This window comes from Mytilus trossulus, chromosome 11 (assembly GCF_036588685.1).
Source record: "Mytilus trossulus isolate FHL-02 chromosome 11, PNRI_Mtr1.1.1.hap1, whole genome shotgun sequence".
NCBI lineage: Eukaryota > Metazoa > Mollusca > Bivalvia > Mytilida > Mytilidae > Mytilus > Mytilus trossulus.
This window is the reverse complement of record NC_086383.1, coordinates 32252073-32313909: the sequence shown is the minus strand read 5'-3', so window position 1 is coordinate 32313909 and position 61837 is coordinate 32252073. Positions and strand designations below refer to the sequence as shown.

Genomic DNA, 61837 nt, shown 5'->3' with positions numbered 1-61837 from the left:
AATTAACAGATCTTTATAGGTCACTGTAAAGCCTTCAACAATACGCAAAGCCCATACCGCTTTGTCGGCTTTGAAAGACCCCAAAATCACAAATATGAAACCTAACGACAAAACTACATGTATATTAATGTAAAAACAACTGAACGAAAAACAAATGTTTAACACAGCAACAAACGACAACTGAATTACAGGCTCCTAACTTGGTACAGACAAATATATACAAAATGTGGCGGGGTTAAACATGTTAGCGGAATCTCAATCATACCCTTAATTCGGACAGTGATGTAACAGCATAGCATATGAACGAACTATATGTCCATTCTCAATTTTATAAAATTGTGTTGAAAAAGGCTAAATACATATAACAAAACACATGGAGCTGACATGGTACTTGTACATTCCAACAACAAAAAGTACATATCTGAGAAGACTCGCAGTCAGTGATAGCTAGTTCAAAGCCAATAAAAACAAGAGTGCACACACTGAAATGTCTCGCCTTCTTTACTAATCATTGATATTATGTTGATAGTCCTAAGTATAAAGCTTTATTACAACTGTCACATAAACGTTACATTAACCAAGATAACTAAACAAAGACCAATGAACCATGAAAATGAGGTCAAGGTCAGATGAACCATGCTAGGCTGACATGTACAGCTAACAATGCTTCCATAAAACAAATATAGTTGACCTAATACTTATAGTTTAAGAAAAATAGACCAAAACACAAAAACTTAACACTGAGCAATGAACCGTGAAAATGAGGTCAAGGTCAAATAAAACCTGCGCGACTAATATATCATTCATAAAATATTTCCATACACTAAATATAGTTGACCTATGGTTTATAGTATCAGATAAAAAGACCAAAACTGAAAAACTTAACTTTGACCACTGTCCGTTAGACATGTTCACCTTACAATCATTCCATACAACAAATATAGTAGACCTATTGCATAAAGTATGAGAAAAACAGACCAAAACACAAAAACTTAACTATAACCACCGAACCATGAAAATGAGGACAAGGTCATATGACACCTGCCAGTTGGACATGTACACATTACAGTCCTTCCATACACCGAATATACTAGCCCTATTGCTTATAGTATCTGAGATATGGACTTGACCACCAAAACTTAACCTTGTTCACTGAGCCATGAAATGAGGTCGAGGTCAAGTGAAAACTGTCTGACGGGCATGAGGACCTTGCAAGGTACGCACATACCAAATATAGTTATCCTATTACTTATAATAAGAGAGAATTCAACATTACAAAAAATCTGAACTTTTTTTTCAAGTGGTCAGTGAACCATGAAAATGAGGTCAAGGACATTGGACATGTGACTGACGGAAACTTCATAATATGAGGCATCTATATACAAAGTATGAAGCATCCAGGTCTTCCACCTTCTAAAATATAAAGTTTTTAAGAAGTGAGCTAACACTGCCGCCGCCGGATCACTATCCCTATGTCGAGCTTTCTGCAACAAAAGTTGTAGGCTCGACAAAAATCGTGCATCAAGACTAAATTATCAATCAGATCCAACATACAATAAATGGATGTAGTGGAAAGACGTCATATAAACAGTTAGAGAAAACCATTACCTTGTTCAACGTCAAGATACATGCGTCGACAGATGGTAGATCCATTAAAGTGCATATGTATATAACAATAGTATCTAGTCTGCTTTTAATTTACGGTAGCAAAATCTATATTTATACCAATAACAAAATGTTGTGTCCTAAGTCAACGGATGCCCCATCTGCACTATCATTTCCATGTTAAGTGGACCGTGAAAATGGGGTATAATCTCTAATTTGGCATTAAAAAGATCATATCACAAGGAACATTGGTACCAAGTTTCAAGCTGATAGGACTTCAACTTCATGAAAAACTTCTCGACCAAAATCTTTAACCTACCTGGACCAAAAATCTTTAACCTGAAGCGGGTTTTTTTGGTGGTTTTTTCCATGGAATGTTTTTGGTATTTGTTTAAACATGTAGACCACTTGTCCTTTCAAATGTCACAAGGTCAAGGTCATAATACACTTTGAAGATCAATGTTAAATTTCATCATGACCTGATATTGACCTCAAATTGAAGGTCTTAAACTACTGATCATTTTTGCAGTTTATAGTAGGTTGCTATTTGTTACCATTTAAAAGATATACACACAATTTTATACTTTTAAGAATCATCCCGTCGTAACTTTTGAAAAGACAGTCGGACACTTTTGAGTTCAGTGTATAAAATGTAGATCTCATCGAGAGGAACATTTTATACGGTGTAAGTATGCAGCAAACTCTTATCGTTTTCTTAATATGCAAGCTTAAAATTGCAGCGTAATTTTTTTTTGCACTTGGTGACCTTTGGCCTTGGGTGCAAATTGAAGGTCACATGAACTTATGATTATTGGTGTAGGTCCCAAGTGTTTACGACTTTTGGTTCTTGAGATAAATTGTGTATATTTTTTCAAGGGAAATAAATCCTTATAAGGGTTAACAACAAAATGATTGTATATGTTTATTACCATTGCCATCTGGTCTTGTACATGTTGCCATTTTCAAATCGATTCTATCTTCAATACTTTTTGAGAAAAATGCAAAAGAAATAAATTGCTTCAAGGGGACATAACTCTCATAGGGAATAATGAAATCCTTAGCAGCCTCATATGGTAATACATCATGATGAGATCTACCTATTGTCCAAATAAGGTCATGATATCTTCAAAAACAACGAGGGGGGGGGGCCATGTCGGAAAAAAAACAATAAAAGGGGAATAACTTCTACAGGGGATGATGAAATCCTACACAGCCGCATCTGGTAATACTTCATGATGAGATCTACCGATGGTCCATATTTGGTCTTGTTACTCCAATAGAAACGAGGGGAAGCCATGTCAAAAAAATGCTGGAAGAAACTTCTAAAATAAAAAACTTTTTAAGAAGTTAGCTAAAATCGCCGTCAGATCACTATCCCTGTGTCGAGCTTTCTGCAACAAAAATCGCAGGATTGACAATAAACTACAGAAAGGTTTGATGGAAATAGAGATTAATGTTGAGTGAGTTTGGGTGAATGTATATGAAAGTGATCTGTACTTGAGGAACGATTGATGTGTATCTCAAAAATAAACATAGACTCCTGAAAGATTTGAAAGATTTGATGATAATACAAACTAATGTTGACTAAGTTTGTGTGTATGTAAATTGAAGTGATGTGTATTCATAGACTATGAAAAGTTTTATGATAATACAGATTAATGCAAACTAAAGTTACACATGTTAGAGAAGGGAATGTACATTTGTAACTACGTACATAGAAGGACAAGGATAAAAACTAAATGTTCCTCCAGACTAAAAAAAGTCTATTTAAATGCTTGACAGAATGGTTGACAACATGATAGAATGATTGATAAGGGTAACATCATATAACCCGACCTATAAACCATATAGACCCCAACAGCTACAAAGCAATATCCATATTCATTATTCATGTATGTGTGTCTGTTTGATATTTTGTAATTGGTTGTTATATTTAATTGTATTTCATGAGGGCCTCAGGGAAGATTAGCTTTATAGCTAACTGTGTAACCCTCTTTAAATAAAGAATTATTATTATTATTATTATTATCAAACTTAGGAATGAGGAAAATCAACTCCACATGCTCCAAACATCCCTTCCTTGCACAGGAAGTTTCTTCATATGTTTTATTTCTGTGTGGCAACTTTTGTAACTCAGAATTGTTAACATAAATTTATTTGACAAAATAAGTCATATATAAATGTCCAATTATATACATATAATAAAAGGATAAATCTACAGCAAAATAATAAATGAACCAGATAATCAAGTCTACACAAATATTTAGGTAAAAGAACAAATATATACATGCATTGTACATCAAATAGTTGATTATTGTAAAATTAAAATACTGACACATGAGGTATAAGCAATATAAAGGTAAACATAAAAATATATTTCAGAAAACAATGATTAATATGAAAAATATTTGTTAATTTTAACAATAAACTAGAGGCTCTAAAGAGCCTGTGTCGCTCACCTTGGTCTATGTGAATATTAAACAAAGGAAGCAGATTGAAAATTGACTACAAAGGTCAATAACTCCTACAGGGGTCAATTGACCATTTCGTTCATGTTGACTTATTTGTAGATCTTACTTTGCTGAACATTATTGCTGTTTACAGTTTACCTATATCTATAATAATATTCAATATAATAACCAAAAACAGCAAAATTTCCTTAAAATTACCAATTCAGGGGCCGCAACCCAAAAAACAGTTTGTCCAATTCATCTGAAAATTTCAGGGCAGATAGATCTTGACCTGATTAACAATTTTACTTCATGTCAGATTTTCTCTAAATTATTTGGTTTTTGAGTTATAAGCCAAAAACTGCATTTTACCCCTATGTTCTATTTTTAGCCGTGGCGGCCATCTTGGTTTGATGGCCAGGTCACGCCACACATTTTTTAAACAAGAAACCCCAAAGATGATTGTGGCCAAGTTTGGATCAATTTGGCACAGCAGTTTCAGAGAAGAAGATTTAAGTAAAAGATATATAAAATTTACGAAAAAATGGTTAAAAATTGACTTTAAAGGGCAATAACTCCTAAAGAGGTCAACTGACCATTTTGGTCATGTTGACTTATTTGTAAATCTGACCTTGCTGAACATTATTGCTGTTTACAGTTTACCTATATCTATAATAATATTCAATATAATAACAAAAAACAGCAAAATTTCCTTCAAATTACCAATTCAGGGGCCGCAACCCCAAAACAGGTTGTCCAATTCATCTGAAAATTTCAGGGCAGATAGATCTTCACCTGATTAACAATTTTACCCAATGTCAAATTTGCTCTAAATGCTTTGGTTTTTGAGTTATAAGCCAAAAACTGCATTTTACCCCTATGTTCTATTTATAGCCATGGCGGTCATCTTGGTTAGTTGGCGGGGTCACCGGACACAATTTTTAAACTAGATACCCCAATGATGATTGTGGCCAAGTTTCAAATAATTTGGCCCAGCAGTTTCAGAGGAGAAGATTTTTCTAAAAGATTACTAAGATTTACGAAAAATGGTTAAAAATTGACTATAAAGGGCAATAACTCCTAAAGTGGTCAACTGATCATTTTGGTCATGTTGACTTATTTGTAGATCTTACTTTGCTGAACATTATTGCCTTTTACAGTTTATCTCTATCTGAAATAATATTCAAGATAATAACCAAAAACAACAAAATTTCCTTAAAATTACCAATTCAGGGGCAGCAACCTAACAACAGAATGTCAGATTCATCTGAAAATGTCGGGGCAGATAGATCTTCACCTGATTAACAATATTACCCCATGTCAGATTTGCCCTAAATGCTTTGGTTTTTGAGTTATAAGCCAAAAACTGCATTTTACCCCTATGTTCTATTTATAGCCATGGCGGCCATCTTGGTTAGTTGGCGGGGTCACCGGACACAATTTTTAAACTAGATACCCCAATGATGATTGTGGCCAAGTTTGGTTAAATTTGGCCCTGTAGTTTCAGAGGAGAAGATTTTTGTAAAAGTTAACGACGGACGACGACGGACGACGACGACGGACGCAAAGTGATGAGAAAAGCTCACTTGGCCCTTCGGGCCAGGTGAGCTAAAAATCAGATAATGTTCAAATGAAAAAATATGTAGAACCTTTCCTTCAATTTTAAAATAATTTATGCATATAAACTGTTTCTTAAAATAGGAATTCTATAATTATTAAAAATTTCACAAATTTTGCCCAAGCAACTGTTAATCAACTTAATATAATAATTTTGGATCCTGATTTGAACCAACTTAATTGAAAACTGGGCCCATAATAAAAAATCTACGTACATGTTTAGATTCAGCATTTCAAACAAGCCCAAGAATTCAATTTTTGTTAAAATCAAACTTAGTTTAAATTTGGACCCTTTAAACTTTAATGTAGACCAATTTGAAAACGGGACCAAAAATTAAGAATCTACATACACAGTTAGATTTGGCATATCATACAACCCCAAATTTTCATTTTTTTGATGAAATCAAACAAAGTTAAATTTTGGACCCCGATTTAGACCAACTTGAAAACTGGGCCAATAATAAAAAATCTAAGTACATTTTTAGATTCAGCATATCAAAGAACCCCAAGGATTCAATTTTTGTTAAGTTCAATTTTTGATGAAATCAAACAAAGTTCAATTTTGGACCCTTTAGGCCCCTTATTCCTAAACTCCCAAAATCGAACCAAACCTTCCTTTTATGGTCATAAACCTTGTGTTTAAATTTCATAGATTTCTATTTATTTATACTAAAGTTATGGTGCGAAAACCAAGAATAATGCTTATTTGGGCCCCTTATTCCTAAACTGTTGGGACCTCAACTTCCAAAATCAATTCCAACCTTCCTTTTGTGGTCATAAACCTTGTGTTAAAATTTCATAGATTTCTATTCACTTTTACTAAAGTTAACGTGCGAAAACTAAAAGTATTCGGACAACGACGACGCAGATGACGAAGCCAACGTGATACTAATATACGACCAAATTTTCAATTTTTGCGGTCTTATAATAAAATGCTAATTATCACTGGTATAAGTTTCATAACATTTGGTAAAGGCAAACTTGAGTTTAAGAACTTTTTGTAATGGACAAATAAATATATAAATATTGATTACAATGTATATAACAAAGTTTGAACAAGTTCATATGTTTTGACAAAAATCATTTTAAATTCATAGTTTACATGGTTAATGTAACCTAAATCGATTTATTTACAATTCATTTTAACCTGTGTAGCTAACATTGGTCTATTAGCATATTCAACAATTGAAACTGTTCATCATTGCAGATGACATATATAATTCATGACAAAATTCAATGTTGATTGCCAACTGTGGCAGTGGCACAATTTTAAAACAAGATTCCAAAACTATGATTGTGACAAAGTTTCAGGAGATTCTGCTGCAGCCAAATGATAAGATAATGAAAAACTCAATTGACCCTGTAGGTCATGTGAGCTAAAGATATACAAAAATGTGTCTACAGGACAAGATTTCACACTAAGACTGTCCTTTTTCAGGTACAATGAAACAAACTTTGGCATAAAATTTAGAAGGATTGCACCATAAGGAACATGTGACGACAACTTTATTCTAAACTAACTTGACCAAAACCTTAAACCTGACCCAGGAAAGACAGACAAACAAATGGACCAACAGACTTGAAAACATAATGACCCTCTAAGATTGTAGGCAGGTCATGATCATATACACTTGATATTATTTCTTAACCACAAATGAAAACTACATGGACCACTGGTCTTTATAATGATACTGATCCAATAAAAAAATTAGAAATTCTTTCATGCATTGATAATTGCATTTGTAGATCTAGAAAAAATTCAGTTAAATATATATATATGATTTCACGATTATTTCATACAAAGCTATATATATGACATTAATAAACTAGAGGCTCTCCAGAGCCTGTGTCGCTCACCTCTTACTTGGGCTTTTGAAATCATATAAAAACAGATAAAATCATAACAGATACTTAAATAATGATTGAGGCCAAATTGGTTTAATATTACATTCCATTCTGTGGTTCTCTAAAAGAAGACATTTGTATGCACTTCTCCTAGCTATAGGGTGCTATATTAAACTAAGTCCCCTGCTAGTGGCCATCTTGGATGATAGATCGACTACAAAGTAACAACACTTGGCCAGCACATCATAAGAAACATTCATGCTATGTTTGGATTCATTCCATTCAGTGGTTCTCTATAAGAAGACATTTGTATGTATTTCCCATAGGGTCCTATGTTAAACTAAGTCCCTCACTGGTGGCTATCTTGGATGATGGATCGGCTACAAAGAAACAACACTTGGTGAGCATGTCATAAGACACTTTCATGCTATGTTTGGTTTCTTTTCATCTAGTGGTTCTCTAAAAGAAGACATTTGTATGTATTTCCTATAGGGTCCTATGTTAAACTAAGTCCCACACTGGTGGCCATCTTGGATGATGGATTGGCTACAAAGTAACAATACTTGGTCAACACCTCATAAGGAACATTCATGTGTGGTTCAATTCCATTCAGTGGTTCTCTAGAAGAATTTCAAAATGTAAAAAATTAACGACGACTACAACAGAAGTCGGAAGCCAGGTGATGAGAATAGCTCACTTGGCCTCACAGGCCAGGTGAGCTAATAAAATGTAAATTTTGACATAGTGTGTTCAAACTTAATGGAATTTTTTCAGGAACACTATCAACATCAAAATAAATATCTTAATCCACAGTATTTATATACAATGGCTATATGAAATATAAACAACTTAAGGGTGTAGAGATTGGGAACAGGAAATATCACCTATAACTGTTTTGGATGACACTTGTTTTTTTAATCAGGTTTTGAAATACTTTCACATAGCAATTAAGCACAATGGGCATGAAAAATTAAAGAATTTGATTGTTTTTATGCGGCAACATTATAAAGCATAACATGAAAGCTGAAATATGTTTAAAAATTATATATACTGTGAAAGTACTTTAATTCATGGGGTACCAATTTTCACGGTTTTCGTTGATGATTGTTTTCTACAAATTTAAGTGTCCATCGAAATAAAACAACCATTGTGCGAATCAAGACATGGAAAGATCCCCATGAAGGTTGGACTTCTGATATGATCTAGAAAATATATTGAATAACCTTGAATCTAAAAATACTTTAATAGCAGTCACAGAACTACAACTGCATGCAGGATTTTACCAATTTAATCTTTAATAACCTAAACTGTACAACTTTTGATCTTTTAATTCTCATAAAAATATTTTTTTTCCGATGAAAGTCAGATTTCCATTATTGATATGCTCGTATGATAAAGTGTTCATTTTAAATCCTCAAAGTTCTCGTACATATGGGAAATAATAATTTCATGCTGGGCTTTATTTTGATAAGAATTATTTGACAATTCAAGATACGTTTATAGCATTTGTTAATGATACTGATTTCTGGTTATGGCCTAATTACACTTTATCTTGTGTTAATTAGTGTTATCACTATGATTTACACAGCGTTTCTAAAGGCTTTAATTTTTCAATTTCTTTTTTTTAGAAAACTAAAACCCCGAATTTAAAAACCCAAGAACATGTTAATATTTCTCAAACCACGAAAATTGATACCCATGAAATTAAAGTACTTTCACAGTATTATACTTTAAGGCTTCAAAAATATGTGCCAATGAGGCTAGAAAAGATTATTGACATTACTTTATAAGCAGATCAAATCTTGGAAGGCTGGGAAAAAATTTAATTGAAAAAAAAAATGAATACAACAATGAAAGTCTATATATATAAACTGTATGTTATTTGTTTTTAAATTTTAAATATGTACAGCAATATGATTGGTGTCATTAAGCAAGAGGAATGTGTGGATTATACTACGGCCTACATCCTTAGTATTAAAAAAAAAAAAAGGAGAATGTGTCTATGGGTCACAGATGATGCCGTACTTGCATATCATTAAAAATGGGAATACCTAGGTAAAAGTAAACGCCACCCAAATTCCAGTATGATATGTATTTTAAAGTAAAAAGCATTGTGTAACTAATTTATAATATTTGGTTGAGGGAAACTAAAGTAAGAGAATGGAAAACAAATTTTGAGAGATACATACTGATGAACGTACGGACATGGGTTACACTGAATGCGTCTCCCACTGTGGCAGGGGCATTTATCATTTATCAAATAAACAAAACCTGACTATTTTTCCTTATCCCACTACATTTGTAACCCTAATATGCACACCACACAACCTTACAAAAAGTAAAAAACCAGATTCTAACCAGATCCAGTTTTTGTTCACTGGATAAAATGTCAATTAACCAGTTGCTTCACTTTTTTTTACCACAGATATAGTGTTGGCTTTATTCAAAACTACCTCTACCCTTTTTTATTGGAAAAATATGCTCAATTTTCATTCATTTGGAAAATTTAGAATAAACCATGAATTTGACTGAAACTTCAATTTACAGACCCCTTTCAAGAGTCAAACCCTGCTTTGAAATAACACCCCTTTTTGTCAGTGATGATACATAAATAGACCCTCAAATCTGCACATATACTCATTTTAGGCATGAAAAATGTATAAATGAGTGTCTTTCAGTTTATATTCGTGCACAATTACTACTGAAACTGCACCGTTTGGGAAAGAAGTTGTCTTTTTGGGAATAATTTTACGCCATTTTTTTTTTCAAATTGGGATTCTTCTCTGGGGGAAAAAGCCTTTATTCTGCACTAATTTAAGGCAAACAATATCACTGTACCAGAACCATGATATTTCTATCATAACCTTAAGATCTTAAACACAAAAGTATTCATTAAAATCTTGTATCTGTAAACACCCCAACCAGAATAAAAAATCAACTAACTCATTTCTAGACTCCATTTTCATTATATCAAACGATTTTGTGTAGTATATTGTTGACCTATGACTGTCTGTTATGTTGTTTGCCATCAATGCCTCATAATGGTTGAACTCTGTGTCCATGTACAGAAAAATTATCTAAAATAATAAAATATGAGGAAATTATAACATACATGTATATATATATGCAAAATTGCTTAAATATAACCCTAATTAACATGTATCCAGTCATTATATTATGTAATAATTAAACAAAAGGCTTCTAAATCAATATTGCCCACCTATAATTTTTGTGTAGTTGAATATTTTTGCTGTTTGATTCCTAATAATGTGTTTTTAATATGCCATTCAAAGTCCTGTCTACTATCTATCATAGTTTCTGCCAAAATCTTAAGATTTTGAATAAAATCAGTAATTCTATAAGGAACCTTAATTTATACAAGATATCATAAGGATGATTCAATCCAATGTTAGATGAAGCTGGTTAAGAAGTTTTAGAGGAGAAGATCTTTACAAAGATGATGACAGAACACCAGTGAATGCTGAGTAATGGAGCGATTAAGCTCTGATTGATTTTTTTTGTTGTAAAATTCATCTATCAAGCTCATTCTTTTTTGTTTTCTTGATGCCTTATTTAAAGTTCCTCTCTATGTATATGTTACACTCTCAAACATGTCCCCTCCCCTACCCCCCCCCCCAAAAAAAAAAATAATCAAAGAGCTGAATAGCTCTGAGGGGAAAGACGGCCCTTGTTTCTATTTAATTATTTTTTTTGGAAAAGGGGGGGGGGGGTATCTTTTGATAGTCTTCATATAAAGAATGAAAAAAAGAACAGATAGAACATGTAGAAAGGTTGACGATATTATCCTTCACTGGTTATTTAAATCATTCTCCGAGATGGTGCACTAATTACACATTGGTATTTGTTAAATTTAAACATAATAATGTTTGCTGTAGATGATTCAAACATCAACATGCAATACTTTAATTTGTAGGTGAACAACTTTCATTTGAAGTAAACAAAAGATCGTGGGGATACATGATATATCCCTGCTTCTGCGTAGTGTGGCATTCCAAGAATGACGTCACTATAAAATACAATGTAGGTTAGATATATTTAGAATATCTCGTCATACTGATTTTTCCGGATTGTAAAAGAAACATAAACGGTTTAAAGGAGAGCTCAAGATACGATAATTTCGTGAGAAACAGAAGGGAAATGTGTAAAAAGGTGTTTAAAGTCAAACTATTCATTTCTGGGTCTCCTTCTCTTCAATCTTAGTAAGATTTCTTGAGGGGTTTTCCACATTATAACCAGGTGCTCCGCAGGGCGCAGCTTTATACGACCGCAGAGGTCGAACCCTGAACAGTTGGAGCAAGTATGGACAAAACATTCAAGCGTGATACAGCTCTGAATTTGGATTGTGATCAAATTTTTGACATTACATGTTTTTTTTTTACACAAAACAAATGTCATGATTTTACAAATCAATTAAAGATTTCTTCTTCAAACTTTTTAAATCTAAAATAAATAGTTGACACACCATAGGTTTCTGACACAGAATGAATGTGATCTAATGAACTTAAAAGTTTTTTTTTTGCCTTTGAGCAATTCACTATGCTGTTGAATATTAATCCTCTCAAAAAAATGTTTGAAGAAATTTTTTTTTTTATTTATGAAATCTGAAATGAGAAAAATTTAAACCCCCCCCCCCCCCTTTTTTTTCACATCCCCGCTTCCCTTTTTCCAAAACTGATATTAATTCAAATTTCTAATGGAGTTTGCAACAATAACTACTCTTTTAAATACATCATAAAATATTAAAATGTAAAATAAAGTGTTTGTTATCACTGAATGGTAAAGATTGGTTGGTAGTAAAAGTGAATATACATTGTTTATTGGATAAAACAATAAAAAAAACTTCATCAGCAACATTTTATATTGGCAAATTTCCAATGAAGTTATTTACATAAAGTTATTGGCAAATAAAAATAGAAAATGACATCATAGTCATGTCTGGCAAATGTCCAACATACATTATCTAAAAACATTTTAGATAAGATAAGGAAAAAAGCTTCATCAGCAACATTTTATATTGGCAAATTTCCAATGAAGTTATTTACATAAAGTTATTGGCAAATAAAAATAGAAAATGACATCATAGTCATGTCTGGCAAATTTCCAACATATATTATCAACTATTATTCTATACAAAGAAAGATAACTCCAATTGAAAATTAATTGCTATTGCACAATATTGTGCAATTAGATATTTCTTGCTATTGTGCAATACTGTGCAATTGAAAATTTTTTGCTATTGCACAATACTTGATATGGAATCCTGATTTGGACCAACTTGAAAACTGGGCCCATAATCAAAAATCAAAGTACATATTTAGATAAAGCATATCAAATAAGCCCAAGAATTTAATTTTTTTTTACATCAAACTTAAGTTTAATTTTGGACCCTTTGGACCTTAATGTAGACCAATTTGAAAACTGGACCAAAAATTAAGAATCTACATACACAGTTAGATTTGGCATATCAAAGAACCCCAATTATTCAATTTTTAATGAAAACAAACAAAGTTTAATTTTGGACCCCAATTTGGACTAACTTGAAAACTAGGCCAATAATTAAAAATCTAAGTACATTTTTAGATTCAGCATATCAAAGAACCCCAAGGATTTAATTTTTGTTAAAATCAAACTAAGTTTAATTTTAGACCCTTTGGACCTTAATGTAGACCAATTTGAAAACGGGACCAAAAATTAAGAATCTACATACATAGTTAGATTCGGCATATCAAAGAACCCCAATTATTCAATTTTTGATGAAATCACACAAAGTTCAATTTTGGACCCTTTGGGCCCCTTATTCTGTTGGGACCAAAACTCCCAAAATCAATACCAACCTTCCTTATATGGTCATAAACCTTGTGTTTAAATTTCATAGATTTCTATTTACTTATACTAACGTTATGGTGCGAAAACCAAGAAAAATGCTTATTTGGGTCCCTTTTTGGCCCCTAATTCCTAAACTGTTGGGACCTAAACTCCCAAAATCAATACCAACCTTCCTTTTGTAGTCATTAACATTGTGTTTAAATTTCATTGATTTCTATTTACTTAAACTAAAGTTATTGTGCGAAAACCAAGAATAATGCTTATTTGGGCCCTTTTTTGGCCCCTAATTCCTAAACTGTTGAAACCAAAACTCCCAAAATCAATCCCAACCGTTCTTTTGTGGTCATAAACCTTGTGTCAAAATTTCATAGATTTCTATTAACTTAAACTAAAGTTATAGTGCGAAAACCAAGAAAATGCTTATTTGGGCCCTTTTTGGCCCCTAATTCCTAAAATGTTGGGACCAAAACTCCCAAAATCAATACCAACCTTCCTTTTGTGGTCATAAACCTTGTGTTAAAATTTCATAGATTTCCATTCACTTTTACTAAAGTTAGAGTGCGAAAACTAAAAGTATTCGGACGACGACGACGACGACGCCGACGCCAACGTGATAGCAATATACGACGAAAAATTTTTCAAATTTTGCGGTCGTATAAAAACGAAATGAATGATGTGAGGGAATGTCACTATGGTCAACCCCATAGGGGATTGACGGCTTGAAGCCGTCTTCCCCAAAAAATGTGTCAAATACTCTCAAATGATTGTATCTCTCAAACTTGTCATTAACTTCCCAATTTACCCAAACACTCTGATAATTGTTATTTGTCAAAACTTGTAGACTTAAGTTAGGACACAAAAAATTCAAGCTTGATACTGTTTGAATTTGGATAGTGTTAATATTTTTTCGACATATTATAGGTTTCGGACACTAAATTAAATTTTAATTTTGGACTCTTCAAACCTTAATATGAAATAATTTGAAAATTGAGCCCGAAATAAAAATTTTAAATGCACAATTAGATTTTAGCTTATTAAACAGCCGCAATAATTCAGTCCTAGATGAAATCAAACAAAGTTTTATTTTGGACCCTTGGAACCTCATTCAAATAGCAATATAAGACAATAACCCCAAAAATCAAAGACTTTAAATTAATCCAATTGCAATTGGTTAAAAGATTTGTATACATTTTCAATAGGTTTCCTGTGTTGTTTTTGCACATGCAATATTGTGCTATTGCACATGTTGCACAATTAACAAATTGTATAAAATTTTCTTTAACCCTTTCACCGATTGCTGCCCAGACAGAAGCTACTCTGAGACGATGGCTTCCCTGGCTACTATTACTCATGTGGGAGATCTTCATAATAAATGTCAATAAAAACTTGTTTGTAGTTATTTGTGTATTTATTTCATTCACTAACACCATGTTCACAGTTTTGTTAATGTTTTGATAATTTTTTCTTCATAAAATGTTCAAATGTTCAAAGGAGTATGTTCGATAAGATCCTAAAATGGCCCCCTTTTATAGCGTAAATTTCAAATTCGGATTTATCGACCAATAACACGATAAATTATAGCTAACACATTGACTAGCTAGGATATAAACCATTTTGTTGAAAATTTTACGTTTCTGCGTTTCATTATGACGTCACAAGTTGTACTCATATTGATTTTCACGAAAAAATCAATGAAAATGGGTAAATTTCTATAGATTGTTGGACAGGAAACATAGAGTGCATACGTCGACAACAAAGATCTTTTAAAATAATGTCTGTGAAGACATTTCACATGTCTTATTTGAATCTTAAGCTTGTCCACGCCTGCGCTCTATGTTTCTTGGTCCTTTATTTGGTTGGAATCTAGCTGATTTTGTCAAATTTCACCAAAATCCCTTATCTTGACCTTTTTTGGATGTAAAATTCAACGTGCTGGAATTAAACTTTGACAAAAACAGTTCTGTTTAACTTTCTAACATGTCTTTAAGGCAACTTAAAACATTTATTGTCTTGTAACTATGAACTTTATAATTGGGGCCAAATATGGCCCTTACCGAACTTACTCCTTTTCAGCATTTTTTAGGTGAAATTATTAAAATTTCGCTCTTTGACCCCAAATCGTAATTTTTTAACCCAAAACGACAAAATTTTGAAAAATTTTATGAGGCTGTACAAATTCCTCACACTGAACGATGTCCATTCCAAGTGTTTTGTACATAAAACGACATTTTATGTCAAAAAAGTATACTAGTTTGGCTTCAATTCTTTCATATTCTTTCAAAAAAAATGTTCCCTCATTTCAAATTCTCGTAAATTCCGTAAATTTCCTCTGATTTTGACACGATTTTCAACAAACGGAAGCGCCATGTTTACACTTTCATCCGGGTATTCATCAAAGAAAGATAACTCATGTTTGCACTGTTTTAAGGTAGCACAATACAAAGATTTTTTTCACTCCCAATCAGATAACTTTAAACTGATGTAATTCATTTCATCCTTCTTTATATTTTATAAATGAGGTACCAAAAGAAAGAAGAAAGATTAATCTTTCAAATTGTGATAATTTCATTATGACATAATTATTATATATATCAATTGTTATGTAATTAGTTGCTATATTGTGATATCCACACTTGAATGAATTTAGCTTCTTTGTTCTTCATAGCATCCCAAAATATTTTATAGATTGTTGTACAACACAGCTTGACCTCCAAAACTGTGTCTCAGATTTCCAAAAACATCAATAGAACAAATTTTATACCCAATTGAATTTAGTGATCTCTTATGAATTGATGTTGCAAACTTCATTGAAGATTTATGAGAGAATGAAATACAATAAGAAAAATCTGAGACACAGTTTGGGAGGTCAAATGGTGTTGTGCAAGAATCTATAAAATATTTTGGGATGCTATGAATAACAAAGAAGCTAAATTCATTCAAGTATGGACATCACAATATAGCAACTAATTACATAACAATTAATTATGTAATAATATGTCATAATGAAATTATCACAATTTGAAAGATTAATCATTCTTCTTTCTTTTGGTACCTCATTTATAAAATTTAAAGAAGGATGAGTGGAATTACATCAGTTTAAAGATGTCTGATTGGGGATGAAAAATCTTTGTATTGTGCTACCTTAAGCGGGAAGTATAAAAGAGGTATTCTGATCCCGGTAAAACGGGACTCATCGTCAGCTGTCTGAAGCGTGAATCCCGGTAAATTGGGACTCATCTGCGAAAGGGTTAAAGGGCAATAACTCCTTAAGGGGTCAATTGACAATTTTGATCATATTAACTTTTATGTAGATCTTAATTGGCTGAACATTTTTACTGCTACAGTTTATCTTTATCAATAATAAAATCAAGATATTAATCAATTAACAGCTGTACCATTTGATAAGCCCATGGCTTTTTCAATAAAGTTCAATAACTTCTAAATGTTGTATCAGAAATTTATAAAAAAAAATAAAGGGAGGTTATCTTAATAGAAATAAATCAGTCATCAAAGTTTAATGACAACTGTTCTATGCAAATTTATGATATTGTCCAAAACCTTGAAAATCACCCCGCTTTTATGAATAAAATCTTATAACTTGGAAATGTAAAATCTAAAATTTATAAAAATCAAAAGGGAGCTCACAACAAAAGATATCAACCATTTACCAAATTTTCATAAATATGTCTGAAAACTAGAAAATACCCTTTTTTTTGTAATGAATAAAACTCCATAAATTGGAAATATACCGGAAGTCGAAAATTTATAACATAAAAAAAAGAGCTTATGTCAATAGATATAAACAATTCACCAAAGTTTCTAGTACCTAATGCCACTATTAGCAGATTTTGAACTTCTTACAAACCAGCTTAAAACATATTAACTTACCTCTGTCCCCATGCAAACAATACCTAGACTCTTAGGAACAAACACAGAGTGCCAACATTCTGATAAAAGCTGTGATCCAATCTGTCCAAGTACCTGCTTTTTTAAATGTTTTTCTATCCAAGGGGTTTTGGCGTCATCATTATCATCTTGCATCTTTAATGCATCTTTTTTCACCTATTAACACACAAACAAACAAAAATTATATTAGGCACAAAACTGGGGAAGGGCCCAGTAGAACCTCACCCTTCCCCAGTTTCTTAGCCTCATACAAAAAAGTAGCTGATTTCTCAGTTGCCAACCCTACTAAAACTAGTTATGCCATAAATTTGAATTGATTTTGCTACACAATGGTGTATGACACGACTACCATTGATGTTGTCGGCATCATTTATAGCATATTTTTTTTCTGAGACAAGTGTCTGTCGACATTGACCTAATATTGTATATTACTTGCTCTGTTTTGTCATCTGGACAGAAATAATAATTTTTCGTCTTCTCACTGTCAGTCAGCATGGTCAGGAGTACTACTTGTACAAGTAATTTTTCTTTACTTGGAGAAGTTAAGGCCACACCAATTTCATTCCTTGTTCGATGGACCCGCCCGCACCTATTTTTTCAAACAGAATTTTTTTATTTTTTTTATATTCCCGCTTCCCGCATCCGGAAATGTAATCGTGTCCATTTCCAGCACCGTTTGTTTTTGTAAATATTATAAACAGATATTTGCACTTGTTTTTATAATCACAATCTAACATATATTTATAACGATTTTAAACATATAAGCACCCAAGTACACTGTGTCAATGTCTGTGATAATATTTGATTCAGCATGAACCCCATTTATCCCAAATGGGAGTGCTCCGATATTAATAGAAAACAGAGGAAAATACATGTACAGAACAAAACATTGGTTTCCTTCCCCCTTACTTAGATTCCCTATCAAAATATGTTCGTTGTTAGAAATAAACTTCAAAGAACTTTGGAAAGAAATGCCTTCAACTGCAATATGCTGGCGATACAAAACTATCCATACCCCCTGCATGTTTGTGCACCTGTCCTGATTGACTCAGGGGCCTGTCGTTCAGCAGTTAGATATCGTTCGTTGATGTTCATAAATATTATTTGGTATTTTCCCGTTTGTATATATATAAATTAGATCGTTGGTTTTCCTGTTCGAATTGTGTACACTTATAATTTTGGGGTCCCTTATAGCTTGCTGTTTGGTCTGGGTCAAGGCTCTGCCGTACGTACTATGACCTGTATTTGCTATTATCCCTTTATTTATTGGTATTCCTAAATGAAAGATTTTGTACACACAGATGATCAAGTACACGATAATGACAAAATTATTTTCATTTACCTGTGTAGGATATGACTTTTCACAAAAGTGATGATTTTCTGTAAATTGTTTAATATTTCACAGTGGTATCTTACTTTGAATTTGTTTAAACATGTTTATTTACTTTTGACCTTAATTATTTATCATTTATAAATTTATTAACTATGAATTAGCATTCAGTTATCGAAGATCAAATTTATTCGTTCATTGTGTTTTAATTTGCATAACTTTGAGTTAAGCCTTCCAATTCAGTCAGAGCTCAGACATAAACAAGCCGATTTTTGTTTTTGACTTAAATAAGTCGAAACATGTATTTATTATAAAAATGTAGTTTCAATTTTAGACTTATCTAAGTCAGAAAATGACAGACTTGTTTAGGTCTATTTATGTTGGTGAAAAAACTTAATGTTACTTTGTGGCCAAACTACACCACCTATGACAGCAAAAACCTGTATGAGAGTTCACAAGGACTTGAGCTATCTATATTTAATTATCTAATTGAACATCCTTACTAAACACAGATGTTTTACCTCATTAAGTGTGATTCCAGGTGGTTGCATTGTAAGGTTAATTAACATTATCTCCGATTTTTTAGACTCTCATTCATATTTTTCTATAGAAGACAAAGCATTGGCTTTCAATGTTGTCATTATTTGATTTAGATGCATGACCTCCTTATAAGTATGCGTGGGTCTTGAAGTTAACCAATTTTGATCACTCATCGACTTGTAGGAGTCGATATTTGCAACTTTTTGATTCTGGTCAATTATTTCTTGTTAAACAATATTGGACTTATTCAAGTCGTATTTTGTCTTACATTAAAGGGAGACAAATCCTAAAACTTACAAATTTAGACCTCAAAGAGTCAAAAGCAGATTCAGACTTATTTATGTCTGAGCTCTGACTGTGTCATGCAATTGATCAATTGATATTTTATAGTGTGTTTTTCTATGTTGTGATGTTATACTATTGTTTCAGAAAAGGGAGAGGGTGTCGGTACCATTAACATTAACAATGTTTGCACCTGTCCTGAAGTCATGAATCTGATGAACAGTAGTTGTTGTCTGTTTATGTAGTTTCTCGTTTCTCGTTTTTATATCGATTAGACTGTTGGTTTTCCCGTTTGAATGGTTTTACATTACTAATTTTTGGGGCCCTTTATAGCTTGCTGTTGCTTGACCTTTAATGGTTTACTTTTATAAATTGTTATCTGGATGGAGAGTTGTTTCATTGGCACTCATACCACATCTTCCTATATCTATTAAACTTACTAGATAAACCTAAGGGTTATTTAGCCAAGTTTGGTTTTATTTGGCCCAGTAATTACAGAGGTGAGGATTTTTGTAAAATTTAATGAACAAAGACAGACACCAAGTGATGAGAATTGTTCATTTACCTATTTTGGCCCAGGTGAGCTAAAAATATATGCTTCAAATCATAACAGGACATGAATCATACACATGATAGAACCACTATTTTATTGAGAGTAAATTGCACTCTTCTCCTCACCTCAGCCAGCATTAACAACAAACAGGATCTTCCTTCTTCGGATTTATGTATATGTTGATAAAATCTTACATCAGGAATACATCCAACAGACTTATTCCTTATCTTTATAGAAATCTTTCGGTTATCTCCAATGCTTAAAAAAAAATATGTATATACTATATAGACATGATAGAAGGGAGTTCTAATGTCCCAAAAAATGCAGATATTTCATGTTAAAAATTTATTATAACTTTTTATAAATTTCTTTAAAAATGTTAACTTGAAACCACTTACCATGCTTGCGTAGCAAAGGGACGTAACTCTTTAAAATAAATTGATCTGCACTCATTTTTTAAATTGCCTGAGATATTTACAGATATAAACCTTGAAAACACATGTATAAAAATCAAGCTAAAATAACAAATTTGGGAATGCTGACAAGCGAGGACTCATAAACAAACACCTGGTATTTCCATGTCCCAATGCACATACAACAGAACCAGTTTCAAGTGAGGTAGAAAAACAACAAAATTTATCATAAACTAAACTAGAGGCTCCCACGTGCACACAAGTCAAGGGCCTGTGTCACTCACCTGTATCTAATGTGTTTTTGAAAATCATAACTACTAGTATTTGATAGCCTCATAATGATTGAGGCCATATTTGGTTTAACTTGGCCCAGTAGTTAAACTAAAAGCAGGTCATCCCATTTTAGTCTTACAATAGTTACTGATGAAGACTCCTTATCATTATATTTATCTAAATTAGTTTTCAAGTTTTGACCATTTGATTTTTTTCCTTCAAAATCTTCCCTAAGACTTCTTTAATAAACCCATATGATCTATTTTTAGCCATGTCAGCCATCAGATACATTTTTCAATCAAGACACCACATTTGAAATTGTAGCAAAGATTTTTGAAAATTACAATTTTTGTCATATTGAAATCTTACTTTGCAAAATAGTCAAAATATGGGTACAGCAGTCATCATATTACAATTTTAAAAGGAATAATTTAACAGAACACAAAAACATCTATCTACAAACACATTCATTGATTAGTGTGTCTGCATCAGAAAATTTTATACGTCACATAGATTTGTCGTTCAATGTACATACAAACAATTTTAAAATTTACACAAGGCAATGTTAGCATACAGGGTTAAATAATAAAAAGTATGTAAGAATTTATGTCAGAAATAGACAGAGATTTAAAATAGTCCAAAAGTTCAAAGTGAGAGGGTTAGCGCTATAAAATCCACCATTTTCTACATCTGAAAAGGCCTGTATCAAGCAGAGGCGGATTTAGGGGGGCCATGAGGCTCGGGCCCCCTCCTTTTTGGGAAAAAATTTGGTTGCTTATATAGGGAATCACTGAAGCGTGAACAGAGCGGCCCCCCTTAGAAAGTCAGTGGGCCCCCACTTATAAAAATTCCTGGATCCGCCACTGCCAAGTCAGGAATATGACAGTTCTTGTCCATATTTTTTGATGCGTTTTGTTATTTGATTTTGCCATGTGATTATGGACTTTGGAATTGATTTTCCTCTAAGTTCAGTATTTTTGTGATTTTACTTTTTAAATCATCTCAAAATGACCAAATATGTGTGGAAAAATTTAGGGATCCTTGCTGACAACAGATGTAAAGTCTTGCCAATTAAGGCTATGGGTTGTTCAATACTACATGTTACCTACTCTGGCTGTAGGAAAAAGATTTCTGTAAACTTCATGAACAAACTGGTGAAAACACTTTCCCTTAAAATAACTTCGTCAATTTTATCTCTAATTGGTTCAGGTGGTACTTCCAATGGTAAACCTAACTTTTCTAGGACTTTCTTTATCTCAGCAAGAAATCTCGATGTATTCTTAGACCAATCCAAAAACATTCTGAAAAAAAATATAAATAACACACTGTGAATAATAAAACTATACATATATATACAATTTTGCTGTAATACATATATCATGTATATTGGGAAACTGTAACACATCAGAGAAAATACAATTTTGACTGATTTTGAATTACAAATGTGTACATAGTTTGAAAACTAGAACATGGACCTCACTTTTAAATATGAGACAAAAATGTGAGATTAAGCTAGATTTTGAATGAAGATTACTTATACCAATTTTTTTGAACAAATGCACAAATATTTTTGTTTCAATTAGATAAATAATCAATGAACAGTAAAAAAAAATTAGTTTTTCTAAGGGTCAATAAGCTTATAGCTATGGAAGAATAAAGTACAAGTTTTAAGTTATTTGTGGTAACGAAATCCCTAACTTAATAATTTACTGTCAAAATTTCATCGATTTCTATTCACTTTTACTAAAGTTAGTGCGAAATCTAAAAGTATTCAGACGATGACGCCGCTGCCAAAGCCAACGTGATAGCAATATACGACGAAAAATTAAAATTTTTGCGGTCGTATAAAAAGTATTAAAAGCTTTTGGTCATTCTTACAATGACAGTTTTGTATTTTACTTAAATTCTTAAATTTTGATCCATAATTAATAAGATATTTCCTAAAAAAAAACTCATGAAAATCCTACTTTTTGGTGGGTAAAAACTTGACCTAAGGATCAGTATACAATTGTTTGAATATTTAGTTTAGTTTAAACATATTTATTTGTTTAAACAGAGAGATTTTAAAATATTTACTTGTTAATGCATATATTCATTTTACAATTAAAGGAAAGGAAATATTATTAGTTACATAGTGTGCTAGTGACCTAATACGGTATATATGGGGTCAGTAAATTCCTGACCCCATATATACCGTATTACGTCACTAGCACTGTAAATAAACAATCAGAGTGACTATGTAACGAATTTATCTTACCGACTATCTTAACGTGTACAATTCAGACTAGTGACCTATCAAAATGAGCAAGTCTTCCAGTTAGCATTAACATGATTAAGAAACTACTTCCTTTGATCCTACAAAAACAGATGCAAACAATGACAACTTGTTAGATTTAAATGTGTTTTATGAATTTATTTCACTTTATCGTCACTTTCTTGTCTGTTGAAACCTTTAAGATTTTTTCTCAGTACAGTTTTGTTTTTCTAAAGGGACGTAACAGAAATAAGCCCCGCCTCCTTGTTACCTTATATGGATTATAAAGGGACGTAACTCCACTACTAACCGTGTATGAAATAAGCCTCGCCTCCCAACTAACCTAATATTAAATATACACAGTTTCCACAAGGACGCTTTAAACCAATCATATTCCTAGAAATGTATAGGAGGTAAGATAAAGCTCATTAACCTAGATGAATTAAGATTTATTGAATTATAATCATTATATTTTTTGACATCATGCAGTCGTTAAGTCAGGAACTTCCTATCCTGTTTAAGTACCAAGCCACTTTGATATATTTTGTTTTATTTTATCCCTATGTCTGTGACTTTCGATCTGTCCAACATTGTCAGATTTTTTTTTATGAAAATATTTAAAACCATTTAACATGTTTAAGAAATGTTTATTTGTTTTTATGAAAGAGCATTCCTCAAATATATGTGGAAGTAATTTGCTGTTCTGAAAAAAACAAACCCCAACTATATGTGATTTTAATTACTGTCATCACAAATTATATTGGATTGATCAACTTATTTATGGCTTATTTCACACCTTTTGTTTGTTACCTTATAAGTATACATGTACAAAATGTACTAATAGTTAAAAACTTTGACGAACTATAATTCATTTCATTAACCATGTTAACAATAGCGATATTTATTTAAAACAACAATCAGTTTTTCATATGAATGTAAAATAAAGGAAAATATTTAATAAATACCTGAATGAAGTTATGATAACAGTATTAACTTTTTTATAATTTCAATTTTTTAATAGAATCTATTCTTTCAGTTCTTTCAGTGACAGACATGACTGACACTTTTCTACAATGTATTCTTCCAGTTCTTTTAAGGGCATACGATACAGTTACAGGGGAGGTAATGACATTGCTAACGTAAAATGTCATTTTCGCGACGTCAAACTATGACATATCGGGAAAAGATACATTTTTCGACTATTTTTTATCATTCAAACTGATTTAATTTGAAAACGAGTGCATGGACCCCTATTTTTTAAAAAGACATTTTGTTTCATTTTGCAAGGAGATTATGTGGACCAAATTTTATAAAACTGTAAATAGAGGATTTTTTTAAATTTTCATAAATATACAGCAAAAAAGTACGATGTTTTCTAAATGCATGACCATTTGATAAATATGAGTTATTTCTGAATAAAAAATGCATAATTTTTTAGGATACTTTTAAAATACAAAAATTACAAATTATCTAACAAAAAACAATTTGTGTTTATCTTTTAAAACAAAAAAGTTAAGGTTTTCTTTCAAAGGGGAATATACGACCATAAATCCGAATTCTGAGCAAATATGGACCATAATTTGCTATTGGGCTCGTTTCCTATAACGATAGAAAAGTGATAAAAATGTGTAATACTGTAAGAAAAGTTGTAACTACATCTAAAGATGCCTTTATTTTTATCAACATCATGAACATACAAGTGTATGCTACTCTTCCCTAGAAAAAAAATTGAAATTAACAAATTTCAAAGATTATACGACAGTATTTTTGTGTCGTATCTCCCGTTACTTTTCGCTTCCGAAGTGCATAACGCTGACTGATTTATAGATTATCGTCACCGGCAAATTCGTAACTTTTGCTTTCAAATAATAAAGAACATCGACCAATAAGAATAGTCAGAAGAAAATGCCGAGAACTATAAGTATTTCTGTAGCAGGTGTAAGAACACTAGCGTTACTTTGGTTTCCAATTTCGTAACGCAAATTTTAGATGATGTAATCTGCTTTGTTGTAATAGAATTCTTTATAACAATATGCAAATATGAACTCTCGCGAGATGTTCAAACAGGTAAATCAGAGATGATTTACATTCTAGTTTTGTTCTTCGTAATAATTAAGTTAGAAAATGACGTTATCGTTATGCGTTACATTTTAAACGAAACAGAAGTCCAGTTATTTCCTTTTTTTTTATTAAAATTGTTTTTGTCGTTAAGTTCTAATCATTTCCGGTCATACGTGAAACATGTGACTAACATGTGATCACGCCCTTACAGCCGGATGTATGAAATACTAGGTCTAAACATTGTTTTTGTTTCCAACGGGATGTTAGCAAACATAATCTGTAGACTTGTTTCGTCTTGTTTAAAAAAGGAAAATACAATTTTCAAAGAGATTGCACCGGGGGTCTATTGTTTTTCTTATGTGCATAATGTTACATACAATCTTGTGTGAAAATAAATGCCCAATGACTTGACAAAATCAATTTCAGATTTGACAGACGTTATGACACACTTTGTTTCCTGATAACGATGTAAAGGGTCCTTGGAAAATTCAATCGACATTACGTCTCTTATCATTGTGCCGATGCTCGTTGGATTGATTTTGCTTCAGCAATAAATATTACTGGATATTTTAGGTGAATTAAGATAATTTAATAAAAAATACATGTTAATATACCGTTACACTTGGAATGTACAAAGTTGGTACATTGTATCTTTGTCACAATTTTTAATTATTTTTTTTTATTCATGTTCTGCAAACACTTTTCAGAAACGCAATAAACTTGTCAAAGGAGAAGTAAACTTTTACCATGCATGACTTGAAAGGAAGTACTTTATTGATTTTAGGCCACTAAAGTAGGTTAAAATGTGGAAACCATGTACATGTAGATGGTGTACAGGTCACAAATATCACATGGTGCCTATTTTAAAGATTTTAATTCCAAGTTAAAAGTTTTTTTCTTTACTGGATTTAAAGAATTTTACATTGCCAATGATTTGGAATAAATTGTATATAACTGGAATTTCAAAACCAAATATAATTTTACATTTTTTTGGCTAAAACATCAAGATACAAAGATTATGGTATCCTGTATCAATGAAGAAAATATGGAAATTTCTGAATAAATTGTACTAATTGTTTTCAAAACAAGCACATATTTAGGAGTTTTATAATACTGTTACATTTAAGATGGATTTTAAGAAAAAGTATACTGTTCAGACTATTTTAAGCAGATTTTGCAATAAAATAAAACTAAAAAAATGCTTTCGGTTTCTTATGGTTTCCTGTCGCGTTTAAAAAAAACTTTAATTAAACATTGAAAATAAATTTTAAATATTAACATGAAGCAAGTAACACTAGTAATGGTGTTCATTTATGTCTTTTGAAATATATTGTACAAAATAAAGAAAATAAAGATTGGTTTCCTGTCATGTAAACGGTGAATCAAAATGTATTATTTTTTTCTTGAAAAACTCAATTGTTCCATTAATACTATTCTAACACCAACACAACCCACAGAATAAAAGTTAAAGTTTTAGAACTTATAAAAAAGGATACAAAAAGAAACCAAAGGCCGAATACCAAATTATGGTCCATATACAAAATTTCGACCTCATTTAACTCAAAAAGTAGCACATGAAGGTATATTTTTTATTACATATTTGATTTAAGCAGGCAAAAACTAGCCTATATGGAACTTTTCATCAAACTGTAAATACAGGATCAAAACTGTATTGTATGCCCTTAATACTTTTGTTTTCTTAAGTTGTGTATCTTTAGAATGTCCTCCATATTGTTTTAAACAAGGATTTGTATAGTATTAAACAAGGAATTTGCATACCAGACATACAAATCAAATTTTTGAAATGAAATTGCACTTTATTGAATAAAAACAAGTAATACATTGTATCTTTAATTAATATTCTTTAATATTATTAAAAGTAGTATATAATAACACCATAAAAAGTAGCAAAACACTGTAAAAAATATTTTTTTCTGGATATATCAGTTTGTTTTGGGGATATCAAGTTTAAAAAACATTTTTTCTTGTATTTCTCTGGAAATCGTGGGTAACGGAATAATTTTGCCATGTCAGACGTATGTTTATGGGTCATGATTTCATTGGACTAAAACCCCATGTTGAAACCCCTGTGGTTATTTTAATGTGTATTATTCTCTTATCCGGCTGACGTAGCAGCTACTTAGATACAGCATCCGGGCATCACTGTAGGTGACGCTTTTCCATCGATACGCTGATCACCCTATATATCCCAGGGGTACTTGATATAATAGAACCTGTTAATTATTAGCAATAAACATTTCTTATCAGGTGACAAGGGGTGTGAAAAAGATAAAAAAAAATCTTTTATCTTTGTCAATTGTCAATCTGAATTAACTATTTTATTTCTGATTAATATTTTTTACTAGATCTACATTGAAGTTCTATGTCAGAATGAAGCATGATGAAGTTGATGCACATGTATATTTTTATATTTATCGAAAATTGAGTTAATCTGATTAAATTTACTTCATACCCTAGGACTATTACTCTAACCATATTATGTCCCAGATTAAAACAAACTTTATATATTGAGTATTATACATGTTATATGTCATTTTAAAAATATTTCGAAAATTTGGTTTCAAAGTCTGGGTAGTCTGGGTACAAGGCAAGCCGTTTTTACAATTGCTTGTATATATTTATTGTACATTTAGAGTTAACCTTTAAAAACATATACTTGTTAAGGTGTCAAATTTTGACTGGTAGATTAATTTGATACAGAAATTTTGGAATACAAGAATCGATCTCACGTACATGCACACACTGACTGAAATAGAACTCACTGCATTTTACATACGCTAAAAGTAAGATACTCGTTTTACGAGAGGTATCTAGCTTCTATACAGATCAAAATGCACCAGTACTACTTATGTGCCACAATTATGAGTTTAGGTGCACAAAAAATTGCAAAATCAACATGTACAATCATTTCTCAAACTGCAGGAACTATGAAATCGGGATGATCTCACGTGTTCGATTTCCGACACTATCACCAAGTATTGAAGTTATAGAAAGGGCTTAAACTTATAACAGTACTGGTATGATTGCCAATTTGAAAACTATCCACTAGAGACCAAATTACATATAAGTTAACAACTATAGGCCATCCTACGGCCTTTAACAATGAGAAAAATCCATAACGCATAGTTGGGCATAAAAGGCACCAAAATGAAAAATGTAAAAAAATCAAAAGAGAAAACTAACGAACTTTTTTAAGAACAAAATAAGAAACGCAAAAAAAATATGATATTCAGCAACAACCACTGAATACAGGCTTTTCCTTTGGACCAGACACACACAAAGTGTGGCAGGGATAAACATTTTTTTCTGGCGTCATTAAGTCTATTTACCTCCTGAACATGACTGTCATGAAGTGTTGAAGTAAGTACATTGTTCTGGAATATTGTTGAAAGGCATATATTGTCAATTCACGGATTTGGCTATACTTTTTGGAACTTTTGGATTATAGCTCTTCATCTTTTATTTAAGCTTTGGATTTTACATATTTTGGCCACGAGCATCACTGAAGAGACATGTATTGTCGAAATATGCATCTGGTGCAGAAAAATTGGTACCGTGAATGTTATTATTAATATGTACTATATAAAACTTTTTTTTTTTAACATGCGTTTTTTTTTTTTTTTTTATTGATGTCCTAAAATCACCTCAATCAATGAATATTCATACACCTTGAGTAATGTCTTCGTTCGCTTTTCTGAATTAACAAATTAACATCAACATTTTATTGTTAATTGATTCGTTTAGGACAAATTCTAGTAGTCTTAATTATCACTGTTATCCTTAACTTCGCACGTATATACCTTTTAATAACCCGTGAGTATGACCAGATGACCAGGTTAATTTATCTTTCTCAACGTTTCTTTGATGTTGACATTTTTATTACCTTACTTAATTTGCACATGACCTCGATTAGGGAAAATTAAACAAGGCATAAGATCACTCACGGTTTTGTTTTCACTGCATATTTTTGTCAAACAGGAATATTCACAAAACTAGATCAAATATATCCCATCTAGCTGATATTCTATTTTTTTTTTTAGATTTTTTTATTCTCAGATTTCTCACACTGTAATATTTAGTCCTTCGTTTCTACTACAGTAGAAAGGGAAAAAAATGAAATAATAAGAATGATTTTAATTTATTTTCCTGCAGATTATAATAAAATTACAATGTATATACAAGAGAGTAATTAAAGATTGACAATTTGTACATGTTGTAGCTGCATTTTTTGTGTTATTAAACGATTAATAATTATTTCAACTTTTCAAGTTAAGCGGATTTTTACAACCTACATCACAACAAGGCTTGACAATATCTACACGAAAAAAACATACACATTCATTCACTAGAAACTTTATTAAAAGTTGTCAATCCGGCCTGTTCTCTTAAAACGATAAGCATGCTAACAATGTTTCACCGCCTTATCAACGGAAATCAGCGTTACTAAGAAAGGGAGAAAACTGATTTTAAAAATGCCCGTATGTTCGGATAACAGAATGGGCTGAATATGTGTATTGGGAGGGAACAGACCTGCTACCAGGCATATATATGGAACAAACAACCTACCTTTTACCAAGTTTGTCAGCCATCAGACCAGACTCATCAGTCTCACCATTCAGAATTTCTTCGGAAAATTCCATTAAATGTTTTTTTGCCTCCTGGAGGTCTTTGATCGCTTCTCTTTCAAATACTTTAAGTTCATTTTGAAATTTTGGGGCTAATGTTACTTTCTTATTCCAATCAACATCCTCCAGGGAAAAAGTTACATGCTCTTTTGTAAACTTGCAAAGTGACTCTATACACGTCGGTATTTCTCCAGTTTTACTTCTAAGATTCCTACGACTTTTTCTGTCATTTTGTGGAAATATTACCAGTGCAAGTTTAAGCTTTTCTTTTAACTCCAACACAGTAATCGGATTATCTGCAAAAAATAGACCAATATCCATTAATTCTTCTGTTCTGAAGTCAGATGATTTTAGTCGTTTGCTTTCTGGGGATGACAGTTTGCTGCCGTACTGAGACTCTTCTGATGATGACGCTTTTCTTTTATCCATCTTGCATGTATGTATTTATGTATTTGGCGTGTCTGCTCGGCATGGAGTGCGTATGAGGTTTCAGAGGACTGGTTCCCTGTCATTTAATCATTGCCAATGCCAATGAGGAGAAAGGTAACAGAGTAATAGATAAATATTAAAACAAAGAACAATGTCGGATTTTTTTATTTTTTTTTACGGTTAGAATCTAAGTAAAATATGATCAGTAGATTGAGGGAGGATAGGACCTTTATCGGGACTCCGGGATCAGGGGTTTTTAAGCTCGGGATTTCGGGATTGACCCTTTCGGGCTCCGGGAATTTCTTTATTCGAATTTCGATACCTCGGGATTTCGCAACGTTTTTTTTAAGTTCGGGATTTCGTCATGTTTTAAGCCTGGGTTTTCGGGATATGGGCCCCTCATATCCCCCTCTAGACTCTATACGAAAAAATCCCGAAACAAAGAAGATCAAAGAAGTCACAAAAAAACTTTGAACTTTTAATGATAAGTCAATAGTATTTGGTATGAAGTTGTATCAGCATTGAGGGCACATCTCATTTCCACGGCGATTGTTTAGCCATTTAGCTTTAGTAATGCGGGTTCACCACCCTTGTCACCCTTATGAAATTGAATTGTTTGCCCAAAACTTGCTGCAGACTTGCTGCAATTAAGCTTGCGGCAAACAAAAAGTTTGCTGGAACACAGAAAATAGTGTTTGCAGATGTTTGCCGCTACTGACATGACCATGATGACTGAACTGCAAACTTCTGGCAAACATTGCTGCTTTTTGCTGCCAGCTTGCGGGAAGATTGCAGAAACATCAATGTTTGCCGTAAGATTGCCAGCAAGTTTAAAATAATAAAGAATGTTTGCCATAAGATTGCCAGAAAGTTTAAAATAATGAAGAATGTTTGCCGCAAGATTGCAGAAAACTTTGACCATTCTAAATGTTTGCCAGAACATTGCAGGAATTACACAAGATTGACTGGGCATGCCTAGTTGGCACTTCCTGGATGCTAACAATTTGAAATTGTGGCTAGGTCATGTTGGTTATGTTTGGAAATGTATTTCACATATGAGAGATCAAGGAGGCATTTTGGTTCAATAATATGGGATAATCAGTATGTGTCATTTTGTATGTACACATGATTCATAGAACTGCATGTTTTAATAAAACAATTAATGTTATCATCATACATAATTAAGTAAGCAACTACCCTTATGAAACTGAATTGTTTGCCGCAAACTTGCAGCAGACTTGCTGCAAGCTTGCGGCAAACAAAAAGTTTGCAGGAACACAGAAAATAATGTTTGCAGATGTTTGCCGCTAGCTGCAAACTTCCGGCAAACATTGCTGCAAGCTTGCGGCAAGTTTGCAGAAACATCAATGTTTGCCGTAAAATTGCCAGAAAGTTTAAAATAATTAAGAATGTTTGCCGCAAGATTGCCGAAAACTTAGATCTTTTAATATGTTTGCCGCAAGATTGCAGAAAACTTAGATCATTCAATATGTTTGCCGCAAGATTGCAGAAAACTTTGACCATTCTATATGTTTGCCAGAACATTGCAGGAATTACACAATATTGACTGGGCATGCCTAGTTGGCACTTCCTGGATGCTAACAATTTGAAATTGTGGCTAGGTCATGTTGGTTGTGTTTGGAAATGCATTTCACATATATAAGAGATCAAGGAGGCATTTGATTCAATAATATGGGATAATCAGTATGTAATTGTGTAAGTACAAATGATTCATAAAACTGCATGTTTTAATAAAATAATTAATGTTATCATCATACATAATTAAGTAAGCAACTATATGTACATGTATGTGTGATTGAAAAACTTAAGCTATTATAAGTTTGAATTTGTTACTGATGTACTAATTAAGATTAAGTTAAATTCTGTAATGCTTTTATAATACATCTTGAGATTTTATCTTTTTCAGTTTTTAATTAATACAGGTATATTATGTCATTTGAGAATGACTCCTGTCCCTTTTTCAAAACTCAAATACATGTTTGTATTTCCTCACATCTCATGAGTTTGCAAGAATTCTTTCAATGACTGTTGGTATAAAGACAGGAATTAACTTTTTAAAAATGGTGCTGTGTAATTTGAAAGAGATAAATTGAATGTGTCTACACACATGACATTGGTATATGTGTAGTTCCTGCAAGTTTGCCGCAAGTTTGCAACAAACAATTGCCGCAAGCTTGCAGCAAACAATTGCCGCAAGCTTGCGGCAAATCTAATTTGCATAATTATGTTTACCGCAAGCTTGCCGCAAACTTCATTTGCATGGTAAAAAGGTTGCGGCAAGTTTGCCGCAAACGTTTGCTGCAAGCTTGCGGCAATGTTTGCTGCAAACTTGCGGCAAATGTTTGCCGCAGGGCTTATTTTTCGGTAAGGGTATACTAAATATATATACATGTATGTGTGAATGAAAAACTTAAGCTATTATAAGTTTGAATGTGTAACTGATGTACTGCACCATCATGATCATGTTTATTAAGATTAAGTTAAATTCTGTAAATTAATGCAATTATTACCTAGCTTTATATACTTAACACACATTTGAGATTTAACCTTTTTCATTTTTTAATACAGGTATATTATGTCATTTGAGAATAACTGTTACTCAAATGCATGTATGTATTTCCTTAAATTTCATGAGTTTGCAAGAATTCTTTCAATGACCGTTTGTATAAAGACAGGAATTGACTTTTTAAAAATGTTGCTGTGCAATTTGAAATAGATGAATTGAATGTGTCTACACACATGCCATTGGTATATGTGTAGTTCCTGCAAGCTTGCGGCAATCAGTGATTATGAACTGTTGGTGTATGTCATATTGCTTTTCGTAAATTGTGATGTTATAAATTAGGCCGTTAGTTTTCAACGTTACATAATTTCGTCAGTATTTTTCAAAGCGGGACCGTTAGTATATAGCCGACTACACGGAATGGTGCCCTTTATAGCTTGTTGTTAGGTGTTTTTTTGTTAGGTGAGCAAAGTTTTCCGGTTAATAATGGTTACTTTTATAAATTTTTTCTTGGATGGAGAGTTGTCTCATGCCGGGCGCACTCATACCACATCTTCCAATTAATCAATATTGGTGTCTAGCTATAACGTAACGGTACCCAAAATGCACCTATTTAGCAAAAATAGCAGCGGAAATCTTGAACGATTTCCTAGAGACTAAACAATTTGTATTTTTATGATTTGATACTATGCATATCTTTCAACATAGGTAGAAATATTTAGATATGCACAAAACGTTCACAGTATTTATTAACAGATGAAGTGTTTACAAAAAAAGCAAAAGGTACTGAAACGTCATCTTTTTTAAACTATTTTTAAAATGTGTTACAAGCATCAATTTCTTTTAAAATGAAGAGTAAGCATAATGAGGATGTTAATTTTGATGTATGCCTTTTTGTGCTTCTTCGTTACATTTGTTGTTTTTATAGTGATTTTAAGATGATAACACAATGTTGACTGCTGTACCCCTATATTTTTTTTTTTTTTTTTTTTTTTTTTTTTTTTTTTTTTTTTTTTTTTTTTTTTTTTTTTTTTTTTTCTGTTTAATAATCGGTAATTTCTTTTTTTTTTTTTTTTTTTTTGAATATTTAACATATTTTATTAATAATCACCTGTTACATCAACCCTCAGTTGCCCAGGGAACAACTAAGGGGGCCCCATTTTTACAGACTCATTTGTCGGGGAAAAAGCAAATGAGAAAAAAAAACTCCCACTATAATTTATTAACATCCACCTTTATAAATATTATCTATCCTTGTACAAATGTACCTGTACATGTAGTCCTTATCGATCTATATATCTATACCTCTCACCATATATAATTATTTGAATAAAGTATGTTTTTATCATTATTTATTTCTCACAAAGGCTACCTGTATTTATTAAGCAGTTTCAATTTTATCGTACATCACGTCTTTTGTTATGTTAATTTCAATTACATTAAATTTCTGGTCGAGTGATCATTTACCACGTGCGATTTGTTAAAGGGATACATGTGTAGTTCATTCATAAATAAAATGGATTAATGATTTTGATTCCCAATAAGGATTAGTTTCAAAGATATGGTGAGTAAATATTTGTTTATAATATGATACATCATGTCTTGTTACAATTAGATGATATACATGAATACATACACAACAGAAATAATTACATGTAGGGAGTTGAGAGCAGTGTACATATTATTGTTCAATCAGTATCAAAGAGGTCATTACACTGACCTGACCACGCAAAATATATATTTATATACAAAAAATGTCACACATAGTGGAAAAGGCTTCTATCTTCGTATTCGTTTTAAGATATTTGTGCAAAAACTGCATTTCATGTTTTATCATATTTAAAATCATCGCTTTACTTATCCCTTTCTTTTGATATTTATACCCCTATATTTTTGACATTTTTGCCTGTTGTGTCTGTTTGTTTTGTTCACGCATCGGTGACAATAAAAGGGAATTTGATGCGACTGTCATACAAGTGAGAGGTTTAGCTAGCTTTAAAACCAGGTTCAATCCACCATTTTCTACATAAGAAAATGCCTGTACCAAGTCAGGAATATGACAGTTGTTATCCATTCGTTTGATGTGTATGAATTTTTGATTTTGCCATTTGATTGGGACTTTCCTTTTTGAATTTTCCTTGGAGTTCAGTATTTTTGTGATTTTACTATGGACTAATATCCAATTGTTCAAAATATCGGAAGAAATTAAACAAAAGCTCTGTTATTTTACTTTTAACGATGCGAATTTAAACATGGATGCAATTTAATTGGGTACTCCTAATTTCAGAATCATTGATGGTTTGTAGGTCAGTTTAGACCATTTTTCTGTGATTCCATATGGATTCAAAAATAAATTGGTGAAACCATGCATATAGTAAATAGTGATACATCTACAAAATAAACATATACTGAAAACTTTTGTCTGAAGCATAAATAAACGTAGGTTAAAAAACTGTCAAAATAGGTGCAATTTGTGTACCCTGACGTTAAGACAGGCGAGTAATGGTCAATTAAAATTGTTTTTGGCTTACGTTTACATTTATGTAAGATGGAGCTAAAGGAACATCAGCATCTAAAATGTGTACGGATTGATTGTTTAGTCTTAGATGCATGATTTTTTATTAGTTGTTAGTGGCTTTGAACTAGCTGTCAGATAACTGCGAGTACTCTCAGATCTTTTTGTGTCGGGATGTATAAGTACCCGGCCACGTCTACTTGTAGTTTTGTCCATCTGATGAGTTAAGCATTTTTCAACTGATTTTTATAGTTCGTTCTTATGTTGTACTGTTATACCACTGTCCCAGGTTAGGGGGAGGGTTGGGATCCCGCTAACATATTTAACCCCGCCACATTATTTATGTATGTGCCTGTCCCAAGTCAGTTTGTTTATGTGTTACATATTTGTTTTTCGTTCATTTTTTTACATAAATAAGGCCGTTAGTTTTCTCGTTTGAATTGTTTTACAGTGTCTTATCGGGGCCTATTATAGCTGACTATGCGGTATGGGCTTTGCTCATTGTTGAAGGCCATACGGTGACCTATAGTTGTTAATGTCTGTGTCATTTTGGTCTTTTGTGGATAGTTGTCTCATTGGCAATCATACCACATCTTCTTTTTTATATGTAGTAGACACACTGGGCATTAGTTTAAGCTATACTATACCCCAATGGCATTGCCTGGGCGGTGCTGGGGAAAGATTTTCACTCTTATGGGTAGTTGCCTTTTTGTTGGTTTTCTAGGCTTTTATGATGGTTTATCGTGGTTTTTTTTTTGCTTAATGAAGCACCTATTTATGTTGGAAAGCACATCTTAAAGTTAGCCAAGGCCTTTAAGATGAAAATGACACCTTGTATAGACCAATAATATGTTCAGTTTGGTGCCTAGGGTGAAAAATCCGGGGTTGGTATGGTCAATATTGGCGTCTGACTATCCAAATTGGGGGTAGGGGTCGATTAAATATTTTTTTGGCTTACGTTCACATATTTTAGTATACGTAAAGATTCAGGGATATAGAAGACACCCTAAGTATTAGTTTGGACTATAATATTCCCCAATGGCATGCATGGGCAGTGCTGGGGGAAGATTTTGACTCTTATGGGTAGTTGCCTTTATGTTAGTTTTCTAGGCTTTTATGATGGTTTATCGTGTTTTCGGAATTCCGCTTAATGCCCTTTTATGTGTTATCCCATCAACACTTTCGACAGGCTTATAGTATAATACTTCAGGTACACATCGCTTGTATCTCAATTGCAGACCAAAGGCGACTTACATACACCCAAATCTGATGTCAATCTTTTGAAACATGCTTGGTATATATGCTGAGGTTACCAACATCAATATGTATGTGTTAGTATTTCCGAATTAGACTTTTTACCGGATTTGTAATCACATAAGCAACACGACGGGTGCCACATGTGGAGCAGGATCTGCTATAGTCTGTTTCCCGGCCGTTATTGAAATTAATATTTGTATATTCCGAAGGCATACTGAATGTTTTACGGAGGGGACCAACCTAGATCTTCTAACTTTCCCGGAGCACCTGAGATCACCCCTAGTTTTTTGGTGGGGTTCGTGTTGTTTATTCTTTAGTTTTCTATGTTGTGTTATGTGTACTATTGTTTGTCTGTTTGTCTTTTTCATTTTTAGCCATGGCGTTGTATGTTTGTTTTAGATTTATGAGTTTGACTATCCCTTTGGTATCTTTCGTCCCTCTTTTAGGTGACCAGAGTTAAATTTTAGCATATAACAAAAGTTCCATTTGGGAACTTTCCTTAAGTAATATTTTATCCTTTGTGAAGGAAATTTCTTATAGCATTGGATGGCATATTATATAAGGAAAGTTCCCAAATGGAACTTTTGTTGTATGCTAAAACTTTCTTTAGAAACAAATATTATTGGGGAACTTATATTCTTTCACACATGTGCTGTTAGATGTTTCGAGGGTTTAATAGGCCACAGGTATGGTGCTTAATGTGCTGTAAGATGTAGTAGGTATGTTTAACAGATTTATGTTTGTCTCTAATATTTAATTAACTGTGCATTTGTATTCAGATATCGCAGATCAAATTTATTCGTTCATTGTTTAATCATAGGTTTTTTGATTGAGTTAAGTCTGCCAATTGATATTTTATCGTATGTTTTTCTTTGTTGTGATGTTATGCTATTGTTTCAGAAAAAGGGAGAAGGTTTAGATCCATTAAAACGTTTAATCCCGCTGCAAATGTTTGCACCTGTCCTAAGTCAGGAATCTGATGTACAGTAGTTGTCGTTTGTTTATGTAATATATACGTGTTTCTCGTTTCTCGTTTTGTTTATATAGATTAGACCGTTGGTTTTCCCGTTTGAATGGTTTTACACTAGTAATTTTGGGGCCCTTTATAGCTTGTTGTTCGGTGTGAGCCAAGGCTCCGTGTTGAAGGCCGTACTTTAACCTATAATGGTTTACTTTTTAAATTGTTATTTGTATGGAGAGTTGTCTCATTGGCACTCACACCACATCTTCCTATATCTATTTACATAGTCTTCAACGCCAGGGTAGTGCTCCACTATTAATGGTGGAAAATACAAGAAACTGAACTGAACTACTAACATCATGATGTACATTGCCCTTGGTTAAAGTTGTTTTTTTTATCACCAAAGATAAACCTTGAACGCGGTAAAATGGTAAGGTCCAATGTCATGCAGTTGACATAAAAAACTTATCTGTGCATTTCAGGACCACAAGACGCTGCTGGAGGAATTATTAGAGCTTTCTTACAAATTGACGAAAGGTACGAACGAACGTAAAGGGAGCACGTATTTCATTTTCACAATAACAATTACGAGTCTTTGTTTTTTCCGGTAAAACAGCGATCTTTTCTAGATCAAGTTTATCTTTCAAAAATAAGCATATCGCAAATAATACACGCTTTTAATATAAGAAAACAAAGAAAAATAGTATAAAATACACTTGCGTCCGATACGTTACTTACGTAAACCACGAGTACACACATTTCCGCGGGAATAGTTTTAGCACGAGTTATACGATTAAAATTTTAATGGCATTATTGAAAAGTTCACACTATTAACAAGTATAAAATGGGGAAAAAAAGAATAAAAACAAACCTGCAAGTTATGGGAGCAACCATTGACATTCAAAAGAAGGAGTGTTAGTTTTTGTTTTTTGTTTTTGACCTTTCTTGATGTAACACAGAAGGATGTTATGCACCTTATATACCACATCTACCCGGGTTGATGTAACACAGGAGGATGTTATACACCTAATATACCACATGTACTCTGGTGGATGTAACACAGGAGGATGTTATACACCTTATATACCACATGTACCCACGTTTATGCAACCCAAGAGGATGTTATACACCCTATATACCACATGTATCCTGGTGGATGTAACGCAGGAGGATGTTATACACCTTTAATATATACCACATGTACCCTGGTTGATGTAACACAGGAGGCTGTTACACACCTTATATACCACATGTACCCCGGTTGATGTAACTCAGGAGGATGTTATACACCTTATATACCACATGTACCCTGGTTGATGTAACACAGAAGGATGTTATACACCTTATATACCACATGTACTCTGGTGGATGTAACACAGGAGGATGATATACACCTTATATACCACATGTACCCCGGTTGATATAACACCGGAGGATGTTATACACCTTATATACCACATGTACCCTGGTTGATGTAACACAGGAGGATGTTATACACCTTATATACCACATGTACCACGGTTGATGTAACTCAGGAGAATGTTATACACCTTATATACCACATGTACCCGGGTTGATGTAACACCGGAGGATGTTATACACCTTATATACCACATGTATCCTGGTGGATGTAACACAGGAGGATGTTATACACCTTATATACCACATGTACCCCGGTTGATGTAACTCAGGAGGATGTTATACACCTTATATACCACATGTACCCTGGTTGATATAACTCAGGAGGATGTTATACACCTTATATACCACATGTACCCTGGTTGATGTAACACAGGAGGATGTTATACAATTTACATACAACATGTACCTTGGTTGATGTAACACAGGAGGATGTTATACACCTTACATACCACATGTACCCTGGTTGATGTAACACAGGAGGATGTTATACACCTTACATACATCAACCCGGGTCGATGTAACACAGGAGGATGTTATACACCTTATATACCACATGTACCCCGGTTGATGTAACACAGGAGGATGTTATACACCTTATATACCACATGTATCCTGGTTGATATAACACCGGAGGATGTTATACACCTTATATACCACATGTACCCGGGTTAATGTAACGCAGGAGGATGTTATACACCCTATATACCACATGTACCCTGGTTGATGTAACACCGGAGGATGTTATACACCTTATATACCACATGTACCCTGGTTGATGTAACACAGGAGGATGTTATACACCTTACATACACCAACCCGGGTCGATGTAACACAGGAGGATGTTAAACACCTTATATACCACATGTATCCTGGTGGATGTAACACAGGAGGATGTTATACACCTTATAAACCACATGTACCCGGGTTGATGTAACGCAGGAGGATGTTATACACCTTATATACCACATGTACCCTGGTTGATGTCACACAAAAGGATGTTATACACCTTATATACCACATGTATCCTGTACCCGGGTTGATGTAACACAGGAGGATGTTATACACCTTATATACCACATATACTCTGGTGGATGTGATACACCTTATATACCAAATGTATCCTGGTTGATGTACATAGTACTATCTTACTACACCAAAAAAAAAAAACCAATTATACCTAGCATGTTTCAATAGATATGACATCATAGTACTATCTTACTACACCATAAAAACCAATTATACCAAGCATGTTTCATTAGATAGACCATCTAACATTTGGTTTTGAAGTTTGGTTGTACCTGTAGAAAACTTATTTCAAACGGGATAGCACATCCTCATTTTTACGGAAATGTTGTTAACCGTGCCCGGAAATTTAGAAATGATCCATGTAAACTTGTCCCTCCTTTAAATAAACTTATTCTAAAAGATTACCTATTCAACACTGTAATAAGATCATTGAATATTGTTTTTATTGGTATAAATATTGATTTTGTTATCAGTAAATTAAAAGCTAACTAAATATTACTAGTATGTGATATACATATACATATTCATGGATCTACAATCTGTCGATACCTGTAACTTGGTATTGCACAAGGTCATGTTTTTGTCTGGCTGTTTATGACGTCTTTACACTAAATCAATTGGATGTTGGATGTGTAAGGATTGATAGTTTAGTCTTAGATGCATGATTTTTGTATTAGTTGTTAGTGGCTTTGAACTAGCTGTCAGATAACTGCGAGTACTCTCAGATCTGTTCATTGCGTCTTTTTGTGTCGGGATGCATAAGTTCTCGGCCACGTCTACTTGTATTTTGTCCATCTGATGAGTTAAGCTTTTTTCAACTGATTTTTATAGTTCGTTCTTATGTTGTACTGTTATACCACTGTCCAAGGTTAGGAAGAGGATTGGGATCCCTTTAACATGTTTAACCCTGCCACATTATTTATGTATGTGCCTGTCCCAAGTCAGGAGCCTGTAATTCAGTGGTTGTCGTTTGTTTATGTGTTACATATTTGTTTTTCGTTCATTTTTTTACATAAATAAGGCCGTTAGTTTTCTCGTTTAAATTGTTTTACAGTGTCTTATCGGGGCCTATTATAGCTGACTATGCGGTATGGGCTTTGCTCATTGTTGAAGTCCGTATGGTGACCTATAGTTGTTAATGTCTGTGTCATTTTGGTCGTTTGTGGATAGTTGTCTCATTCGCAATCATACCACATCTTCTTTTTTATACACTGTCATTTGTAACATCCACCAGAGACCTGTATTATGTAAGGTGTACTACACCATCATATGTAACATCTACCAGAGACCTGTATGATTTAAGGTGTACTACACTCTGATATGTTACATCTACCAGGGACCTGTATTATTAACTAGAGGCTCTCAAGAGCCTGTGTCGCTCACCTTGGTCTATGTGCATATTAAACAATGGACACAGATAAATTCATGACAAAATTGTGTTTTGGTGATGGTGATGTATTTGTAGATCTTTCATTACTGAACATTCTTGTTGCTACAATTATCTCTATCTATAATGAACTTGGCACAGTAATTGCAGTGGAAAACATTTTCTAAATATTTACAAAAATGGATGAAAATTGTTAAAAATTTACTATAAAGGGCAATAACTCCTTAAGGGGTCAATTGACAATTTTGGTCATGTTAATTTATTTGTAGATCTTACTTTGCTGAACATTATTGCTGTTTACAGTTTATCTCTATCTATATTAATATTCAAGATAATAACCAAAATCTGCAAAATTTCCTTAAAACTACTAATTCGGGGGCAGCAACCCAACAACAGGTTGTCCAATTTGCCTGAAAATTTCAGGGCAGATAGATCTTGACCTGATAAACAATTTTACCTATGACAGATTTGCTCTAAATGCTTTGGTTTTAGAGTTATAAGCCAAAATCTACATTTTACCCCTATGTTCTATTTTAGCTATGGCAGCCATCTTGGTTGGTTGGCAGGATCACGCCACACATTTTTTTAACAAGATACCCTAATGATGATTGTGGCCAAGTTTGGATTAATTTGTTTGTAGATAAATCTTGACTGGATAAACACATGAAACAATAACAAAAATTTAAGAAAAATGGTTAAAAATTGCCTATTAAGGGCAATTACTCCTTAAGGGGTCAACTGACAATTTTGGTGATGTTGACTTATTTGTAGATCTTACTTTGCTGAACATTATCGCTGTTTTCAGATAAATCTTGACTTGATAAAAAATATTAATCCATGTCAGATTTGCTCTAAATGCTTTCGTTTCAGAGTTATAAGCCAAAATCTTCATTTAACCCCTATGTTCTATTTTTAGCCATAGAGGCCATCTTGGTTTGTTGACCGGGTCACTGAACACATTTTTTAAACTAGTTACCCCAATGATGATTGTGGTCAAGTTTGGTTAAATTTGGCCCATTAGTTTCAGAGGAGAAGATTTTTGTAAAAGTTAACGACGACAGACGACGGACCAGGGACACCAAGTGATGAGAAAAGCTCACTTGGCCCTTTAGGCCAGGTGAGCTAAAAATAGATTTTTCTCATTGCTTTTAACCGTATAAGAATGATTTTATGTGCATCGAATTAGTAATCAAACGATTTACCGTAGTTTCACTCACATTGTTGAAATTCTTTTTCTTTAACTAACGAGTACACGTACAATGCATGTGTTGTCAATCTCTAGCTAGGGGTTAAATTGAAGTTCACATGAATACAGATTTAAAGAGGTCGACTCATTCACTTGCAAGTGAATAACTAATTATCAATGTTTCTTAGCGCAATTTGACAAAATTGAACCTTTTTGGCTGCAAAAAGCGAATTGTTATTTCACTTTCATTATTGATTGAACAAAAAAATCAAACTTTCGATTTTTTATAAATACAAATACAAAAACCATGAAAGAGGATCAACATTGATACATAAGGTTTTAACAAGTGAATTAAAATGTAAGTTACAGATGGCATCACCTGGCCAAAATTTAACAATGAACACAAATAGAAAACATTTACATCATTCGATTGTCAAGTCTAAAAATAAACACTGTACTTCAGAATCATAAAATTTACTAATTGTTAATATACTGCATCAACATAATAATACATACTGGTCATATATATATATGTTATGTACAAGTTATCATTTTGTACAAATTATAATTAGTACAAAAATATTGTACAAATCATAATTTGTATTTTGACTTTGTACGAATTGTAATTTGTACAAAAAGTGCTTGTACAAATTACAATTTGTACAAAATACAAAATAGGACAAAAATTCACTTATAACTTGTACAATAATTTTTTATACGGATTTTGGCTAAAAAAGCATTGATACACATTATTGAATTGCTACGTACTAAATGACCAGAAAGTAAACCTAAGTTACATACTTCAAAAGTAGTTCTTTATCAATTGTTAGAGCAGGTGATATAGTGATTTATGGAATCAGGTATTGCAAACCATCTTTTGACTCTCAAATCGATAACGACCTGTTTTACAGGCATTTTAACTGTTTCATATAGCGAGCCTATAAGCTCAGGAACTGTTGCTGTGAATAAACATGTGTATTTAACTGCTTCGGTCAGACTTTTAGACAAAATAAATATCCCAGAAGATTAAACACCCCATTTGGTTAGGAATATGACTATGCTAAAGTCAGGAATATGTCAGTTGTTGTTTTGCCTTTTTTTATCAATGTTTTTTTTCCAACAATATGAAATATGAAATTTTACAAATATAATCGTTTGCAAAGTTTCTAAATAAAAAAAAAAATACCTCAAAATAACGATAAGAACTAATCAAGCAGTACTATTGAATGATAATTTTTTTTAAAGAAAAAGACGTTTATGTATTAAAAATTTGAAGAAAAAAAATCCTATATATCAAAGATCAACCTGCCTTTTGTAGTTGTGTAAAACGGTGTGTTATGTTAATAAGGTTTAGTATGTTGTCAGTTAATTACAATTCTACCATGTGAATCATTGCATTTTTCACCAAAATTCGTATTAAAAACTGTTGTACAACATGTACAAGTTATCAGTGAATTTTGGTCAAATTTTGTACAAATTGTAATTTGTACAGGCACGTTTTGTACAAATTGTAATTTGTACAATATTTTTGTACAAATTATAATTTGTACAAAATGAAAACTTGTACACAACATATACACTCAATAGATAGACCATCTTACATCTTATTTATTATTCTATAGTAATAATTATTCTATTGTATCTATCACACCTTCATTTATAATGTCCTATCTAACACGCCAGTCATGCCCTTGTAACATCCTACTCAGGCATTTGTGACATCCTAGTCGTACACAATCAACTATATAATACATACAGACATCAAATCTTTGTAATAATTATTCTATTGTATCTATCACACCTTCATTTATAATGTCTTCATCTAACACCCTAGTCATGCCCTCATAGCACCCTAGTCAGGCATTTGGGACATCCCAGTCATACACAATCAACTATATAATACATACAGACATCATATCTTGGTAATAATTGTTCTATTGTATCTATCACACCTACATTTATAATGTCTTCATCTAACACCCAGTCATGCCCTTGTAACACCCTAGTCAGGCATTTGTGACATCCTAGTCATACGCAATCAACTATATAATACATACATTTTCTTTGGTTTCATCTTCTGACATCAGACTCGGACTTCTCTTGAACTGAATTTTAATGTGCGTATTGTTATGCGTTTACTTTTCTACATTGGTTAGAGGTATAGGGGGAGGGTTGAGATCTCACAAACATGTTTAACCCCGCCGCATTTTTGCGCCTGTCCCAAGTCAGGAGCCTCTGACCTTTGTAAGTCTTGTATTATTTTAATTTTAGTTTCTTGTGTACAATTTGGAAATTAGTATGGCGTTCATTATCACTGAACTAGTATATATTTGTTTAGGGGCCAGCTGAAGGACGCCTCCGGGTGCGGGAATTTCTCGCTACATTGAAGACCTGTTGGTGACCTTCTGCTGTTGTTTTTTATTTGGTCGGGTTGTTGTCTCTTTGACACATTCCCCATTTCCATTCTCAATTTTAGACATTCATATCTTTGTAATAATTGTTCTATTGTATCTATCACACCTTCATTTATAATGTCTTCATCTAACACCCCAGTCATGCCATCATAGCAACCTAGTCAGGCATTTGGGACATCCCAGTCATACACAATCAACTATATAATACATACAGACATCATATCTTTGTAATAATTGTTCTATTGTATCTATCACATCTTAATTTATAATGTCTTCATCTAACACCCCAGTCATGCCCTCATAGCACCCTAGTCAGGCATTTGGGACATCACAGTCATACACAATCAACTATATAATACATACAGACATCATATCTTTGTACTAATTGTTCTATTGTATCTATCACACCTTAATTTATAATGTCTTCATCTAACACCCCATTCATGCCCTCATAGCACCCTAGTCAGGCATTTGGGACATCCCAGTCATACACATTCAACTATATCAGAATACATACAGACATCACATCTTTGTAATAATTGTTCTATTATATCTATCACACCTACATATATAAGGTCTACATCTTACACCCCAGTCATGCCCTCATAGCCCTAGTCAGGTATTTGGGACATCCTAGTCATACACAATCAACTATACAGTACATACAGACATCAAATCTTTGTAATAATTGTTCTATTGTATCTATCCCACCTTCATTTATAATGTCTTCATCTAACACCCAAGTCATGCCATTGAAACATCCTAGTCTGGCATTTGTGACATCCTAGTCATACACAATCAACTTTATAATACATACAGACATCACATCTTTGTAATAATTGTTCTATTGTATCTATCACACCTTTATTTATAATGTCCTATCTAACACCCCAGTCATGCCCTTGTAACACCCTACTCAGGCATTAGTGACATCCTAGTCGTACACAATCAACTATAAAATTGAAAATGGAAATGGAGAATGTGCCAAAGAGACAACAACCCGACCATAGAAAAAAACAACAGCAGAAGGTCACCAACAAGTCTTCAATGTAGCGAGAAATTCCCGCACCCGGAGGCGTCCTTCAACTGGCCCCTAAACAAATATATACTAGTTCAGTGATAATGAACGCCATACTAATTTCCAAATTGTACACAAGAAACTAAAATTAAAATAATACAAGACTAACAAAGGCCAGAGGCTCCTGACTTGGGACAGGCGCAAACATGTGGTGGGGTTAAACATGTTTGTGAGATCTCCCCCCCCCTGCCCCCTATACCTTTAGCCAATGTAGAAAAGTTACGTAAATGCATAACAATACGCACATTAAAATTCAGTTCAAGAGAAGTCCGAGTCTGATGTCAGAATATGTAACCAAAGAAAATAAACAAAATGACAATAATACATAAATAACAACAGACTTCTAGCAGTTAACTGACATGCCAGCTCCAGACTTCAATTAAACTGACTGAAAGATTATGATTTCATCATATGAACATCAGGCACAATCCTTCCCGTTAGGGGTTTAGTATCATACCATCTTAACATATATGAGAAGATTAATTAGTCTATTCAAAGGTTTTGTTAGTTTTTGAGGTGAATACTGACACCTTTGTGCTTTATAAAGAATATTTCCATAAAAAATTGGATGTGAAATACCTGAACATATAAGAAGTCTGCATGTTGAGCTATATTTACGAATGATGTCCTTATACCGATGATAAATTTAGTAAATGTTTAGACTAGTTTGTGATATCGAAAACCCTGGTGTAATAATTTTTCAGTAATACATAAATTTCTGTCGTTAAAATCTAAAACATTGTTACATACACAAGCGAATCGTACAAGTTGAGATATATAAACACCGTAAGATGGTGACAAGGGAACGTCACCATCTAAAAATGGATAATTAACGATAGGAAATGAAAAATCATCTCTTTTATCATTATATTCTATTGCATCTATCACACCTTCATTTATAATGTCTTCATCTAACACCCAAGTCATGCCCTTGAAAAACCATAGTCTGGCATTTGTGACATCCTAGTCATACACAATCAACTTTATAATACATACATACATCATATCTTTGTAAAAATTGTTCTATTGTATCTATCACACCTTCATTTATAATGTCTTCATCTAACACCCCAGTCATGCCCTTGTAACACCCTAGTCAGGCATTTTTGTGACATCCTAGTCATACACAATCAACTATACAGTACATACAGACATCAAATCTTTGTAATAATTATTCTATTGTATCTATCACACCTTCATTTATAATGTCTTCATCTAACACCCCAGTCATGCCCTTGTAACACCCTAGTCAGGCATTTGTGACATCCTAGTCATACACAATCAACTACATAATACATACAGACATTCATATCTTGGTAATAATTGTTCTATTGTATCTATCACACCTTCATTTATAATGTCTTCATCTAACACCCCAGTCATGCCCTTGTAACACCCTAGTCAGGCATTTGTGACATCCTAGTCATACACAATCAACTATATAATACATACAGACATCATATCTTTGTAATAATTATTCTATTGTATCTATCACACCTTCATTTACAATGTCTTCATCTAACACCCCAGTCATGCCCTTGAAAGACCATAGTCTGGCATTTGTGACATCCTAGTCATACACAATCAACTTTATAATACATACAGACATCATATCTTTGTAATAATTGTTCTATTGTATCTATTACACCTTCATTTATAATGTATTCATCTAACACCCGTCATGCCCTTGGTAACACCCTAGTCAGGCATTTGTGACATCCTAGTCATACACAATCAACTTTATAATACATACAGACATCATATCTTTGTAATAATTGTTCTATTGTATCTATCACACCTTCATTTATAATGTCTTCATATAACACCCCAGTCATGCCCTTGTAACACCCTAGTCAGGCATTTGTGACATCCTAGTCGTACACACTCAACTATATAAAGCACACAGACATCATATCTTGTAATAATTGTTCTATTGTATCTATCACACCTACATATATAAAGTCTACATCTAACACCCCAGTCATGCCCACATAGCACCCTAGTCAGGCATTTGGGACATCCCAGTTATACACAATCAACTATACAGTACATACAGACATCAAATCTTTGTAAGAATTGTTCTATTGTATCTATCACACCTTCATTTATAATGTATTCATCTAACACCCCAGTCATGCCCTTGAAACACCCTAGTCTGGCATTTGTGACATCCTAGTCAGACACAATCAACTATATAATACATACAGACATCAAATCTTTGTAATAATTATTCTATTGTATCTATCACACCTTCATTCATATTGTCTTCATCTAACACCCCAGTCCTACCCACATAGCACCCTAGTCAGGCATTTGGGACATCCTAGTCATACGAAATCAACTAAACAATACACACAGATATCATATCTTTGTAATAATTGTTCTATTGGGTCTATCACACCTTCATTTATAATGTCTTCATCCAACACCCCAGTCATGACCTTGTAACACCCTAGTCAGGCATTTGTGACATCCTAGTCATACACAATCAACTTTATAATACATAAAGACATCATATCTTTGTAATAATTGTTCTATTGTATCTATCACACCTTCATTTATAATGTATTCATCTAACACCCGTCATGCCCTTGGTAACACCCTAGTCAGGCATTTGTGACATCCTAGTCATACACAATCAACTTTATAATACATACAGACATCATATCTTTGTAATAATTGTTCTATTGTATCTATCACACCTTCATTTATAATGTCTTCATATAACACCCCAGTCATGCCCTTGTAACACCCTAGTCAGGCATTTGTGACATCCTAGTCGTACACACTCAACTATATAAAGCACACAGACATCATATCTTGTAATAATTGTTCTATTGTATCTATCACACCTACATATATAAAGTCTACATCTAACACCCCAGTCATGCCCACATAGCACCCTAGTCAGGCATTTGGGACATCCTAATCATACACAATCAACTATATAATACATACAGACATAAAATCTTTGCAATAATTATTCTATTGTATCTATCACACCTTCATTCATATTGTCTTCATCTAACACCCCAGTCATGCCCTTGAAACACCCTAGTCTGGCATTTGTGACATCCTAGTCAGACACAATCAACTATATAATACATACAGACATCAAATCTTTGTAATAATTATTCTATTGTATCTATCACACCTTCATTCATATTGTCTTCATCTAACACCCCAGTCCTACCCACATAGCACCCTAGTCAGGCATTTGGGACATCCTAGTCATACGAAATCAACTAAACAATACACACAGATATCATATCTTTGTAATAATTGTTCTATTGGGTCTATCACACCTTCATTTATAATGTCTTCATCCAACACCCCAGTCATGACCTTGTAACACCCTAGTCAGGCATTTGTGACATCCTAGTCATACACAATCAACTTTATAATACATAAAGACATCATATCTTTGTAATAATTGTTCTATTGTATCTATCACACCTTCATTTATAATGTATTCATCTAACACCCGTCATGCCCTTGGTAACACCCTAGTCAGGCATTTGTGACATCCTAGTCATACACAATCAACTTTATAATACATACAGACATCATATCTTTGTAATAATTGTTCTATTGTATCTATCACACTTTCATTTATAATGTCTTCATATAACACCCCAGTCATGCCCTTGTAACACCCTAGTCAGGCATTTGTGACATCCTAGTCGTACACACTCAACTATATAAAGCACACAGACATCATATCTTGTAATAATTGTTCTATTGTATCTATCACACCTACATATATAAAGTCTACATCTAACACCCCAGTCATGCCCACATAGCACCCTAGTCAGGCATTTGGGACATCCTAATCATACACAATCAACTATATAATACATACAGACATAAAATCTTTGCAATAATTATTCTATTGTATCTATCACACCTTCATTCATATTGTCTTCATCTAACACCCCAGTCATGCCCTTGAAACACCCTAGTCTGGCATTTGTGACATCCTAGTCAGACACAATCAACTATATAATACATACAGACATCAAATCTTTGTAATAATTGTTCTATTGTATCTATCACACCTTCATTCATATTGTCTTCATCTAACACCCCAGTCATGCCCTTGTAACACCCTAGTCAGGCATTTGTGACATCCTAGTCGTACACACTCAACTATATAAAGCACACAGACATCATATCTTGTAATAATTGTTCTATTGTATCTATCACACCTACATATATAAAGTCTACATCTAACACCCCAGTCATGCCCACATAGCACCCTAGTCAGGCATTTGGGACATCCCAGTTATACACAATCAACTATACAGTACATACAGACATCAAATCTTTGTAAGAATTGTTCTATTGTATCTATCACACCTTCATTTATAATGTATTCATCTAACACCCCAGTCATGCCCTTGAAACACCCTAGTCTGGCATTTGTGACATCCTAGTCAGACACAATCAACTATATAATACATACAGACATCAAATCTGTGTAATAATTATTCTATTGTATCTATCACACCTTCATTCATATTGTCTTCATCTAACACCCCAGTCCTACCCACATAGCACCCTAGTCAGGCATTTGGGACATCCTAGTCATACGAAATCAACTAAACAATACACACAGATATCATATCTTTGTAATAATTGTTCTATTGGGTCTATCACACCTTCATTTATAATGTCTTCATCCAACACCCCAGTCATGACCTTGTAACACCCTAGTCAGGCATTTGTGACATCCTAGTCATACACAATCAACTTTATAATACATAAAGACATCATATCTTTGTAATAATTGTTCTATTGTATCTATCACACCTTCATTTATAATGTATTCATCTAACACCCGTCATGCCCTTGGTTACACCCTAGTCAGGCATTTGTGACATCCTAGTCATACACAATCAACTTTATAATACATACAGACATCATATCTTTGTTATAATTGTTCTATTGTATCTATCACACCTTCATTTATAATGTCTTCATATAACACCCCAGTCATGCCCTTGTAACACCCTAGTCAGGCATTTGTGACATCCTAGTCGTACACACTCAACTATATACAACACACAGACATCATATCTTGTAATAATTGTTCTATTGTATCTATCACACCTACATATATAAAGTCTACATCTAACACCCCAGTCATGCCCACATAGCACCCTAGTCAGGCATTTGGGACATCCTAATCATACACAATCAACTATATAATACATACAAACATAAAATCTTTGCAATAATTATTCTATTGTATCTATCACACCTTCATTCATATTGTCTTCATCTAACACCCCAGTCATGCCCTCATAGCACCCTAGTCAGGCATTTTGGACATCCCAGTCATACACAATCAACTATTTAATACATACAGACATCATATCTTTGTAATAATTGTTCTATTGTATCTATCACACCTATATATATAAGGTCTACATCTAACACCCCAGTCATGCCCTCATAACACCCTAGTCAGGCATTTGGGACATCCCAGTCATACACAATCAACTATACAGTACATACAGACATCAAATCTTTGTAAGAATTGTTCTATTGTATATATCACACCTTCATTTATAATGTCTTCATCTAACACCCCAGTCATGCCCTTGAAACACCATAGTCTGGCATTTGTGACATCCTAGTCAGACACAATCAACTTTATAATACATACAGACATCATATCTTTGTAATAATGGTGTTATTGTTTCTAGCACACCTTTATTTATAATGTCCTATCTAACACCCCAGTCATGCCCTTGTAACACCCTAGTCAGGCATTTGTGACATCCTAATCATACACAATCAACTATATAATACATACAGACATCAAATCTTTGTAATAATTATTCTATTGTATCTATCAAACCTTCATTCATATTGTCTTCATCTAACACCCCAGTCATGCCCACATAGCACCCTAGTCAGGCATTTGGGACATCCTAGTCATACGAAATCAACTATACAATGCATACAGACATCATATCTTTGTAATAATTGTTCTATTGGGTCTATCACACCTTCATTTATAATGTCTTCATCCAACACCCCAGTCATGACCTTGTAACACGCTAGTCAGGCATTTGTGACATCCTAGTCATACACAATCAACTTTATAATACATAAAGACATCATATCTTTGTAATAATTGTTCTATTGTATCTATCACACCTTCATTTATAATGTATTCATCTAACACCCGTCATGCCCTTGGTAACACCCTAGTCAGGCATTTGTGACATCCTAGTCATACACAATCAACTTTATAATACATACAGACATCATATCTTTGTAATAATTGTTCTATTGTATCTATCACACCTTCATTTATAATGTCTTCATATAACACCCCAGTCATGCCCTTGTAACACCCTAGTCAGGCATTTGTGACATCCTAGTCGTACACACTCAACTATATAAAACACACAGACATCATATCTTGTAATAATTGTTCTATTGTATCTATCACACCTACACATATAAAGTCTACATCTAACACCCCAGTCATGCCCACATAGCACCCTAGTCAGGCATTTGGGACATCCTAATCATACACAATCAACTATATAATACATACAGACATAAAATCTTTGCAATAATTATTCTATTGTATCTATCACACCTTCATTCATATTGTCTTCATCTAACACCCCAGTCATGCCCTCATAGCACCCTAGTCAGGCATTTTGGACATCCCAGTCATACACAATCAACTATTTAATACATACAGACATCATATCTTTGTAATAATTGTTCTATTGTATCTATCACACCTTCATTTATAATGTATTCATCTAACACCCGTCATGCCCTTGGTAACACCCTAGTCAGGCATTTGTGACATCCTAGTCATACACAATCAACTTTATAATACATACAGACATCATATCTTTGTAATAATTGTTCTATTGTATCTATCACACCTTCATTTATAATGTCTTCATATAACACCCCAGTCATGCCCTTGTAACACCCTAGTCAGGCATTTGTGACATCCTAGTCGTACACACTCAACTATATAAAACACACAGACATCATATCTTGTAATAATTGTTCTATTGTATCTATCACACCTACACATATAAAGTCTACATCTAACACCCCAGTCATGCCCACATAGCACCCTAGTCAGGCATTTGGGACATCCTAATCATACACAATCAACTATATAATACATACAGACATAAAATCTTTGCAATAATTATTCTATTGTATCTATAACACCTTCATTCATATTGTCTTCATCTAACACCCCAGTCATGCCCTCATAGCACCCTAGTCAGGCATTTTGGACATCCCAGTCATACACAATCAACTATTTAATACATACAGACATCATATCTTTGTAATAATTGTTCTATTGTATCTATCACACCTATATATATAAGGTCTACATCTAACACCCCAGTCATGCCCTTGAAACACCCATGTCTGGCATTTGTGACATCCTAGTCAGACACAATCAACTTTATAATACATACAGACATCATATCTTTGTAATAATGGTTATATTGTATCTAGCACACCTTTATTTATAATGTCCTATCTAACACCCCAGTCATGCCCTTGTAACACCCTAGTCAGGCATTTGTGACATCCTAGTCATACACAATCAACTACATAATACATACAGACATTCATATCTTGGTAATAATTGTTCTATTGTATCTATCACACCTTCATTTATAATGTCTTCATCTAACACCCCAGTCATGCCCTTGTAACACCCTAGTCAGGCATTTGTGACATCCTAGTCATACACAATCAACTATATAATACATACAGACATCATATCTTTGTAATAATTATTCTATTGTATCTATCACACCTTCATTTATAATGTCTTCATCTAACACCCCAGTCATGCCCTTGTAACACCCTAGTCAGGCATTTGTGACATCCTAGTCATACACAATCAACTACATAATACATACAGACATTCATATCTTGGTAATAATTGTTCTATTGTATCTATCACACCTTCATTTATAATGTCTTCATCTAACACCCCAGTCATGCCCTTGTAACACCCTAGTCAGGCATTTGTGACATCCTAGTCATACACAATCAACTATATAATACATACAGACATCATATCTTTGTAATAATTATTCTATTGTATCTATCACACCTTCATTTACAATGTCTTCATCTAACACCCCAGTCATGCCCTTGAAAGACCATAGTCTGGCATTTGTGACATCCTAGTCATACACAATCAACTTTATAATACATACAGACATCATATCTTTGTAATAATTGTTCTATTGTATCTATTACACCTTCATTTATAATGTATTCATCTAACACCCGTCATGCCCTTGGTAACACCCTAGTCAGGCATTTGTGACATCCTAGTCATACACAATCAACTTTATAATACATACAGACATCATATCTTTGTAATAATTGTTCTATTGTATCTATCACACCTTCATTTATAATGTCTTCATATAACACCCCAGTCATGCCCTTGTAACACCCTAGTCAGGCATTTGTGACATCCTAGTCGTACACACTCAACTATATAAAGCACACAGACATCATATCTTGTAATAATTGTTCTATTGTATCTATCACACCTACATATATAAAGTCTACATCTAACACCCCAGTCATGCCCACATAGCACCCTAGTCAGGCATTTGGGACATCCCAGTTATACACAATCAACTATACAGTACATACAGACATCAAATCTTTGTAAGAATTGTTCTATTGTATCTATCACACCTTCATTTATAATGTATTCATCTAACACCCCAGTCATGCCCTTGAAACACCCTAGTCTGGCATTTGTGACATCCTAGTCAGACACAATCAACTATATAATACATACAGACATCAAATCTTTGTAATAATTATTCTATTGTATCTATCACACCTTCATTCATATTGTCTTCATCTAACACCCCAGTCCTACCCACATAGCACCCTAGTCAGGCATTTGGGACATCCTAGTCATACGAAATCAACTAAACAATACACACAGATATCATATCTTTGTAATAATTGTTCTATTGGGTCTATCACACCTTCATTTATAATGTCTTCATCCAACACCCCAGTCATGACCTTGTAACACCCTAGTCAGGCATTTGTGACATCCTAGTCATACACAATCAACTTTATAATACATAAAGACATCATATCTTTGTAATAATTGTTCTATTGTATCTATCACACCTTCATTTATAATGTATTCATCTAACACCCGTCATGCCCTTGGTAACACCCTAGTCAGGCATTTGTGACATCCTAGTCATACACAATCAACTTTATAATACATACAGACATCATATCTTTGTAATAATTGTTCTATTGTATCTATCACACCTTCATTTATAATGTCTTCATATAACACCCCAGTCATGCCCTTGTAACACCCTAGTCAGGCATTTGTGACATCCTAGTCGTACACACTCAACTATATAAAGCACACAGACATCATATCTTGTAATAATTGTTCTATTGTATCTATCACACCTACATATATAAAGTCTACATCTAACACCCCAGTCATGCCCACATAGCACCCTAGTCAGGCATTTGGGACATCCTAATCATACACAATCAACTATATAATACATACAGACATAAAATCTTTGCAATAATTATTCTATTGTATCTATCACACCTTCATTCATATTGTCTTCATCTAACACCCCAGTCATGCCCTTGAAACACCCTAGTCTGGCATTTGTGACATCCTAGTCAGACACAATCAACTATATAATACATACAGACATCAAATCTTTGTAATAATTATTCTATTGTATCTATCACACCTTCATTCATATTGTCTTCATCTAACACCCCAGTCCTACCCACATAGCACCCTAGTCAGGCATTTGGGACATCCTAGTCATACGAAATCAACTAAACAATACACACAGATATCATATCTTTGTAATAATTGTTCTATTGGGTCTATCACACCTTCATTTATAATGTCTTCATCCAACACCCCAGTCATGACCTTGTAACACCCTAGTCAGGCATTTGTGACATCCTAGTCATACACAATCAACTTTATAATACATAAAGACATCATATCTTTGTAATAATTGTTCTATTGTATCTATCACACCTTCATTTATAATGTATTCATCTAACACCCGTCATGCCCTTGGTAACACCCTAGTCAGGCATTTGTGACATCCTAGTCATACACAATCAACTTTATAATACATACAGACATCATATCTTTGTAATAATTGTTCTATTGTATCTATCACACTTTCATTTATAATGTCTTCATATAACACCCCAGTCATGCCCTTGTAACACCCTAGTCAGGCATTTGTGACATCCTAGTCGTACACACTCAACTATATAAAGCACACAGACATCATATCTTGTAATAATTGTTCTATTGTATCTATCACACCTACATATATAAAGTCTACATCTAACACCCCAGTCATGCCCACATAGCACCCTAGTCAGGCATTTGGGACATCCTAATCATACACAATCAACTATATAATACATACAGACATAAAATCTTTGCAATAATTATTCTATTGTATCTATCACACCTTCATTCATATTGTCTTCATCTAACACCCCAGTCATGCCCTTGAAACACCCTAGTCTGGCATTTGTGACATCCTAGTCAGACACAATCAACTATATAATACATACAGACATCAAATCTTTGTAATAATTATTCTATTGTATCTATCACACCTTCATTCATATTGTCTTCATCTAACACCCCAGTCATGCCCTTGTAACACCCTAGTCAGGCATTTGTGACATCCTAGTCGTACACACTCAACTATATAAAGCACACAGACATCATATCTTGTAATAATTGTTCTATTGTATCTATCACACCTACATATATAAAGTCTACATCTAACACCCCAGTCATGCCCACATAGCACCCTAGTCAGGCATTTGGGACATCCCAGTTATACACAATCAACTATACAGTACATACAGACATCAAATCTTTGTAAGAATTGTTCTATTGTATCTATCACACCTTCATTTATAATGTATTCATCTAACACCCCAGTCATGCCCTTGAAACACCCTAGTCTGGCATTTGTGACATCCTAGTCAGACACAATCAACTATATAATACATACAGACATCAAATCTGTGTAATAATTATTCTATTGTATCTATCACACCTTCATTCATATTGTCTTCATCTAACACCCCAGTCCTACCCACATAGCACCCTAGTCAGGCATTTGGGACATCCTAGTCATACGAAATCAACTAAACAATACACACAGATATCATATCTTTGTAATAATTGTTCTATTGGGTCTATCACACCTTCATTTATAATGTCTTCATCCAACACCCCAGTCATGACCTTGTAACACCCTAGTCAGGCATTTGTGACATCCTAGTCATACACAATCAACTTTATAATACATAAAGACATCATATCTTTGTAATAATTGTTCTATTGTATCTATCACACCTTCATTTATAATGTATTCATCTAACACCCGTCATGCCCTTGGTAACACCCTAGTCAGGCATTTGTGACATCCTAGTCATACACAATCAACTTTATAATACATACAGACATCATATCTTTGTTATAATTGTTCTATTGTATCTATCACACCTTCATTTATAATGTCTTCATATAACACCCCAGTCATGCCCTTGTAACACCCTAGTCAGGCATTTGTGACATCCTAGTCGTACACACTCAACTATATACAACACACAGACATCATATCTTGTAATAATTGTTCTATTGTATCTATCACACCTACATATATAAAGTCTACATCTAACACCCCAGTCATGCCCACATAGCACCCTAGTCAGGCATTTGGGACATCCTAATCATACACAATCAACTATATAATACATACAAACATAAAATCTTTGCAATAATTATTCTATTGTATCTATCACACCTTCATTCATATTGTCTTCATCTAACACCCCAGTCATGCCCTCATAGCACCCTAGTCAGGCATTTTGGACATCCCAGTCATACACAATCAACTATTTAATACATACAGACATCATATCTTTGTAATAATTGTTCTATTGTATCTATCACACCTATATATATAAGGTCTACATCTAACACCCCAGTCATGCCCTCATAACACCCTAGTCAGGCATTTGGGACATCCCAGTCATACACAATCAACTATACAGTACATACAGACATCAAATCTTTGTAAGAATTGTTCTATTGTATATATCACACCTTCATTTATAATGTCTTCATCTAACACCCCATTCATGCCCTTGAAACACCATAGTCTGGCATTTGTGACATCCTAGTCAGACACAATCAACTTTATAATACATACAGACATCATATCTTTGTAATAATGGTGTTATTGTTTCTAGCACACCTTTATTTATAATGTCCTATCTAACACCCCAGTCATGCCCTTGTAACACCCTAGTCAGGCATTTGTGACATCCTAATCATACACAATCAACTATATAATACATACAGACATCAAATCTTTGTAATAATTATTCTATTGTATCTATCAAACCTTCATTCATATTGTCTTCATCTAACACCCCAGTCATGCCCACATAGCACCCTAGTCAGGCATTTGGGACATCCTAGTCATACGAAATCAACTATACAATGCATACAGACATCATATCTTTGTAATAATTGTTCTATTGGGTCTATCACACCTTCATTTATAATGTCTTCATCCAACACCCCAGTCATGACCTTGTAACACGCTAGTCAGGCATTTGTGACATCCTAGTCATACACAATCAACTTTATAATACATAAAGACATCATATCTTTGTAATAATTGTTCTATTGTATCTATCACACCTTCATTTATAATGTATTCATCTAACACCCGTCATGCCCTTGGTAACACCCTAGTCAGGCATTTGTGACATCCTAGTCATACACAATCAACTTTATAATACATACAGACATCATATCTTTGTAATAATTGTTCTATTGTATCTATCACACCTTCATTTATAATGTCTTCATATAACACCCCAGTCATGCCCTTGTAACACCCTAGTCAGGCATTTGTGACATCCTAGTCGTACACACTCAACTATATAAAACACACAGACATCATATCTTGTAATAATTGTTCTATTGTATCTATCACACCTACACATATAAAGTCTACATCTAACACCCCAGTCATGCCCACATAGCACCCTAGTCAGGCATTTGGGACATCCTAATCATACACAATCAACTATATAATACATACAGACATAAAATCTTTGCAATAATTATTCTATTGTATCTATCACACCTTCATTCATATTGTCTTCATCTAACACCCCAGTCATGCCCTCATAGCACCCTAGTCAGGCATTTTGGACATCCCAGTCATACACAATCAACTATTTAATACATACAGACATCATATCTTTGTAATAATTGTTCTATTGTATCTATCACACCTTCATTTATAATGTATTCATCTAACACCCGTCATGCCCTTGGTAACACCCTAGTCAGGCATTTGTGACATCCTAGTCATACACAATCAACTTTATAATACATACAGACATCATATCTTTGTAATAATTGTTCTATTGTATCTATCACACCTTCATTTATAATGTCTTCATATAACACCCCAGTCATGCCCTTGTAACACCCTAGTCAGGCATTTGTGACATCCTAGTCGTACACACTCAACTATATAAAACACACAGACATCATATCTTGTAATAATTGTTCTATTGTATCTATCACACCTACACATATAAAGTCTACATCTAACACCCCAGTCATGCCCACATAGCACCCTAGTCAGGCATTTGGGACATCCTAATCATACACAATCAACTATATAATACATACAGACATAAAATCTTTGCAATAATTATTCTATTGTATCTATAACACCTTCATTCATATTGTCTTCATCTAACACCCCAGTCATGCCCTCATAGCACCCTAGTCAGGCATTTTGGACATCCCAGTCATACACAATCAACTATTTAATACATACAGACATCATATCTTTGTAATAATTGTTCTATTGTATCTATCACACCTATATATATAAGGTCTACATCTAACACCCCAGTCATGCCCTTGAAACACCCATGTCTGGCATTTGTGACATCCTAGTCAGACACAATCAACTTTATAATACATACAGACATCATATCTTTGTAATAATGGTTATATTGTATCTAGCACACCTTTATTTATAATGTCCTATCTAACACCCCAGTCATGCCCTTGTAACACCCTAGTCAGGCATTTGTGACATCCTAGTCATACACAATCAACTACATAATACATACAGACATTCATATCTTGGTAATAATTGTTCTATTGTATCTATCACACCTTCATTTATAATGTCTTCATCTAACACCCCAGTCATGCCCTTGTAACACCCTAGTCAGGCATTTGTGACATCCTAGTCATACACAATCAACTATATAATACATACAGACATCATATCTTTGTAATAATTATTCTATTGTATCTATCACACCTTCATTTACAATGTCTTCATCTAACACCCCAGTCATGCCCTTGAAAGACAATAGTCTGGCATTTGTGACCTCCTAGTCATACACAATCAACTTTATAATACATACAGACATCATATCTTTGTAATAATTTTTCTATTGTATCTATCACACCTTTATTTATAATGTCCTATCTAACACCCAAGTCATGCCCTTGTAACACCCTAGTCAGGCACTGAATTTTAATGTGCGTATTGTTATGCGTTTACTTTACTACATTGGTTAGAGGTATAGGGGGGGGGGGGGGGGTTGAGATCTCACAAACATGTTTAACCCCGCCGCATTTTTGCGCCTGTTCCAAGTCAGGAGCCTCTGGCCTTTGTTAGTCTTGTATTATTTTAATTTTAGTTTCTTGTGTACAATTTGGAAATTAGTATGGCGTTCATTATCACTGGACTAGTATATATTTGTTGAGGGGCCAGCTGAAGGACGCCTCCGGGTGCGGGAATTTCTCGCTACATTGAAGACCTGTTAGTGACCCTCTGCTGTTGTTGTTTTTTATTTGGTCGGGTTGTTGTCTCTTTGACACATTCCCCATTTCCATTCTCAATTTTACACTCAACTATATAATACACACAGACATCATATCTTGTAATAATTGTTCTATTGTATCTATCACACCTACATATATAAGGTCTACATATAACACCCCAGTCATGCCCACATAGCACCCTAGTCAGACATTTGGGACATCCTAGTCATACGCAATCAACTATACAATACATACAGACATCATATCTTTGTAATAATTGTTCTATTGTATCTATCACACCTTCATTTATAATGTCTTCATATAACACCCCAGTCATGCCCTTGTAACACCCTAGTCAGGCATGTATGACATCCTAGTCGTTCATATGATGAAATCATAATCTTTCAGTCAGTTTAATTGAAGTCTGGAGCTGGTATGTCAGTTAACTGCTAGTAGTCTGTTGTTATTGATGTATTATTGTCATTTTGTTTATTTTCTTTGGTTACATCTTCTGACATCAGACTCGGATTTCTCTTGAACTGAATTTTAATGTGCGTATTGTTATGCGTTTACTTTACTACATTGGTTAGAGGTATAGGGGGAGGGTTGAGATCTCACAAACATGTTTAACCCCGCCGCATTTTTGCGCCTGTCCCAAGTCAGGAGCCTCTGGCCTTTGTTAGTCTTGTATTATTTTAATTTTAGTTTCTTGTGTACAATTTGGAAATTAGTATGGCGTTCATTATCACTGGACTAGTATATATTTGTTTAGGGGCCAGCTGAAGGACGCCTCCGGGTGCGGGAATTTCTCGCTACATTGAAGACCTGTTGGTGACCCTCTGCTGTTGTTGTTTTTTATTTGGTCGGGTTGTTGTCTCTTTGACACATTCCCCATTTCCATTCTCAATTTTACACTCAACTATATAATACACACAGACATCATATCTTGTAATAATTGTTCTATTGTATCTATCACACCTACATATATAAGGTCTACATATAACACCCCAGTCATGCCCACATAGCACCCTAGTCAGGCATTTGGGACATC

General features: G+C 33.5%; 1 protein-coding gene across 1 annotated transcript; it reads right to left on the bottom strand.

Annotated features, from left to right (window-relative positions):
- Positions 1 to 3744: 3744 nt before the first annotated feature.
- LOC134690994 (uncharacterized) lies at positions 3745 to 30159 on the bottom strand. The gene is made up of 5 exons (XM_063551175.1): positions 29564 to 30159; positions 21771 to 21962; positions 20101 to 20233; positions 17253 to 17426; positions 3745 to 10594 (listed from the first exon to the last, which is right to left on the bottom strand). Exons 1-5 carry the CDS (start codon positions 30049 to 30051, stop codon positions 10391 to 10393), a joined length of 1191 nt encoding a protein of 396 aa, XP_063407245.1. The 5' UTR covers positions 30052 to 30159; the 3' UTR covers positions 3745 to 10390.
- Between the last annotated feature and the right edge of the window lie 31678 nt (positions 30160 to 61837).

Coding starts and splice junctions, on each gene's coding strand:
- LOC134690994 (XM_063551175.1), bottom strand. CDS start 30,051: ATGGATAAAAGAAAAGCGTCATCATCAGAAGAGTCTCAGTACGGCAGC. Junction 21,963..29,563: donor GCTGACAAACTTGGTAAAAG/GTAGGTTGTTTG, acceptor ATTTTTTTTCAG/AATGTTTTTGGATTGGTCTA. Junction 17,427..20,100: donor TGTTGTTAATGCTGGCTGAG/GTGAGGAGAAGA, acceptor GTGTGTTAATAG/GTGAAAAAAGATGCATTAAA.